General features: G+C 40.6%; 1 protein-coding gene across 4 annotated transcripts; it reads left to right on the top strand.

The window, feature by feature from the left end:
* Positions 1 to 36,429: 36,429 nt before the first annotated feature.
* SPARCL1 (SPARC like 1) lies at positions 36,430 to 61,769 on the top strand. 4 transcript variants are annotated; one of them, XM_067557147.1, is made up of 13 exons: positions 38,871 to 39,055; positions 43,584 to 43,665; positions 45,502 to 45,568; positions 45,692 to 45,745; positions 46,694 to 46,876; positions 49,705 to 50,928; positions 52,177 to 52,246; positions 53,024 to 53,142; positions 53,769 to 53,889; positions 55,474 to 55,610; positions 57,451 to 57,599; positions 58,293 to 58,441; positions 60,849 to 61,769. In XM_067557147.1, the coding sequence occupies exons 3-13, from the start codon at positions 45,515 to 45,517 to the stop codon at positions 60,875 to 60,877; spliced, it is 2,289 nt and encodes a 762-aa protein (XP_067413248.1). In that variant the 5' UTR covers positions 38,871 to 39,055; positions 43,584 to 43,665; positions 45,502 to 45,514; the 3' UTR covers positions 60,878 to 61,769. The 4 variants fall into 4 exon arrangements, with proteins under 4 accessions (XP_067413249.1, XP_067413248.1, XP_067413247.1 ...); XM_067557148.1 differs by lacking the exons at positions 38,871 to 39,055; positions 43,584 to 43,665 and adding an exon at positions 36,430 to 36,469; XM_067557146.1 differs by lacking the exon at positions 43,584 to 43,665.
* Positions 61,770 to 64,112: the final 2,343 nt, after the last annotated feature.

Below are 64,112 nucleotides of genomic sequence, written 5' to 3'. Positions count from 1 at the left end.
GTGGCTGGTATTTCAAAGGAGCACTGAAGCATGTTTCTAAATAAATAACAGACTAGAAGCAGACGAGAAATATAACTGGTGATAATTGTAGTTGAATTAACCTCAACTAGAAACTGGGCAGCAGATGTTCTGAGGAGAGTGACCGGGTTGTTTCTTTTGTGCACTGTCTGACAGTTCTGTAACACCTAGACCAAATACTTGCTATGCTTGATTCTGTTAGATTGTCCATTGAGGGGGAAATGCAGTGATTCAGAATGTTAACTCAGGGAGCTGGCTAATGGTACTTGATATTTAATTCCCCCCATCCAAGAATTTCAAAGCACTTTACAAATATTAATGAAGTAAGACTGTGATATGTAAATGGGTGGATGTTGTTATCCCTATTTTGCAAATGCAGGGAAGCCAAGGCACTGAAAGATTGAGGGCCAACTTTTGGAAAGTGGACATTGACACTGGGGGCTTCAGTTTTAGGATGCTGACGTTTAGACACGAAGGGCCAGATTTTCAAAGGAACTGAGTAGCCAAAGTTCATACCCATTCTCTGTGCCAAGAAGAACAGCCCACTTACATTCTCAGCCTTTCTGAGAACACCTGATGCCTAACTGCAAGGTGAAGTTAATAAACCTACAATTATCACCTTTTATATTTTTTACCAGTTCTACTCAGCACCTCTGAAAATCAGTTTTTGGTCCTGATTGCCCCATCCATTCCTGAAGGACTTTCTCTTCTAGTACAAAGATGTTAAGGTTAGAGATGATTCCAGAAGTCAACTGGATACGAGCCCCCTACTCAGCTTAATCCCCTGGTTCTCCCTCATAAGGAATGGTCTTTCTTGGTGGCTTATACTATCATGCCTGAACCTCCCTGTGGAACCCTCACTCACATTTGTGGGTACGTACTCTCTAGTGCAGTCCCACTGGATCTAGCGGGACTATTTGTGCATCTAAGCATTCTCTAAGGATTAAGTGTTCCACAATCTAGCCTTTACTGTTTCAGAATATATTATATTATATTATATTTTTATTTTATATTTTATATTTATTATTATACAGTCAGGTCATGCACATAAGGTCTGTTATGTACTACATAGCCCAGCACAACCTGCCACGTGTCTAGTGTTCAGCGATAAATTGGGACCCCAACCACTCCCACAGGTGGCTTTGCCCACATCATCAGTATATAAGCCCCAACACTTCCCTCCACCTCTGAAGAGAAAGACTTGTTCTATGAGCAACTCAGAGTCATCAGTAAGCTACCACCAGGTGAATGACTCTATCTACTGGGAAACTTCAATGCTCGAGTCAGCTCTGATTATGAGATATAGCCACCATGAAGTAGACCAAATGAATGAAAATGGGCAAAGGTTATTGGAGATCTGCATTAAACATTACCAACACCTATTTCCAAGGCAGTCACCAGTGGAAGGTCTCGGGAAGACATCCCAGATCTGGATACTGGCACCAACTGGAGTTAATTGTCACCCAAAGAAAACACCTACAGGATGTTCTCCATTCTCGCAGTGAAGACACTGACACTGACCATGCAAAATAAGTCTTTCGCTACGGAAATTCCATCATATCAAACAAAGCTGTTGCCCACACATTAATGTCAACAACACAAAAACGACCAAGGAAGGTGTCACCAATTCACTATGAATCTTAAGTAAGCTGTCATTGAATGCACTACCCCTGAATGCTGATGCAGCATGGAGCACACACCGAATGAATATAAACAAACAGCGAGGCAATGTGCTCAGTCATACTGGCTCCATCTGCACAAGAAGATACAAAAGTCCTTTGAGAATGTAGAGGTATTTGTGTTGGAATCAAGAAAACAATAGGTCCTTCATCCACAATGATTGCCCCTCTCAAATCTCTTAATGGAGACTTCATCATTGACAGAAGCAAACAGATTCAATGCTTGGTGGAATACTATCACAAATGCTATTCACATGAAACTGCTGTTTCTGAAGCAATGCTAAATGCAACCCCCCAGACTCCACACTACTAAAGAGCTTAATATTGAACCCTCTACAAATGAGCTTGCAAGCATAAGGAAAGGCAACAGGAAAAGATGGAAATTCTATCTGAAGTACTGAAACAAGGAGGACAGGTTGTGCTTAAACATCTGCACAATGTCTTGCACGCCTGCCGGGGGGAAGGAGGGATACCACAAGACATGAAGGATGCCAGCATCATAGCACTGTATAAAAACAAAGGAGATCAGATTCATTGCAACAAAGGAATCTCTCTGCGTTGCTGGCAAGGCATTTCCATGGGCCATTCTCAAAAGACTGCAAATTCTTGCTGAACCTGTATATCCAGAGAGTCAGTGTGACTTCCATGCCAGTAGAACGTGGTCATCACACTAAAGAAAATGTAAAGAAAGCCTAATACATGAGCTTTATATGTCTTACAAAGACTTTTGACCTGATCAGCAGAAAGGGCCTATTCCAATTGCTAGAGAGAATTCTCTTCAGTCTGATTCAATCCTTCCATGATGGCATGAAGACTACAGTCCAACATGATGATAATCAATCTGACAGTGATGTCAAAAAAGCAGGTGTTTTGATACCAACACTTTGATATATTCTTCTCTCTACTACTTTGTCATGCTCTCTCATCTCCGTACAAGATCAGATGGAAAACTCTTCAATACTGAATGTCTAAGAGAAAAAAGTAAAGACAAACACCTGCTGATAAGAGAACTTCTTTTCAACGATGACAAAGTGCTTGTTGCACTGTGAAGACGAGCACCAGCAGCTTTGGAACAGCTTAACTCTGGCTTCAGAAGCATTTGCACTAACCATCAGCCTGAAGAAGACAATGATTATGGCACAATGTGTATTAATTGCGCCAGAAGTTTTAATAGCTAGCACCAAGTTGGAAGTTGTGCACTGGGATCAACTGTATCAGATAATTTTTCTCTAGATGATCAGCTGAATTCTCACATTGGAAAGGCAGCTACCACATTCAGTCAACTGACCAAGTGTATGTGGTATAACAGGAAACTAACACCGAACACCAAGATACAGGACTACAACATCTACTTTCTGGGCACACTGCTGTATGGGGGTGAGACCTGGATCCCCAACGGAAGGCACAAGAGAAGGCTAAACATCTTCCAACCTCTGTCTTCTTTGTATTCTAAATATCAAGTGGGAAACCAAAGCACCTGATGCAGAGATATTTCAGAAAGACAAATTGCCAAGTTTAATCACTATTCTCAAACACAGATATCTACTTTGGCTTGGTCATCTGCACTGAATGGATGATGGACGCATTCCCAAGGCTGTCCTGTATGGAGAACTTGTAGATGCTTCCAGGTCACTGGGCCATTCTAGCCTCAGATGCAAGGACATTTGCAAGAGGGATTTCAACATCATAAGCTGGGAAGATACAGCTAACAGGCTACACTGGAGGGCTGTGCAACACCAAGGAGTCAGAGGCTAAAGAGAGGTGATCAAGAGAGAGGAAAGTGCAGCAGGACATGGCTCTACAACTCTGGCACCATATTACAATATTTGATCTAAAGCCAAGAAATCAGTTATTAATTAATTGGTATTTATTTATGTAGATTATGGTCATGTCCAAAATGTGCTGGATGCTTTTGCAACACAGAGAAGGATACAGTTCCTGCCCTAAAGAGCATATAGACTAAAGATGAACAGTGAAGGAAAGTCATACAACAATAGGCTAATCTGTGCCTATTTAGGTGTTTGCTTTTTAAACACACAAAATTCCTCTTTCCTGTCCTCCTATCGTAAGTCAGCCTCTTGCCATTCCCGCCCACCAATTTTTCATTTCCAATGTCCTTGCACCCCTCCCTCAATGTAAATGAAAGCACGCCTGAGATTAGACAAATACAGAATCAATTTTTGTCAAAAACATACCTGTTGTGTCACTTCTAGCTTTTCTGGAGAATGCAAATACACATGTATGTCAATAGCATCTGCACCCTGGGGGTGGATCTGAGACACCTGTCAGATGAGAGACGAACAATTAACTACTGAAAATACCCATGACTGGTATAGTCAGTCTCCCAGACTTCATCTGTAAAACAAGCAGCAGCAAATCATGCTGTAAGGATTAAGGGCCAGACCATCCCCTGTGTAGGCTTTTTCTATATAGTGAAACAGGAAACAATGTGGGGATCTTCTTATGTAGTTTCCCTGATCCACACTGCTCACCTACAATGCCACTTTGTAGAGTTATCTTTAGAGATGGGGGTGAATCAAAACATTAGATGCAGTCATCCAACCCGTGGAAATTCAGAGAAGTCTGGATGTGAGACCAAATACCAATCCAAAAACTCAGCTCATGTCCTAGCTACTCTCATCACAATCTAATTATTTTTGTGAGAGCAGAAGGACTGCAGTTCTATCTGGCCCATACACAGCCTGCAGTAGTGGTGTGGGTGGCTCTCTGTACACTCCCCACTTACTGTGCACTCATGTAACAGCCAAGCAGAATCTGGTTGTAGGTGATTGCAGGATTGAGTCCTGAATCATATTTGACTGCAGTGACCTTTCTAAAACTATACACTGGCTTTTTTTTTTTTTTTTTTTTGGCTTTCATCTGGAGATCACTTTATAAAAATGGTGGGAGGCAGTAAAGACTGGGTGGTGTCTTCAAAGTGGGATAAGAGGTAGGTAGGAGAATTAAAGCTCAAGGGGAAAGGAAAAACAAAGTCCCATAGCTCACCTGGTGTTCTTCAGTGATGCTGCCAGTTCCCTTTAAATTTCTATATATCTTAAAAAATAAATACATAAAGATTCTTACATGATTCAAAGAGAGTTAAAAAAAAAAGTGATCACCAAAAGTTAAAGAAGTTTATTGGATTTTCCAGCCAAGTATTGGGAAATATTTTTTCCTTTTGGAAATTTCATAAAGACAGACTTTGGGGGACAGATATGGAACCCTTACCCACAATAGTAAGCAGTTACTTACTCAGTCCCCTGTGATTTCAGTGGGACTAGATAGGGGAGTAATTGTTCACCAGTATGGGTAGGGGATTGACTATTTAGCCCCCACAAAGGAAGATTTTTAAGAGACTTACTGGAGTAGCCCAGGCTATTGCCAGACTGCAAAGAAGTATAATGACGTTCATCATCTTCTTTAGTGATCTCAGTCTGGAACAGTACTACTGGATTGGGAAGGAACAGATTATAAAATGAATTATAAATCTGAACATGTGTATCAAATGTAAATGCAATAAAATTAGTATACAATCAGAGGACATATAAAAGCTTAAGATGTGCACATCATATTATTGTAGAAAGTATCTCTTGTCCTTAGTACAAATACATGAATGAAATCAGTACAACACTAATCACTTTATTTTACAAGTTAAGAAGGAGATGCAAATAAATTGCACCTTTTGTGGACCATGTCCTCAGCCTGTGTAAATCAGCAAAACTCTACTGGTGACAGTGGACCACTCTGATTTGCATCAGCTGAGGATCTAGCCACTCTCTATTTCATTTTCTAAATCAAAATTGTTTCAGCCACCTATTTGCAATACTCTGCCCATCACTGCAGAAGACCCGGGTTTGATTTCTGGTACAGTATCCAATCCCAAGACCAGGGTGGGCTGTGGACCTATTGCCTCCTGTCTCTAAAATAATGCAAACATCTGGGGTTCTTTCCTGTGTAAACCTGTGTAGACTTTATTCATGCAAGTAACCCTATGCAAATTAATGGGAATGTTCACTTGAGTAAGGATTACTTACCTACCAGACCTGACCCTATAACCAACATTTTGTAATTTGAGTCCTAGAGCCAGATATTCTATTGATATAGCAAATGCAATGAAACTTTTCAGTCAGATTCCACCAGCACAACCATGCAGTGTTGCCTGCATAAGCAAAAGATAAAAAGTGTTTATCTTTGTGCAGCATGTGAGTAGGAACAAGACAAGTTTGTGCAATGCACGTTGCTGCATATCACACAAAGACTTGCAGGATGAAGTCCTCTATATACAGGTACTAAGCATATAACCCTACTCACAACACAAGGATGCAAATTAAATATGCATGATTTATCATTGCTTCTATGAGTTTTATGATAAGCAAAATTCAAATGGCTATTCTTTTTTAATCCAAGTTTCATGCTGTTCTTATATGGCAAGCTGATCTTGTCTGAACTTCCAATGAACAAAAGAAAAGTTGTTTAATGTCAGATTCTGCTTCCCTTAACCATGGTGTGTAGTAACTTGCTCCTAAGATGTTCCATTCATTCCGATGGGACTATTTTAGCAGAAAACGACTATTCAGTGTGAGTAAGGGTGTCATGATATGGCCCTATATTAACAGAAATGTTTGTGTTCTTTTTTTTAATTCAATTAAAATACATTTTTGTTTGGATGAAAACATTCCCCTGTCATGTTTGCAATTCAAACACTGCAGAACTGCACTAGTACATAAGAACATCATCAAAAGTAAACCTTGCTAGTGTATTTTCATTGTCCAGACTGAGAGAGAAGTGAAAAGCAAAGCAGAGCATAAATGATAAAAAGTTGTCAATTTATATCTAGAGGCTAGTAAATTAGGAGCCAAATTCACTTAGGTAAACGCCCTTTCACTTTAATGGAAGTTTTGTCTGAGTAAGGACCCAGGATTTGCCCCAAGATTTCTAAATGCATATCCATTTCAATAAGAGTAAGTTGATATCCATAACCCAGGTAAGGAAATGTATATTCTTAAGATCTGAGTTTTAATCTGTCAATTTCCCTTAATATTATTTCTATATTTTGTGAAAATCCAGCTTGGATCCTTGGCTAATTGTGCATGTGTGTTTTTTAATTAAACCAGTCTTATGATAATTCTGCTAGACAAAAATTACTTTGCACCTGCTTAGTCTGGGGCAGATCCCTTGATTCTACTGGTGAGCAATTACTCACACAAGAAGTCCTGTTAAAATCAGTGGAACTGCTTGTGTGAGGATGTGCTCCCCAGTGGGAGAAATGGGTTCACAATCTGTACTGGATGCTCTTATTTCTGCAAAGCTGAACTGCAAAAAAAAGGAAAAAAATACACTGACCGCATTGTTTTCCTTCCTGATAGAAATAATGTTTTCTTTTGATCTCATTTATGCATTTCAGTAGGTTAAGACTGTGAGTAATGTCCATATCTTACCTTGCTACCTAGCGAAGGAATTTGAAGAGCCGAAAATCCTCTAGTGTTTCTCTCCTTTGCTTTGAAGAATGATAGTGCCAACTACGTCTCAGTTTTGTGCGACACTTTTGTACATGCTGAAATTTAAACTCTGCTCACAAATATATCAACCAATGGTGGTCTGATATGGGGTTGGATACTTTGTGAAGTACATACTAATTTCCTTCACAGGTTGACAGGCATCTGCCCCAAGAAGCTCTTTGACTCCAAAGTGACTAGAGTGCTTTCCACTTAATTAAATATTTTACATAAGACTAGGTTAGCCTGTTAAATATATAGAATCAGCACATTAAAGCACCAAACAGCGCCTTTAAACACTGTCACCCTTACATTTCTGTTCCTGTTTTGGTTGTCGGGCTTTGTAATCTCTAGGTTTCTCCAGTAAATATTTTGCCTGTGTGAAACCCCTGTCTAGCTTGTGATAGATATTAAAGAACTGACTCTGCTGTGGTCCAAAGGACACGTGATCTTGTCTATGAGACTATAAAAAGAGAATTTAAAATTCTTCCAAGAGGCAAGAATGCGTGAAGCAATAAGGAAGCAGCTTCCATGCTATACCTAGAAAGAGAACGATTCTTGATAACTGATATCCAGTGTGCCACGATAGGGCTTAAGCATCTTCACAATAGGAGGCATGAAAATAAAAAGAATGCACTAAAACCTGTTTAAAGAAAAGGTTGGGCTGTCTCCTGGCTACTCTGCAGATACACCAGAAGGGAGGGATGCCTTCCTCTCTAGCTCACCTACCCAGTCACACAGCCACAATCACAACTCCTGTTCTCCCCCGTGAAATTCAAGCCTATGCACTGTTTAAGTGGTACATAGTTCTCTTACTGGCCTTTAGCACAGAGGTGAATTTCACCTGGGGAGGGAAGAGATTGTACCTTCTACTGATCTTGGAGCAAAAGTTTGTGTCTCTCCTCCACTCTGGCCCACACAATTTATTGGGTGCAAGCGTCAGAAGCATGCAGCACCATCTGTTGGTGCAACAGGCATGCTCCTGGAGTGAATTTGGGAACACATATTACAGCATCAGACAACACCGTTCAGTCCATGTTTCATTGTCAGGACTGCGGCTGCAAGTTTCTAATATTGCTTTAATGATCCACATGATACAGCTATAGAACGGTGATATAAATGTCTGAAGATCTGAATATATGAGATGCCACATTTATGAGTATAATGAAAATCACTTTCCATCAGTCTTGGTTAGCAAGGACATTTGGTCACTACATGTGCCTTAAAAAGCAGAAACCATATGCTGATGACAGCTGTGTAATTTATTTCCATGAAGTCGTAAACTACAATATTCTCTGAAGAAGCTGAATTAAAGAAAGCAATTGAGCCTGAGGTTCAATTGAGGTTGAGCCTCAAGTATAAAACATATGTGTTGATCAGTCTAGGGATTCAGCTGGCTTGGGGTGGTAATGTGCACAACAATTACTGGACCACACAATGCTTTTGCTGGAAACTGTACTGTACACCATAAGCCCACTGCCTAAGGAAAACTTTGCTCCTTGCTTTTTTCCTGTTACTCTTTCATTTCTTCCAGACTAATATTTTAGCATTATCAGCCATTTTGCTAGCATGATCTAAATATTCCTATCTTCACTGGGGGGACGATTACAGTATAAGTATTATTTTAATGCAAATTTGTAAATAGTTCTGTGCTGGTTCAAAACTGTGACCAGATTTCACCATCGGGTACATGAAACTTAGTTACTATTTTGATGAACATAGGCCGAGTTTCAAGTTTGAAATAAAGCCAAATGACTTTTGCATGGGTTTCAGATTTCCCATGAAGATTTCACACCACTCTGGTTTGCAAATATCAAAAAGGTAGAGTGAGACAGAAGCAAAGTGCAAATATTTAAACTGTAAAAGAACAATAAGAAATGGAAAGGACATGGGCAAAATTAAGTGAGGTCAATGCCTATGAATTGTTGCTAGTAAAGTTAGAAATGTAGTTGTCTAGTGTAGGGGAGAGGAGGTCTGTATGGGACACACAAATACTCTGTCATAAACAGAAGTCTATATCCTTGGTTTGTATATTATTATAATTAAGTCTCCATCTTGTTTAAATTTATAACTGCTGTGTATAGCTGGGCAGGAAGCAATACCGCAACCTTCTTGAAAGCTTGAAACCCTCCCACCCACCACCGCCTCACAAGATTGTCTGATCTTAGGAAAACGTTTGATGCAAGTTTTCATTTAGGTTGAAGTCATTCTTTACAGTGTATTAGATGTGTAGTTCAACTTTTCTTTCAGTTGAGGAAAAGGTATGTAATTTTTTGTGAGAAAATATTTTTAATGTAAGGAGGAAGGAGAAAAAGTTTGGGCTTTACAAAATTATCTTTCTGGCATCTATGCGGCCCCACCATGGTCAAAGAGGGAATCTAGTCTAAAGAATAATGCAAAACTGATCATTATCTGTCTGGGAAAACAGTTTTCTTGTGGGATGAGTTTACATGTGAATCTATCTTTAAATATATGAACCAAAGTGTATTAAACATGAGAGAACTTTGTCCTGCAGGTCATTTGGGATTTTAGACATAACAGTTCAACCACAATGAAACCAAAAGCTTTTGAGACATTTAAAATCTAACTTTAGTATTTTTTCTTTTTAAGAATTTGCTTATATACAATGTCTGGTGTAGTCTTTCTCCAAGTTGCATTCTATGATCCCAGTCCTATAAGGATGTATGTGCATGTTTAACTTTATACACTGTGAGCACTCCTGTTGATTTCAGAGAAATTACTCACTTTGCATAAAATTAAGCACGGTGCACAGATCTTTGCAGGATTATGTCCTATTTCCTTGTATTGTAGATATTGCATCTTTGCACTGTAATGTTGTATAATCCCACAGCACAGATGGGAGTCTGTTGTAAATTAAATCTGTTTAAAAAAAAGTGCAAAAAAACCATAATTCCACTCCACTCCTCTGTTACCAAAATACTTGCTCATTTAATAAATTTGCCAAAATTCAGACTGGGTAGTTGGTATTCTACCGTATGGATTTTTTTTATGCTATATGTTGCTTTGTCATATTACGTTACCTTGCATGATAACAGCTGATTGCAATGTAGTACTGCATAAAATAATACAGTGGAACAAATCTTGCCTGCCCTTTTATATGAGCAGCCTACCACCGAGTTTGCGGGATCATTCATGTGAATAAAGTGAGCAGGATGAGTCTCAAAGCGTAGTTTTATATTTAATATTTGATTTATGATTTGATGTATAGAATTTGATAGGCGTGTGTGTTTATGTATGTTTTAAACTTCTCCTTAAGGTATTTTGGCAATAGAGAGATTTCCACTGATTTTACTGGGCTTTTAGATCAGCCCAGTGTGGCGATGTCTCCATTCAGCGCTAGTGGTGTAATTCCAAGCTTGCGTAGACATACTTGCACTAGCTCGCATCGAGCTAGTGTGCTAAAAATAGTAGTGCAGCCGTGGTAGCAGGGCAGCAGCGAGAAGCAGCACAGGCCAGCTGCCCCAAATACAAAGCCTCCTGAACCCCTGGGTACATACGGTGGGTGGTTATCCGTGCAGCTGCTCACCACTCCCTGTTGTTTAGTTGTTTAGCACTATTTAGTTGTTTAGCACCACTCAATAGTTGTTTAGCACTATTGCATTAGCACAAAAAGAGCTAGCTAACTATTGCATTAGTACAAAAAGAGCTAACGTGAATAGGTCTACTCATGCTGGGAATCACGACCCTCCCTCAGTCTGTGAATCATTTGTGAAGAGACTTTCATTTTAATTATTCTAGTCCCTTCTTGTACTTTACCAATAATCGGTTCACTTGAACAAATTTTAAACTAGAGACCCATCCCACAAATACTTAACATACATGCTTAGCTTTGTTTCCACAAGGCAACCAACTGAACTCAAGGGGACTCCTCCCAGACATAAAGTTAAGTCCTGTGTAAATGTTTGCAGAATCAGGCCCTCTGTGGTTTTCACAAACTATTGGCTTTGATTATTTGCTAGTTATTGTTCATAGGTATGACAGGAAGTCACCTACTATTTTTTCTGCATGGCTGAAACTTTTTGAACAAAAGTGAGACAAATAATGAAGCGTGAATAACAGCTAATCTTATAAATGCACTAATATGCTATCCTTACATAGGATAGCTATTCCCCAAGAATTTGTGCGCACACACAAAAATTCCATGGATGTTTGTGACTAGCAAGCAACAAGAGAAACTAACATGATGACACAGAAGAGCTATTCTGTGTTCAAATGAATTGTTTATGAGCACTGTTTAGCAGTTTCCCATCAGCTCTTTTAAACTGTAATTCCCTTTTGTGGATATCGGCCTTATACAATAATCTCTTCTGCTTCAGCTTTTTACAATAACTTGGGAACCAAAACCATTGTAGAAAATTTACCTAAGGGTCTCCACCACATGTGCCTTTCAAACATTGCTAGGCCACTGAAAATACGTTTCTTGCAGCCTTCCTCCTCCCCATCGCAAATACTTCACACCCTTTCAAGCTAGGCACATTTATACTAAAGTCTATGAACTACTGGAGCTGTCTTTGCTGTTCCTGCAAGTAATTATACAGTATGCTTTGTGGTTATCTTGAAGGAAATTGCGTAAATACCACTTTCTTCTGCAAGACATCACTCAAGAGACAACAACGGAAAATGCAACACCATATAAGGACTTCCTTCTCTAGCCTGAATTCCCCTGAAAAAGAACCCCAAAAATCAGAAAGGCAAAAAACTTTGGAAGATCTTAATATATACCACCATAAGATTTGGCTTTGCCTTATCTACCTCAAACATATGTCAAAGCCCAAATAGATTCAAGCACTTCTATCAGGGCTTTCTGGGTGGAAGGAGAAAGGCCTAATAGTTAGAGCATAAGGACAGTGAGTTGGACTCCTGGGGTCTACATTTGGCTCTGCTGCTGACTCACTATGTGATCTTAGTCATTCTGTTAGTCCCTCAGTTTTCTCCATCAGTAAAATGGGCTTAATAGCAGTACCTATCTCACAAGGGTGTTTAAGGCATAGTTAACATCTGTAAAATGCTGTAAGATCCTGATATGAAAGGTGCTATGTAAAAGGTAAATTATTATTATTATTATTACCCTTGTATCTGACACTGTCAATTTTGGTATCAAGATAATACACATTGAGGGTGGCAAGCAAATGTGTACAGGAAATTGTCAGTTACACTTTGCATAACTGAATCTCTTGGAAACCTCCATATGCAACCTCCAGCTTGTTTTCTTTGAATGCCAATGTGAAATATTGTATGCTGCCTGGGATCCTGGAAATACATGTGGTGCTCTTAGATCTCGTTGTAGAAGTTGAGCCACAGGGATCCAGGCATGGTTGCAAAATTAGGGCAGGGAGAGGATTCACAGGAATTCATTTACTTAATTTTCATAGTTATGAACTGCCTGAGTTTTACAATGAAATTAGCCAGATTAAGTTTAACCAAGGGTTTGAGGCCACGTCTCATCTAAAATATAAGATTGGGTTTGGGTTAACTGGTGCTGGAATCTCCCAAGCTGTTTTTATAAGAGACAAAACATGGCATCTCATCTGCTGTCATGAGGTTCCTACTTTCATGAATGGTGGAAATCTTGTGAAATAAGTTTTTCCTCAAGAGGTTGCCACCATGTTAAATAATGGACACCTCAGGAGAGCAGCCATTCTTTCCAAATTTCAGTCACCTCAAACTCATTACCTGAAAATAGGTGGACTCAACCCACAACCGAAGCTATCATATCTATATGTGTAGCCTAGTCCTTGAACTTAAATTCAGACCGTAACACCCTGCCCAACCGCTCACCCTATACGCACTATAAACCTTATACAAAACTGAAAAATGTGTGGTTTTGGCCTGTCTGTATTTTCAGATTTGAATGAAGCCAAAAACTCAAAAGCAAAACTCAGTTGAATCCATGGGCTTCATCTCTTAACACATTCAAACCACAGAACCCTCATTGTCCATGATTTTAATACAAATTGTAAATATATCCAGGTGGGCTCGAAAAGTTTGCAAGCTTTCGTGGACCTTTCAATAAACCACATCTCTAAATTTAGATCTGTTAGAAAAACCAAATAATAAATGGGTGAGTTTTATATGGCTTCTTATATGGTTGCAATTTTTGCACAAATCTACTAAAGGATTCAGAGAGATCCTAGCTTTAAATGCATGGTTTTGATGATAGGATGGTTTTTCCAGACAGCAGACCCTAAACATCTAATTTCCAGGGAAAGGAAGGTAGCAGTCATGCCTTCCTGCAATGGGATGTCTTTATACAGTGTCCTTTTTTGGCTCTTACTTCCTTCTAAAGTACACAGAAGCATAAAACTTTGCTTGCACAGGGAGAAGCTGGGTTTCCATCACATGGTTCTTTTTCCCACCACCACATTTCATAGTAAAACTATAATTTGATCCAAGTTCTTTCCTCTCCCTACAGCTATTTTTGGGTTTTCAGCAGTGAAAGAAAATCTGAAGTTACTACAAGTTATTTAGCAAGGATATCACGCCTAGTGTGACAGAGAAGGGTATTTTAAAACAATTATTATTCTTTAATACCAACTTTGTAAGAGTCTATTAAAAAGACATATAGGCATATCGCCTATAGGCCAGACCAGTGGACTGAACTTCAGGTAGTCCAGAAGATGACTGTTTTGAGGTCAAGCTTAGAGTACTCAACGGTCCAGGGGTTTTGCCTACACAACAATTTCCAAATTGGTGGGAGCTTCTTTGGTGGTTGTTTGTTCTTGTTAGTTTCGGATGTATCCATCCAAGATATAATTGCATTTCCAAAATTATAAGCCACATGAACCTTCTATGGTTAAAATGTTTTAGGATGAAAATGGGTTGGTGGCAGGGAAGTGGGATGAAGGAACACACAAACCAAATTTGTCCCTATTAAGTGGAAATGGCTTTCTTATCTTTAATTTCATAGTATTGTAAAGTTTACTGATAATCTTTAAAATATGGTGGGGTCTGTGTTAAAGGAATGGGATTCAAAACACTTTTTTCTCTATTCAACTTTAAAATATAGTTTACATCAGAAGTGCAATTCTCAGAATTAGCTCTGATGAACATTTGAAGCAAAAAATCTCCAGGAAAACATTTTAAAGGCATGACAGAAATCTATCTGCATATGTGAAATAAAGATGAAGGAAAAGACTAGTGGAATAATGGAAAAGGTTAAAATACTCCATAATTGATCAAGAAAAAAAAACTTCTGTAATGGAGATAAAATAGTGAAATGATCTGAATACAGAAAAAAATATTTTAATGACGGCAAATCTTGTGCCCTAAAAATAAATATAAAACAAAACTTCAAATGTAGAGTCCTCTTATATGTGCAGACTAAGTACATCAAAAGCTACAGTTTGAATCAGTTTTACTTTCTACTGTCATGCTGGATTCTTTCCTTCTCCTTCCCTCACCATTAATAAAGATTCTTCAGGCCAAATTAGGCCCTCAGAAAAGCTTCTGCTACCCCACGGTCTTCAAAGAGTGCAGCCTTTCCTGACTGTATTTTTCCACTTGTATCCTTGCCTTTGCCATTTCTCTTTCTCTTTCCTCCTTTCCTGTATCTCTCTCTCTCTGCCTGCTGTGTTCAGTTCTTTTCTCTCTCTCTCCCCCCTCTGTAATCAGTGTTCTGTTGCTAATCCAGACCCACCACTCTACATCCCTTCCTGTTAACTGTCTATTGCTCTCAGATGACAATTCCAATAAAGCACCTTCAGCACACACTGCACATGTTGAGATGCTGCCGCAAACTCCATCTCCTGACCCCAGTCTCTTTACTTCTCCACCATGCTCCATCCTTCCCTTAGGAACAGTTTAGCCAGTTAGTTAAAGTAGGGGAAAAGGGAATTGTCAGACTTGGGCTTACACTTGCTCTCAAATCTTAAATTTAATTAGGAGATCTTGCCTGATACCTAGAACAGAGAAACATTGTGACAGTCTAAGGGCAAGCTTACGGCAGTCCAGACAGAGGAGGTCTTAGCTAGAGTTGAGCAAATCAAACTACACCTTAGTCTGGACATGATCAGACACACGCTTGAGGTTTAAAAAAAATGCATCTCCTCTTCTCCCACTTGGACATGTTTCTGCATTTCTGGAGGAGATGGAAGTGGTAAGGGGCTTGGGATAAGGGCTCTAGCCACCCCTCATTTTCCCCCGGGTGAGCTCTTGTGACAGAGAGAGCGAGAAACCCAATGTGATGCTTCCTCCATCCTTTCCCTCTTCCTTGTTTCTGTGCCTGCCCAGCCCATGCCAGGAACCATTGCAATGGTTATTGGCCAGCTGACAGAGTCCCAGCTCATGCTGCAGTACTACTCCTCTTCTCCAGGAAGCAGCAAGAGCCAAGAGGCCTATGCCATCCCACACAGTCCTTGTCAATGGGGCCAATGAGAGGGGAAACGGTTGAGAAATGAATATGGGTTGGGAACCTCTGCTTCTAGTTTTGCTTAGGGACCAAAGGCACTTCTGCTGCCATTTCTTCCCAAGCCATGGGAGAGAATGAAGCTTTATTGCCTCATCCCCAGGGCAGTGATTGTAAGGATAGGATCCACTGCACAACCACACACGCGAGTTCACAGGAGAGAAAGAATAGAATTTACTGACCATGATCCTGGCTGAAGGGTCAGTGTGGAAGGCCTTGGGAGGAAAGCCTGGAAAAGAAGGAAGCAGGAGTAGCTAGGGATGAGCCCAGTCTAAAATATCAAGGCCGCATAATATTTCAACGTATTTCTGCCCTTTGATTCAGTTTAGGACTGGAAACAGAAATGCTAATGTGCTGCAATCATGACTGATCAGATACAGAGCTGGTCAGAACATTTTTGACTAAACATTTTTCCATTGAAAAATGTTCTTTCATCAACACCACAATGTTTTGCAGAGCCATATCGATTTCTATGAAGTTTCCGTTGGGAAGGTTTCTCCAGTCCTGGATGGACTTTTTCTGGTCATTGTGAGAAAGAAAGAGACATGAGAAAATAGATGTTTTTAATACAATTCCACTCGATAAAAATGTTCAAAAGGTTTGGGTTTTGTTCCCATGTAACACAAAAATAAATTTAAAAACTTCCAAAGTTATTGCAAAGAGGAATTGTCAGTCTTCAGCCAGCTCTAACAGGAAGCATGGGACTGGAAATCTGACAAAAAGGCCTGTGCTGGTGAGTTTTCAGTCTTGATTTTGTAGACCAAAGTAGTTTGGAAGATCACTTGATAAGTAGCAATTGTTTTCTGTGCTTCTCTGAATCTTTCAAAGTCCACCCATCAGTAACCCTACCTGGCTTGCAAGGAGCCAATGGAGTTGCCATGCAAGGCATCAGTCAGGATAACACAGATGAAATTCAGACATCACTGGACATGTTTATCATGTCTCAGTGAGTTCTAATCCCTTCCTGTTTGTGTTCACTGATTTTGTTTTTAAATAGAAATTTCATCCAAATGATTTTTGTTCTCCTAAGAAACTAAAATACTTTGTGTGTAGAATGCCTTCTAAAATGGTTCCCATTAAGTAATTCGTGGGTCATATTTTTAAACCCATAGATCAGTGAATGACAAGTATTCATCCCTACCCACACAAGTGCTCACTCTTTGTCTTGAGAGAGAAGATCATAAAAAGTCACATGAACCATGCTTCACACAGGCAAAAACTGTAACAAGAGCTTGACTTTCAGGAGGTCATTGTCTGCAACAACCCAAACAAACAAGATCCACACGCAGTATTCATATATCTGTGAAAAAGAAACAATTGTCCAAAGCTACAGTGCATGTGGCAGAGAAAAGCATGAGATGAAGAAAGAACCTTAATATGTGGCTGCAAGATAGGGCCCAATCCTGTAGTGTAGAATAATCTGCAGCCTTATCGGTCCTGCAAACTCCAAGTGGCTGACTGATTCAGGTGATGGCTGACTTCTGCAGAAAAGCAAAAGAGTCCCATCTGCTTCAGCTCCAATCCAGGGAGTTGTGAGCTACTTGTAGGGAACAAGAGCTCATATAAATGCCTCTTCTGAGTCAGCACTGAAGTGATGCTAAAGCAGGGAGTTAAGGAGCACTGTACCTCTTGAAATACTTTAGGATGAGATGTGAAACAGAGGCCTTAACCACTTTTGATCATTGTGCTGGATGTAGTTATGTAATTGTAATGACCCGTTCCTGTGTATGGCACCTTCCAGATTCTAAGGAGTCTGCCTACTTGTTGTTATGAGGCACTCAGTTCTAAAGAGCAGTTTAAGTTCAAGATGCAGCATGTTATAGAAGAGACACATTTGCACAGTGGTCTCTCATGGAGACTTCAGTTCTCTCCTTTTCTTTTGTCTCTCACTCTAAATTAAAATCAATGAGACTGAAAGCATAGGGTTGCTGCTCTTTGGGCATGAAAAAATAATCATTAAAGCTTCAATCGGCCTTTTCACATGAATAAGGGTATTAAAACGAGGGGCCTGGGGTAAAATTTTCAAAAGCTTGCTACTGGGCCGTAGGCTCCTGAGTCCCAATGATTTTACTCCTGATAAATTCAAACACAGTTCATTACATTCTGCTCCCTGAGTATCCTCTGCAGTTTCAACTGGATGTGGTGGTGTTCACATTATACTGGTGTAAATGAAAGCAGAATGCCAAAGCATATTGTGAAGGTCAAAAATATAACTGGATTCCAAATTCCAAAAATATAACTGGATTCCAAAAATAGGAAATAGGCTACTGGGCTAGATGGGCCATTGGTCTGACTTAGTATGATTGTTCTTAATGTTCTTAATTTGGACTTTAGTTCATACATCAATTTATTACACTTATGAAGCATTTTGGGATCATTCAGGGCAAAAGGCCATGAATAAAATGTTTGCCATTTTTGTATTAAAATTTAAAGAGTTATTACTGGATTTTGCTTTCCCATAACAGCTCACAATGAAATCCTTTTGTTTGGACTCCTGAACAATGCGCTTTCGTGAGCTGGCACAGACTGGGTAAGGCTGAGACAGGTGGCTGTGGAGATGGAGCATGTTATGTCTCATGAGTCATCTTGCATCCTGTGCCTCTTAAAGCTGAAGTTGTTTTGTCTCATGGCAGAGGTGAGATGTATTTAAAGCTTTATTCAGAGAGGTTTTGGTTAGTTTGTGTTTGTATGAGATTAAAAAAAAACAACCACCCAGCATCCTGCATGTTTTCAGCAAATGACGAAAAACATGATTGACCCAAATGTTGAAAGATACTATAGTTAGAGTGTACAAAGCCACCTTTCTACGCTATCATTTTGTATAGTTTTACAAGAATTAGTAATTACTGAATATTCCAAAGCTTTCATTGGAACTTCTCTCAGACCTTCGTATTGAGATCTGTGAAACCATGTACACATTTTTGTGTTGAGCATTTGATGTGTTATGGATCAACACTGTTTCTCTAGTTTCCAGGATCCATAACAATGCCATTAAAAAGGCTGTTATCCTTTGTATTCATCAAGTAGAGGTTTACAGGGGAAGATGTTTTCAGATACAATCACCTGTTTGTAATATAATTTGTAAGAATACTATGTCCTTACATAACATGCCCCATCCCATGGTGTCAGATCACTTTATGAACATTGAATTCAGCCTCACAATATCCTCTAGGAGGCATGTAAAGATTATTATCCCTAATTTACTGATGGAGAAACAAAGATACATCGAGATAGTAAGTCACTTGACAAAAGTTACTTGAAGGATATCTGTCACAGAGCTGGGCAATAAACCCATATATCTTAACTCCCAGTCCTGTGCTTCAACCTCCAGACCATTCACCCCCTCATAATATGCTTTTTGCATATTGGATTGCATATGATCAATCACCAATAATAGTGCTATGATGCCTATGATGAAGTGTACTATCCCTTAAGAGACTACCAGGCGCTCACAACCAGAACAGCCTGGGTGTAACCAAAGAGGCTCCCTGATCTGTCTTTTAAATAGAAACAAAAGCTGAGTAGGGACAAGGGGGGTAAGAAGTCACCTAGATTGCTGTGAGTGTTGGACACTTTCTCTGAGGCCCCAGGGGACTAGCCTGACTCGGCCCAAAGAGTTTGTTTGCAGACTGTAAGGGCTTTAAGTCTCCCAGTGTGGACACGCTTCCTGTGCACTTCAGTTTAGGCAGTTTTCAGGCACACTAAGCTAAACCACCTGGGGACATTCTTAATGTGCAGTAGTGTGCCCATATGGGGAGTTAGTGTGGACCAGCTCATGAGCTGTGAATTCACACCTTAGCTTGTTGCACGTGTAGACAAACCTTTAGTGGGGGCGCTCTAAATAAGCATCGACTACTCCTTCTCTGAGACTTTATTAAAGGGGATGCACTTATGTTAGTTTGTTTTTTACTTCCCTTTACTTGGATTCTTTGCATTGCACTTTCTGAAAACCCTGTGTTTGGAAGGGGCAGGTCAGAGGATGGAATAATTCCAAATGCTAGCTACTGTCTGTTTGGAATCAATCAGAATCACTTATAGACTTCCTACTTTGGCAAAACTCCTCCATAGACCCCTAAAAGACAACATATAGACCTTAATTTTTAACACCAGGTTTGGCTCACCTCCATTACATAGACAATATCTGGAAATAAGTCAGAGCTGATGAATGATACAAGACCTATAATAAAAAGATCATATCCTACCCTAGATTCCACTGACAGCAGTGGGAAATGCACAAGCAAATGCGGGGCAGCGTGTGACTCTTACACTATGGCAGAGGTTTTCAAAAGCACTTGGGACTGGCTTAACACTGTTCCTACTGAAGTATAAGGTAAAATGCCCTAGACTGCAGTGAGAACAGAGCTGGGCCAGCACTGAATGCTTTTGAAAATCCCACCCTATTTTATGGAGATTTTCAAAGTTGCAAATGGCAGTTAGGTGCCTAACTCCCACTGATTTTTAATGGGAGGTAGGTGCCTAACTGCCATTTGTATCTTTCAAAGCTTCCCCCTATATCATCAAGGGGAGTGGTCTGACTTAGGACAATAGATGGCCTTATTAAATTCATGTAGTTCATCATTTATGTGGCATAATGTTCCTCAGAGGAGGGACTCATGAGTGCAGAAGATGATGAAGATGGAACACAAGGATTCTCTTACATACATCTTGGAAATAGAATAAATGTAGCCAGTATTTGACTCTATGACTCTTACTCCATGAAGAATTCCATAGATGTAATGGGCCTACATGAGAAATAACTGGTTGGTGAAATGTCATGGGCTGCTCAGGATGATTAAGGCCCTTATGGAATCTGGCCCTTATTTTGGTAACTAGACAATAAAGATATTTATTCTAAGTTATTGTTATTTATTATTTGTATCACTGTAGTGCTTGGAGACCCCAACTGACACTAGGAGCCCTTTGCACGTTCTCCATAGCATGGACTATATAGAAAAATCTAAATACGTAAGACAAGCAAAGGGCTTGTCTACACACAGATTTTGTCCTGATTTAACTAAACTTGTTCTAATATTGATCTTGTTAAATCAGTAAAATTCCCATGTTGTGGGTGCAGTCATATCGATTTCACATTGTCTATATCAGTTCAGCTTAAATTGATGTATGTGTCCATGCTAGGGAGTTCTGCCAATTTAACTGACCTGGTTTTTTAACCGGTTTAGCTAAGTCAGTACTAAAATTGTGTGTAGACCAGCTCAAGGGGAAGAAGGGAAACAGAGGCACAGAGAAAGGAAATGACTTACCTAAGGTCACGCAGCAGGTCAGCACCAGATCCAGGAATTGAACTATACTAGACTATGCCACCGCGCTGATGAATGAAAAATGAATAGATTTAGCCAAAGTGAAATATTTTTCTTTATGCCTGAGTTGGGAATTAGACAAACAGTAAGACTGAGGCTCTGGCTGCTTGTGGTCATTAAAGATCCCAGGTCACTTTTTGCTAAAATTGAGATATTAATCACAGGCCCCTGGCCAAATTCCCATTTGAGTATTTACATTCTTTTTGCAGAAATCACCGCTGCAATTTCTATTAGATCTCGTATTTTTCTTTACTTTCTGTCCTAACCTTTTGTAAGTATTGCTATTCATTGTTAAACAGTGGTTACAGTGGAGCACCCTGCTCGAAGCTGAATTTTAATTTTGGATGAAATTACTCCTGTATGTAAATTGCAAAGTCCTTATGACCCTTCAGGATGAAAAACACTGTATATATTAAGCCTTAAATTCACAAATATTTAAGTGGAACATCAGTATACAATATACGTTAGACACAGTACTTTTAAACATCTACCATCACACGCACAGGGACTGCTGCTGGCTAACACTGCTGATTTCCTCTTTGATGGCTGTGTTAGAGATAATTCTAAAGTCAGTGGCTAAATTGAAAGATGGTGTAAATAATGCAATTCCACTAATTTCAATAAAGGTGCTCTCAGAGCAGCTCTGAATTTGCCCCACTATTTGTACCTATTCATTAAAACAGGTCAGTACATTAATATATTGATGTTTTTGAGTTTGCTAGGAGTGAATACTGGGGAATTTTAAAGAAATGAGCCCAAACTAAAACCTGAACATCCCAGTACTTTGAAAAAGTTCAGATCTGGATCTGAATTTAGAGCTGGCTCTCATATCTATAGTAATGTGACAAACCACTTTAATCTCAACACTTCTGAACTCTGGAAGGATTCAGATCCAGATAAGAAATTTATAGCTCTGATTCACCTCGAGGTCCACCTTTTTTTCCTATCTAAAGACCTGGTCAACAAAACATTTTGAATAATACCATCCATTAGTTAAGTCTGTCTGGCTTAAGTGCAAAAATAGTCATTCCTCAGTCTGAACTTTAAAATAGTTCCTCCCTAGCGAGAGCAAAATGTTTCCAAGCTGTGAAAGATGTTTTTTTCTCTTTCATTTTTTAATGTTTAATTTTGGCTTGAGTAGGCGCTGCGGTCAAAGGCTACCCAGCCAAATGAAGGAGTTCAGCTCATATAGCTGTACTTGGAAAGGCTACAAATGCATATAGAAATAGTAGTTACATCCTGTAGTGCATTAACTGTGTGATGCCTCATTCTAATCAGCAGAAACATATAGGCAGATTAATAAGACTTCTACCACCTTTCTCTCAGTCCTGTCCACCTAGTGGCCTGGCAATGCATTGGTGCAAGTCTTCTCTAGTTTTATTAGAGATGAGCCAAAACCTGAACTCCAACTCTTTCCTTTCCAGGCATGTCTGGAAACTGGACATGAAAAAAACACTTATTCAAGCATTTAATAAAGCATGATTAGCAAACAATTAAAGGAGAGTAATTTAGTTAATGCCAGTCAACATGGGATTATGAAAATAAATCTTGTCAAACTGTCTTTTTTTATGAGATTCCAGATTTGGTTAATAAAGGTAATAGTGTTGATATATAAATTTCTCTAATTTTAGTTGGCATTTAGTTGCATTTTAGTTGGTATTGCATGATATTTTGAGTAAGAAACTAGGATGATACAAATTCAACATGGCCCACTTTAAATGGATTAAAAACTGGTTTATTGATAGGTCTGAAAATGTGATTATAAGCAGAGTACCATCACTGAATGGGTGTGTTTCTAGTGAGGTCATGGCCCTATGCAATTTAACACTTTTTATCAATGACTTGAGTTATAGGGTGGCTTAGCCAATTGACTTCAGAGTATGGGAGTAAGCCAACCCAATTGTAAAATGATCCCCACCAGAGAGGAATCAGGTAATTCCAGTACAAAAAGGAGAAGGAAGCTGCAGTGAAGGGGGGAAGGCTAGGAAAGTGTAGTTATGCCTTTAGACAGTAGTAAGAAGGCGCCTGCAGGGCTTTGAGTCAACAGAGGAAAGGCACCAGCTGAGAAAGCCTGAGAAGGGCAAACTCTAGGCAGGAGGTGCTTGGAAACAGAAAGACAACCCCTCACGGCAGAGGGGCTGCACCCAGCTCAAACTGAGAGGAGGGTTGGGAGAGTCTGTGTTCTATTTAAAAGACTGTTATTTTGGACTATGAGAGAGACACTGAACTAGGTGTAGGATCTAGAGGGCCAGTATGTACCTGAGGACTCAATAAATTGGACCCCCAGGAGGGGACTGGTAGAACTACCGTTGAATTGAGTGAGTTCTAAAGGAGCCTGCAAGGGAGCGCTACTGGGCAGGGTGCCTGAAAAGTGACCCCTGGCCATGAGGAGGTGCTCAGTAAATTGCACGCTGCTGCAATCTGAAAGAAAACATAAAATCATTACCAGTCAAGTTTGCGGCTGGCCCAAAGATTGGGAGGGGGGGTGATGAAGTGATAAATAATGAAGTGAACATGTCACCGTATCTGGATTGCTTGGTAAACTGGGCATAAGCAAACAATATGCATTCTAATATGGTCCTAAATGCATACATCTAGGAACAAAGAATGTGGGCCCTACTTACAGGTGTAGGGACTCTCTGGTGGGATTTGGGGATCATGGTGGATACTCACCTGATCATGAGCTTCCAGTGTGATGCTGTAGCCAAAATGGAATCCTTTGGTGTAAAAACATGAGATTATCAAGTAGGAATAGAGAGGCTATATTACCTCTGTTTGACACTGGGGCATCCACTACTGGGAAAAGTGTCCATTTCTGGTGTTAGAGTGGGACCAGAGAAGAGCCATCAGAATGACTAAAGGATTGGAAAACATGCCTTAGTGTGAAGGGCTCAAGGAGCTCATTTATTTAGCTTAAGAAAGAGAAGGTTAAGGGGTGACGATCACATTTTAAGTAGCTACATGGGAAACAGAAGACGGATAAAGGGGTCTTCAATCTAGCAGACAATGGTATAACAAGATTGGCTGGCTACTGAAACTAGACAAATTTAGACTAGAAATGTTTATCAGTGAGGACAATTAACCATTGGAACAACTACTAAGGGTTGCAGTGGATTCTGCATCATTGGAGGTTTTTAAATCAAGATTGGCTGTTTTTCTGAAAGATGCTCTAATTCAAACAGGGATTAACTCAAGGGAGTTGTATGGGATGGAGGAGGTCAGACCACATGATTGCCATGCAGTAGCGTACCATGGGTCTCTGGTGCCCGGAGACCAATACTTACATTTGCACACCCCCCCATTGGCGGCAGTCCCCTATGTGGGGAGGGTCTGCGGGCCCGTTTCCCGCTCTCCCCCATCCTCCCCCTCTGCTGTGGAGACAGCAGGTGGGGTGGGGAGCGGGAGTGGGGGAGAGCAGGAAACAGGCCCTCAAACCTCTCCTCTCCCCGCCCCCGGCGGGGTACTGCTGCTACCTGGGGGAGGACACAAATGTAAGTATGAGGGGGCCACTCGGCGGAGATGGGGGGGCATGACAGGCTCTGCCTCGGAGCCCCGCCTTTAGCTGCCTGGCACTTACGCGGCCGGGATCCCTGTGGCTCTTTCCTTGTGCCCAGCGCAGGGGCCAGATCCACGCGACCACTGCAGATGTCAGCAGGGTGGCGGCTCCTCCCAGGAGGGCCTGGCCAGCGCCGCCCCCTTGCGCCCCGAAGCCAGTACCCCCTTGGTACGTCACGATTTGGCCCCCCCCCCTTGGTACGTCACTGTTTCCATGGGCCCTTCTGGCCCTATAATCTGTGTATTTATAAAAATGAATTTCAGAACAATGAAAAAGTTTAGGTCCAAGTCACAGAAAAGATGAGCCTGAACTAAACCCTTGCAAATAGTTTATATGATGAGTTCTCTTTCTCTGTGAATTTTTTAAGGAAAGATCACTTTCTTCATTGTTCGAAATTAACTTCTGCAAACAACTCTATCTGTCAATTATTCACAATGAGTTCATTATGAGTATCTGATATCTAAAATTTGGATTCAAGTGCTCTTTTATTTTAATTGGATGCGGTTCAGATTGTATATTTCTGCTCCCTGATTTGGATAGCATAATTCTTAGAAACAGGATCCTTATGTGAATACTCACATTTATAAATTCAAATTTCCATTTATTTTCCCCATCACTTACTTAAAAATCCACTGCTTCTGTGAAAGCTTGCAGCATCAAACACACGTTTTCCAGCTGTAATATTTACTTTCTAATATGCCTGACCAAAACCTAGTGTTTCATGTGTTTAAGCTCTTTTGATCTGCGTTCTGTTGAAACTCATTTTGAGCAAGCTGGGTAAGTCAGCAGCTAAAGATGAGAAGGTGTCCAGGAGCAGTAGCTGAAGGTGTATCTTATTCATATGTTCCCAGTAAAGGCTAACCAGTTAATATACATGTGTGTGTGTGTGTGTGCGGTGTGACAATTTCCAGAGTGAGCTGGAGGCGGAATATATTAACTTCCTATACTATTTATGTGGGTTTCTCCTCTCACAGATCATGCAGCTGCTATTTATTAAATACAATGCCCTCTAAAAGGGTAAGTTCATCTAAAAGAATGAAGGTGCATTTGCTGAGTGAAGTACCATAGTGGTCAAATACATTCTAGCTGGATTTCAAACAAAGCACCCTTCCAACAAGTTTTCTATCACAGCCCCAATTCTTTATTCCTTCGACATAATTAGTGCCCAGTAGTGGGAGTCAGCAATCATGTAATAAACCCAAATCACTGTCAGCTAAAAGTCCAGGGGGAGGTTTCTAAATGCATAAATAGGAGTTAGAAACCTAAATCCAAATGGCTTTCAATGGGACTCCTAACTATACCTTGACTATGAAAGTCTCCCCCTGAGCATTTTCTCCACAATAGTGTGTGTTTGTGAATAGTATTTGTAGTATTTGTGCTTGTAGTATTTTTAAAAGCTCCTAAGTCACTTAGGTATGTTTTGAAAATCCAGTGCATCTCTATTAGATTATCCATACATATGCACAGTTTTATGGAGGGGCCCATTCCAGTCATTGGTTGAGGCTGGAGTGAAGTTGCAATTAAAGCCGTATTAATACATCACTCTTGTATTTTAATGATTGATCCTGATTTACCACAATAACTTTTCAGAGGACAATGGAGTTTCCCATTTATTTATTTTTGGTAAAATATTCACTACTGTTTGCAAGGGAAGCTTTTGGAGAATTTCCTCTGAGGAGTCTCTCTCATTAATTCAGGTCCAAGTGGCCAAAGAACCACAAACTTCAAACTGCACGCATAAGACATTCTCATAACTCCTCAAGAACAAGGTACATAAAGGACACAAACACAGTTATCCCTTTCATTCCTCATAATTTAACTGAGCTTTCCAAAGAGAAACTGACACAACTGGCCAGATACACAAACTACTTCTGTTCTCCCATGATATCTCCCTGACCCACCAGCCCTCCTACCTCCTCTTCTTCTCCAACTGCTGGTTACCACAATACATAGCCCATCAGCTTATACTGCATCCTTCTCTGACCTTCTTTCATCCTTGTCTATGTAAGCTAGGCAATTGTTTCTAAACGGGGAAGAGTGGACAGGATTCTCCATTGCTGTCAATAGGAGCTGCTGAATGCTGAGTTCTTTTGAAAATCTGGCCCCAGCTGTGAGTGCCAAGCAGATGAAAACCTGGCTTCACCCTCACCATCCGCTCCTCAAGCTATCAGTAAGTGGGAGAGGCAGTGAAGCCCACCACACTTACAAATTATCCCTGTTATTATTATATATGTTATTAATATTATAATATTATGATATATAATATAATATATAATATATATGTTATATTATATGTTATTAATAACATATATACGTCTACAGGAGCCTGATGGGCAAAGTCTGAAACAAAGTCTGAAACATACTCTTCCAGAATAAGAACAATGACAGAGGCGCCATGAGGGAATGAATGAATGTGAACACTGACATCACCATTAATGAATTAAGATTCACAAAGCCCTTGTGAGGTAGATAAGTGCTATTATCCTAATAGGGAAATAAGGCACAGGAAGTTTATGGCAACACCTATGAAAAATCCCTATGTAGGATTATTAGAAAATTATTAGCTTTCCATAGGATTTTGAAATATCCCATAGAAATATATTTTGTACTGTAGTACGAATTCAGAATGTATTTATTTATTATTTCAATTCAGTCTGGATTAAGGTTTTTTTTAAATTTGTAAACTCTAATTGCATGGGACTATTTGAGTCATAATCAAATCATGAGTAGGACCAGGGTTACAACAAACTGCATGTTTCATTCATAAAACTGGAAGTGAATTTCTGGGGTGTGGCTGTCTGAGTGAACTGGCTTAATACCACCCTCTTGTGCGCATGATCTGAATGAGCAGAGCACTACTGTAGGTGCAAATGTATAGCTAACTCAACTGGGAAATGCAGTTGTTCTCTTCTGGCTAAATTCTTCATCCCTTTCACAAACATCCCTTCACACTTTTCTGCCACAGAACACAAGGAAATGTAAACACATTGATCAATTTAATCTAAACTTCTGTTCCTTTTCATGTTTTTCTCTATTTCCAGTGCTTAGATGCTATTGTGAGAGGTGTTTTAGCAATGTTTGTGGACAGATTGGATTTTTAATTTCTCTGTTCCCTCCACTGTCTTTCCTACTATCTCCCATTTTTATTCTCTCCTCTAATCTCCATACCGTTTCCTTTATTTTCTCGGTCTCACCTGTCTAATTTCCTTGTTTTCTTCCCTCTGCCCCCATGTCTCTTCTCCCCAGTGCATCCTAGGTGTCAGGCCTCAGCAAAGCCTGGAGTATGGTATTTATCAGCCAGCACTGATCGCCTCCACCCATTTTCCAAGACATGGCCAACTAAAGTCCAGTACCTTCAGGCTTCTTTCCGTCTTAGTGGGCAGTTACTGAGAAAGTGTATTCATGCATCTTCCTGCGCTGAACAAAGACTACACCGATCATAATGTCATATTGTACTGGGTCACTGCCATGCCCTGGGATTAAGGGTTTGTTTAATTAATAACATATTAAAGGAAAACAATAACCTGCTTAACATAGGTTCCTTTTCCCCATTAGGAACAGAACAATTTGTCAGAGTCCTTTCCTCAGTAAGGCCCAAGTGAACAATTCTATTCCATCCTTGTGAGGATGGAAAATAAAACAAGGCCTGTAACTCTCTGGGCTACCTTCACTCCCAGAAGACCGGAAACCCAAAATGGAACCGGGGAGGCCTGGGAGTTACAGCACTATCTGTTGAAACAGCCCAATATAGCAACCCAATGAAAGGTGAGAGAACATATTAGCTCTGGTTAATACATTCTAGGCTATTGAAGTCAAGGAGTCTCTTCATTGACATCACTGATGGATCAGGCTCTCAGTGAAATATAAACTCATACCTAATGTACTGGCCAGTCATCTGGCATTAAAAACCCACATCCTCACACTTACTGGAGTTTACGGTCCCACAAATGTGTGCCTCAGCAAACCTCCTGGCCACCTTAGAGTATGTCCACACTGCAATCAAGAGGTATGGCTGCAGCATGTGAGTTAGCTTTGATCTAGCTAGAGCAAAATTAGATTTAGTAACAACGTCAATGTAGTTTTGGGAGCAGGGTTGGCGGCAGAGACTAGCCTCCTGAGTACAACCCCATCCATCACCCTGGGTACGTACTCGAGCTGCTGGCCCAATCTCAGCTAGCTCAGGCATGCCTATGCAAACTGCAGTCACACATCTAGATTGCAGTGTAGACACATCCTTAGTATCTACAACCTGATGCCTGTCTGGAGGTAAAATGACTTCATGCCTTCACATTACAGAGTAACAATCTTTTACTAAAATGGCACCTGGGTTTTGATGAATGCTCTAAGAATCTGGTTCCATCTGCTTGAGCAAAATAAAACAGGGGATAGGCTATAATTATTCCAAATGAAACCATCATCTAATGAGTCATAATAGCAATTTTTAGGCTGCATTTTTCCAGCATAACAACTATTGTGAATGGTCCCATATTTTATGCTGAATATACAGTACCTTTATGTGCAAAGGAAGCTTGGTGATGGGGCCCCACACTGGCAGAGAAGGGTTAAAAGCAGCCTAGGGAGGCTGTGCAGAGAACAGCCAACTGGAGAAAGGCTGTGAGGAGCAGCCAATCAGGGCCCACCAGATCCATATAAAAAGAGCTGCAGGGGCAGAGGCATCCATTTACTATAGGGGGCTCCAGGGGGAGGACTGGGTTCCTAGAGGGCTTCAGTGGGTAGCATCTCAGACACAGCAGCTGCTAGCAGAGATTAGGGGAGCGAGCGAGCGGGAGGGAGCGAGCGGGAGGGAGCGAGCGAGCAAGCACTCCTGGCAGCTGTTGGGACTTAGCAGGCTTGTGGTCCTGAGAAAAGGGTGAAAGGGTCCTGGGGCCATGGGGAAGTGGCCCAGGGAATTTGAAGCAGCACTGGTGAGAGGCAAGGTGCTAGCTACAGGGTCCCTGGGCTGGAACCCAGAGTAGTGGGTGGGCTTGGTTCCCCCCCTTGCCACTGGGAAGTGCTAGACTCTAGAATGAGATCCACCCACCCTGCAAGGGGGAACACATACACAGTGACATGGCCAGAGGGCTGAGTCAGGGAGAGGACACTGCAGTACTCGGGCTGAGGTGGGTCTGCAGCAGTGATGCTGACAGGTGAGCCACTACCAGAAGAGGGTGCACTGGTGAGCAGCGCTAATCCCTGTGATGGCCAGTAGGAGGTGCCACAGTGGTGAGTGAACCTTGAAATAAAGCTATAATTCATAAATGAAGGCTTCTGCTTAAAGTGCATTCATTAGCACAGTAGCTATAGCTAGCTGCATGTAATCCAGCAGTAGATTATGCTGATTATAACACAATTGGTATTGATTGTGAGATGGGTGTTTCACCCAGTTTTGTGAAACCCAAACAGGCAAGAATTTGAAGCCTTGCTCAATGAACATGTTTTTCTGTTGGTTTTTGAAGTTTTTTTCCCCCATATGATGCGGTCTGGGATTACCATCTGTTTAATGAAAATTGAGGCCTTAAACAAGCCTTTGTCCATGCTTTTTGTGGCCGGAGAAATCAGGCTTGGGTTCAAACTAATTGAAATGCTATTATTTTGTCACCAACACACGTCAGCTCTGTCCTCAGTGATCTCCACTAGCACCCTTTTCCCCAAACAACCCAATTCATGATTTACCTCCTTGTATTCAACTCCTTGTATTACCTCACCCCTTGCTATTTTCCTGACTGTGTCTTTCTAAAATCATGGCACTGACTTCTTGTCTGGGAGGTGCAATATGTGATCTCTGTTCCTCTAAGGCAGGCACAAATGCCAGCCCACTAATCAGCTGGCAGGAGCTGCTGAAGAAGAGCAGTGTGCTGTTACTCCTTCCATCCCCCACTCCTTCTCTACATGTCAGTATGAACATGGGTCATTTGATATACCTATACATGATGTTAAATGAACCATGTTGGCATATATGTAAATATTTTGTTTTAAACTTCCCATGTCTGTAAAGACAGAGAACCTCCTTCTCCTTCACAACAGCCCCTGAGAATTTAGCAGTCTGTTATCATTCCTAGCACCTACTGAATTTGGACCATTCACTTTTTCTTTTAAAATAGCTCCATGGTACCCCCTGGAGACAGACGGCCCAGAACCAAAGAACTGTTTTGCCCTTTTATCAAAGGGCTGTTTTTGGCCAGCTCTGTCAGGGTTACCTCATCATGGAAGCAAACTTCCCTCTCAGCAGCAAGAGATGCACAGAAAGCATAGCTTCTGTTCCATACATGTGCATTTCAGAAGTATAGAGCAATAAACTAAGCCGGAATGAAACTTCTGCTGCATGACTCTCAGCCAAGTTCTGGATATACCAATGACTTAAACTTAAATCTCTTAAAAAGCTCTGAATTTAAGAATTTTGTCGCACTCTGAGTTGTCCTAAATGTCGATAGAAAGAATCCTAGGATGATATCCATTAAGTGCAGGAGGAATTAGGGATTTATTGCTGAATGAGTAGCACAATGATCCTGGTAAATGGTGGAGAATCTCTTTAACGAGTTAGTCTTCAGAATGACTGACACTGAATTTTCTCACTGGATAAGGAAAGAGATCCTGCCTCACCATGTGAAGATCACCCTAGATGTCAGGCCAGGAGGAAAGGGCTTTACATATTAAGAGGTAGCCAGAGAGTACATGTGAGGTGAGGGAAGATGCATTTGAAGCTCGTGAATTGAAGGAATTGCACATCATGTTGATCAGAAAAGACTCTGAACTTGCTGTCCTGAAGCCAAGAGATGGTCTTTTCTTAGCTTGCTTCAGCTACCTCTCTGAAAAGGGAATATTTTTCTATAGATCTGGTCAAATACTCCTGTGAATATTCATTAGAATTTTTAAATGAACTTACTTTGACCCTGTTCACACCCCTTCTCTGTTTGCTTTCCACAAATATTCTAGCAAACGAGCTTACTAGCAGAACACTCACAGCAACAGTGGATTTTAAGAGAATATTGGAAACAAGTCATAACCATGGGTATTTGCACTGAAAACCTAATCTTCAGAGTTATGCACATCCAGTCAGGGAACACAAATATCCTATGTACTTGAATTTCAAGTGATTGTAATGACTTTCTTAATAGTTTGATGAATGCTTGGTCTCTCTCTGGCAAATAATTTCAAATAATAAAGAAAATCATGAAGAGGCTGTGAACAGTTTGCAAGAGAAAAGGTGGTTGAAGTTGACTAAACAATTTTTAATGAAAAATTACCCAGCTCTGCTTTTGGGGGCTTGATTCTTCACAGTAAGGGGATTGACAATGAACCTTCATTGAGGATGGTGGAGTCGAGAAAGCATAACACTGGTGTTGTGGAGTACCAGATTAACCACTTAAATTTACCCCAGCCACAACACTTCATTTTGTCTTTTCTTGCCAGAAACCGGCAATCAACACTGTTCTTTTCTGATCCTGCTCAATGGGAACCCTTTTATTTTCCATCCACATGAGTCTGAAATGGAATCATTTGTTTGGACTTTACTGGAAATGGGAAACCTGACAAAGTGTTTCCTTCAGAATGGGGAAAAGGAACCTACTTATATTGAGCAGACTATTGTTTTTTTAAGTTAACAATTAAACAATACTTTTGTCCTAAGAGCATGGTAGTGACTGTCTTGCAGTGACCCAGTACAATATGACATTATGATTCGTGAGGTAGCATTTCTTTGCTTAGGGCTGGAAAGTGCCTGAATATAATTTCTTTCAGCAACTTTTATCCAGATTTTCTCTCCCCAGTCTACATATTACAGTATACGACACTTACCTGGCTTTGGGAAACTCTCTAAACATTGTTAATCTAATACAAATACATAGCACGTCAAGCCAATTAGTCCAGCTCCAGGTGCCCATGGTTAGGTTCCTAAATCCAGTTGTAGACACTTAAGGTTCTAAATGCGTTTGTAGATAATAATCATTAGACATCCACATTTGAAGAATTAGGCCCATATTGCTTAGCTGCTGTCTCAAAATCATACAGCTTCCATAATTTTTAGCTGGATTGAACTAGCTATATATCTGTGGAAACTCAAGCGATGTCTTATTGTTCCCTTAGTACAGAGAAGCTGATGTGGAGTATCCAACATGCCCACAATAGGTATCTAGTGACATATTCCCCCACACATGCAACCCTCAGCTTCCTCTTTACCCAATGGGAGCCAAATGAAGGACCACCAACTTTATAAATAAATTTAGTTCCTTAATGGTATATGGAGCATGCCACCTCTATATTGCCAGCTATCATCTGATTGAGCCAGAGTCATTGCTATCAAATGGTTGTTTAGTGAACAGCGTAAAATGAGTTGATGACCTCCGGCTAGCTCCTCATGAAGAGGAGTTTCTATCACAAAAGTCACTGTCATGACTGGCATTCAGAGGCACCACATATTAAATAGGCATGAAAACTAAGCTATCCGCTCACTTACCTCTAGAAGATATTTCTCCAGGTCAGGGTCATTGGCAGGGAGTCAGAGTGAAGCTTCATCACTTTGGCACCAGATTTGCAACTCAATATTGAACTTTTACCTGGGGAGGGAGAATAGGACTATCCTGCGCTTTTCACAAGCACTAACTTCACTTTCTAAAACTTAAAGAAGAGCAGAAGGCTGTGTCTGCTGTAATGAGCAAGAATTGCACGCAACAGAGACACGAGCTTCCATCTGACCTGTGCAGCAAAAATCAGTCTCCTCTCCCACACATAGGTGTACAGCAGCAGTTCAGTTGCAAGGAAAAGCTAGTCACACCCACACTTCGTCCGCTCATTTGATTAACCCATTTATTAGTCCAAATGAAAATAGCCATTGACATCCTAAACATGTCAACAGGATTGTTCCCTTCCCACGGACGGACTCTGAGGATGGAAGGGGACAAAAACTCTGAGGTAAACCTCAAAGATTTTTGGAATTACTCCCCTTGGGTGGGAAGGATTAGCTGAGGTAAAAGGCATGTGGGGGGTAACACACCTTTCTGGGAGGTCTAGAACTACAGAGGAAGAGAGCTGTCTGGGGAATGCTGGTTCCTTCATGCTGCCCCATTCTCTTACCTCTCCCATGAGGAGGAGCTGGCCTACCATTGGATGAACCCCCGCAGTTGTACACGAGCAACCATGGAGGAGCCTGCCACAGTTAATGTGGCTGTGCATTTTCTTAAAGTTGCTGTAAGGGCTGTCTCTTATTGCACATCACCCCAGCATTATGCTTTACCAGGCAAAATACATCAAGGTACCACTAGTCCCAAGGGGCAAGTCCTCCCCTTCGCACTTCCACACTGAGACTCTGCTGTGCAAGAGTCTGTAAGTGAAAGGTCCCATATAAAGTCTAACACTGGGTGGTAATTAACCTTTTTGTATTCCACAAATGATGACGGGGTCCTCTCCCAATAACATGTATAACTTTCTGTATATTTCCATTGAACAGGGGAAATAGACATTGCTGCTTTAGACCAGATGCTTTTATTCTTCACATGGCTTATACACAGAATCCTATAAAATAGACATTTCTTTTCCCAGTCTCCTGGATATACTGCCACATAGCTGATAATAAACAGCATCAAACAATACAAAGTGTTAGTACAAGGATTAAAGAGAGTATTGACTTGCTCCCGTGAATTTCACAAGAAGCCTGGCTGTTTTTTTGCTGAATTAGACAACTAGAAAGATCTGGTAAAAGCAGCCTGGGAGCTGTCTTGTAGACAAATTTAAAAACTGGCATTTTCTATCTTCTCTAGAGGCCTAAGATTTTGGGTGCCCATCTTGAGGCTCTTGGGGCCTCATTTTCAGAATTCCCAAGCACCTGCAAGTCCCATTGAACTGGAATTGTAGTGCTCAATACTTTCTGAAAATCAGGCCTAAGGTTTTTCAGATTGGGGATGCAAATGAGACACCAATAGAGTGGGCAACTGTTGAAAATGTTAACCTTTTGTTTTTGCAGCACTCCCATTATCATAATCCATATCCCTGTCTGTCTAGGTATTTACACCACCCTCGTCACCATGGTGTCTGAACATCAGAAGAAGAAAGAAACTGCTGCATTTTGTTTTAAAGCCTGAGCCCATGAAGAAGAGAAGTAAGAGTTTGTGAGTAATCTCCTAATCTACCACAAGTGTTCATGAACTCTGAACAATCCTATCTAGGGGCCCAGTCCTGCCTTCCCTGAAGTCAACGGCTTCAAACTCATGAATCTCAATGTTACTAGGATAAGGCCTCAGTCCTTCAGAGAAAATTTTCCCTTCCACCTTTTTTTGGGGTAGGTATACACAGGCCATTGAAATCAAAAGGCGTTGCACCAGCATAACATTGGTATAATGCAGAGAAGAATCAGACCCCTGCGTGCGTGGTCGAAATATCAGTTAAATAAAACTGTGGATGTTTTCAGTTAAAAATTAAAGATCTATTTTTAGCACTTGAGAAAACTGCCAGATCGAAAGCCTTGGAGACAGAAGTCTACCGAGTAGGTGCAACAGTATCAGCAGCGCAAGCTTCCCCACAGTGCTCTGCTGCTGACATGCCACATCTGTGACGTGGAGGGGCCGTCTCTAGGCCTGAGATAGTAGTTCAGTTTCAACACTCATTCAGTGCTTGGCATTTATGCTGACCCTTCCAACAAGATTGCCAGTTGTGATGGTGGCTTTTGTGATTTGGCCATGTAGCCACCGGGATCTGGATGTAAATCCCCAATTCATTTCACATTGTTCTTTTACAGCCATCAGATGGCTTTCAGTCACCAATTCCATGGACTACATTGGAAATGAAGAATTGGGTCCGATCCAAACTGGGCTTGATCAAGTCAATGGAAAGACTTCTATTACCTTCAGTGGGATTTGGATCAGGACACGAAAGATAAAAGGCTGTATATACCATTACCATTTAGCCAATCCAAACAGCCTAAATAAAGCTATTTAGAGACACACACATGCAAGGATCCATCTAAAATCAATCTTCTTTTCCTACATTCTGATAACGTAAATCTCTACAGATTTCAACTTTCAAATTTCTATAAAATAAAGAAAAAGTCCTTTTTATGACAATTTGAAACATACTCTAATCAGTTTGTAACTCCATTGGCATCAGCAGTATTACTGAACAGTGACACTGCTGTAACTGAGAGTGGAATCTGGCCTTTTGCTAGTCAAGTATCAATCCAGAATTACAGTCAAGATCCAAAAATCTTGACAGTCAGGCTGAAAATAAGACTTTTTTTTTTTTTTACTAGTGAGGGTAATTAAGCATTGGAACAGTTTGCCAGATGTTATGGTGGATTGTCCATCACTGGCAAGCTTTAAATCCAGATTGGATGCTTTAGTAAAAGATATTCTCTAGTTAAACAGAAAATGTTTCAGGGAAGCCCTATGGCCTGTGTTATGCAGGAGGTCAGACTAGATGATCATAGTGGTCACTTCTGGCTTTTGAATCTATGAACCTGAAAATTAGAGTTAATTGGCCAGATTCTTAGCTAGTGTAGATTGACATAGCTGTATTAACTTCAGTGGAATTACACCCATTCAGCTGGAGATCTGACTCTTTATTGGGAAATTTAATGTGATTATACTCTTAGGAGTACATATGAGGGAAGTCTTCTTGTGTCCTATTGAAGCTAATTGTACATGATGAGAACAAGTGTCCCCTGAGTACTGCAAAAATTTGCAACAAAAAAAATTATGGTTCATTGCAGCCAAAAAAAAAAAAAAAATTAATGTAAAGCACTGAATTCTTCTCTCACATTTCAGACACTGACTGGGTGACAGAGCAGCAGAATTTCAACTCCAATAGGCTTGAATTCGTTTCCAGGCAAAGAGGCAGAGATAAAAGGGGAAGGGATTTATAGAGTTTCTCTGTTTTCGTAAGTTTTTTTTCTCCTGGCTGGTCCAGAGAGAAAGGGCTCAGCTGCAATTTCAACCTCTGGTATTTTCTAACTTGTTACTGAATAAATTCTGGACTTGGCTACATCAGTCAAGGTAAATTTTACTACATTTACTACATGTATCTTCTCTGATTGTATGTATTGGTCTATAGCCTTTGGGGATACGTAAGGTAGATGCTAGTGGGATAACTGCTTTCTTAAAAACAATGCTAAACATATTTCTTTTCACAATTTGAACAGGGAAACACATTGATAATGCAACTTTTTTTTTTTTCATTTTTATCTTTCTTCCACTTCTGTCAAGTGTCCAAAATGCCTTGTCTAGTAAAGAGATTATTTTGGAAGAAATTTAAATATACCAGGCCTGATTCTGATGCAACTTACTTTGGGTCTACAGTAGTGTAATTTCACTGGAATTGCTCCTGATTTACATAGGTGCATGTGAGATCAGAATCAAGCTCAATAATTGAGAACTGAGAACTTTTTGGGGGTGGCTTGAAATACATGATGTATGTTTCATGGAACAACAGAAATGAAAAGGGATTAACAAATTACTGCTGAATCATTACAGGAACCAACAGTTACAGAGGATGATCCATGAAGGTATTGTTTGTAAGTTTTCTTGATTAACAGCTTGCTCTGTTATACTATCACAGAGACAATGTAGTTATGGCAACAACTTAGAAACCAGTGAACAATCTTTTGCTCCTCCAGATTTATGAGAATCGCCAACTGAATTTTTTAATCTTCTTTTTATATAGATCCAAACTCCCTCTCTCCTTCCCTTTCTTTCCACTTTCCTACCTTCTTGTAGACACACACACCTTATTCCCACTGCATTCACAGAACACTGAGGAAAATTATGAACGGAAGATAGAGAGGTCAAGGTTTAATGTTTATTGCTCTCTATACAACTATCAACCCTGGTTTGATGTGCTGGCATCTAGAATCCTCCACATTTTATTTCTTCTAAGGACAAAGATCAACCTGCACTGAGGTCACCAGTGATAATTTCTTAGCACAGCTTTATGGCAGTTGGTTAGTAAGGGATGTTGCAGAAAATACTGCATCCCTCCTACTCCTCACCATCCCACCAAAGAAGCTAAATATGTCAGCATTGTATCATGGCTGAGTTCTACTGGCCCAGAGCCCAGGAACTCTGAATAGTCATATTGATTCAAAGCAACTCAGCAGAATTAAACTAATTCTCTTCCCCCTCCTATGGGTCTTTATTTATAGATGTTTCCTTTAGTTTATGTTTAGATAATTAGGGCTTGATCCTACTGCCACGGAAGTCAATGGCAAAACATCCGGTCATACAGAGTTGGACCATATTATATATTACTATAAATCACAAAAAATGGAAGCATTTTTCTGCATGTATCAAAAGTTTCCAGTTCATCAGTTGTTACCCACCAGGAGGACCTATTTCTCTGCTGCTATAGTTACTTTAATTTACAGATCTTTTGTAATATCTTTCATCTAATCCTTTGGACACTTCATTATATGTTTTGTGAAATGCTTGGAATCTTTATGGACTATTTGTTCTGATGATAAATGAAAATGTTCTGGAATTTCATGGGGGGTGCTGATATTTATAGCTGAGTGCCATTGAATAAAGAGTCCTGGACTTTTATACTTTTTGAGGTGATCCTCCTGTTGAGAGCACTGAGATTCCCACATATAATCCTCCCCTTGAGGCCCCGTGTTATTTCTACCATGTTGCAGGCAAATCTCATGCCCCATGTAAATGCTGTGGGGTTCATGAATAAGCTCACATCCTCCCCTTTAGGCCCCCACTGCTGACAGGCACAGAATTGCAGGAGACTGCCCCTCACACCTCCCTTTGGTGGCCACTCCCCCCTGGTAACTTCCCCAGACTCCCTTCCCGGGTCTTCTGTAGCTCAGCTCTCCAGCCAATTCATGCAACAGTTCAGGCCCTTTGTGGGCTTCAGCTTTAAGCTAAAAATGGCCCTCCGGGAGTCAACTACAATTCTTCCCCATTACTAGGGCATTGACCCCATCTCTCCCCCCATGCCCCAGTTTTTTCCTGCTGGGAGCCCTATTACTATTTAAGCTGGCCTTCCACCCCTACGGGCTTCTACATTATTTTGTTTGCTCCTCCCAGACCCTAGCTCAGGGACCCTCTCCCTCTCTAGGCCCCCACTACAGGCATTAACCCTACTCTTGTAGCTCTACTGTCAAGGCCACAGTGAATTCCAAACTAGTGGATCTTCCTCTAAGCCCTTTCTAAGAAGTAGAAACCATCTCTTCCTTCTCCTACCCTTCCCCGTCCCCTGACTTCCCAGCTCTATGTAAGCAATGCTGGCCTTACTCCACCAGCACAGCTGGGGTCAGTCTTTCTAATTAAGCCCCATTACACTCAGCTGGGGTCACTAATTAGCCTCATGTTGCCAGCTCATCAGCTAGGCTGTGGGATAGATGCTAAGTCATGGGTATGGCTGTGGCCAGGTTATTTGGAAGGGCTAGCCAGTATGCACTGCAGCAGGGAGTAGATGGAATGAAGTTGCTATGTAATTCTCCTGCCCTTGCTGCTGTAAACAATGCTGAATAGCAACCAAATCCCAGGGGCCCTAAGTAAGATTCAGCTTTGACCAGAGATGAGGTTCGTGTAATGATATTTCATTTGGATTTCTCAAGCTGCACTACCTCCTTCAAGGTAGGACCCATGAGCTGAGGAACATTTTGTTTTCCTTTATTGATTTAGGGGGATACTCCTGTAAAGAATTTACCATGTTTCCCAGACTCAAACTTCAGGTCCTTTTTCAACTGGGGAAAAAGTCTGTTTTGGGGGCTCTGCCCCAGCAGAGTTTGAGGCTAGAAACACCATAAAAAATGTCAAGTACAAATTAAGTGAGGCTGTTCCAGAATATGATGCACATTGTTGTTGTTGTCGTCATCGTTGTGTTTATTTGCCAAAATGTTGTGGGCACTTTACAGAGACATTAAATGACAAGGATCCTGCCTCAAAGAGCGTAGACCAAGAGCCTCCAAGATATTTAGGTAGTTAACTCCCAGTAAAATTAATGGGAGTTATGTGCCTAAATGCCTGTGAGGACTGGGTCTTACAGTTTAACATGCTGATACTGCAAAGGTTTATGCATATGCTTAATTTTATATGCATCACTATTAGCCTGCTCTCAGGGTGTAAAATTAACCACATGCATAAGACTACAGCATTAAGGCTTAAAGACCCAGTCCTGCAAAGATTTATATACATGAATATACTCATGTGGCTAATCCCATTGACCACTCATGAGTAAAGTCACTAGTATGCATAAATATTTGCAGGATCAGCCCCTAAGCTTAGATATGATGAGACAATCAGGTGAGAAATGGTAAATGGGGAAGAAGTGAGGTTGAATAAGAATTCAGATAGTAAGTTCATGCTGGAAATCAGTTCGGTATATACATGTATAAATGTGGGGGGTGGTTTTTTACAGATAGATAGATAACTCATGCTGACGTGCCATGATTTCCTTGGCCTGCTTTCACTTTGTTGTTCCTATTAATATTGTGTTATGATTGTTTGTATTGTTGTAACAATTGTTTAGATTTAAGGAGGAAAGCCCAAAATGTCTTCCCTTTTCAGAGACCAGGAAGGGTTTTCTCCACACCACAGGCGGAGGTTTTGTTACTACTTCATTTTGCTAGTCCAAAAATGTTAGCTGTTTACTCCGTTGTGCATAGCAAGGGTTCACTGTAATCATAGCAATGAAAGACCATAAAGGGAGAGTTCCATGGCAGCTTAGGAAAGTAACTCTTATATTAAAACTTGCTTTTGGAGATAAAGTCTGTAGTGTTGTCCTTGCCCATTTTTCTACCATTGTGCAAGTTCTTGTGCACACTGCATGGTAACAAAGGACATGAGACAAATAATTCTTAAGTGGAAAAAGTTGATACAAAAATACTTACCTGATTATCAGTCCCAGTAAAATCTCGGTGGCATTTAAAAGATCATATCAGAATGGAAAATTTAAAAGAACTATTTTTAAGAGAGCACTAAAGATAGACTATAGAAATAGAGATGACCCATTTTCACTGGGAGAAGGAGAGTTCTTGTGAATTTTTAATATATAATTTAATTTTCAGTGTTTATGCTCATTATATTCCTCTCAGTTTGGACAACAAAAATGTCAGCTTCCCCTTTCTTTAGAGTCAGCCTTTTGTCGATTTCACTTACAAATTTTTCTGCACTAGTGCAATGCTGCAACATTTGGGTTGCAAACACTACAAGGGAATGTTTTTTAAATTGTTCCTCCTGGAATATATTTTTTTAAGGAAATATTTCTGTTGGTCTTAAGTTTTACAAAAACCTGTTTTTAGAACATCTACATGAGGTACCAAATTTGAAATGACAGTGACCCTTATCGCTCATCAGGGGAAAGTCATTTAGAAGTTCTGTCGCACAGCACAAGAACCTGGAAGTCTTTAGTTTATGACATTATAACAGATTGATCATCCAATGAATGTGATTATTTCTTTAATGTACACTGCAGTCGTCATGAAATTAATGTGGTGTAACATAAAGAATTACAGCCCCAAGCCAGCAAAGCACTTAAGCACGTGCTTACAGTTACAGTTTGACTGAACTGGAGCTTTAGTGCAGAATTAATATCATGCAAGATTCTCATGTACCTTACTCTGCAGCCACAATGGTTTCAGTGGAACCATTTGAGCAGGAAGATACCACTGAAACCCACCTCAACTTCAGTGTAACCAAATGTTTGTAAGATTGTGCTCCAATGAGAACCCTGCATTTTTTTTAAATCAGCCTGACACTAGGATGATCATTTCAGTTCCCACATATTGTCCAAGGCCCAAATCCTCATTCAGGGCTCATGAGCAACAGGAAAGATGTGCTTCCACTGCACAGAAGTCCCAAACCAAAGAGTCATCAGAACAGGGGTGTTCACCTGCCTGCATGGCCCAGAGCTACGCTCCTCATGGGGTCTCTATCTGTGGAAGTGCAGAAAGGACTTCTGGGACAGGACAGGCCAAGGATTTGAAGTTACACAGGTCCATTGGCTATGTCTCCCAAGTACTAGGAGATGCAGTGACTGCTGAGGCTAATACATGGGATACATAGCAGCTAACGAGCAGCTCCATTCATGCTTCATAGTCTCACACAGGCAGTGAGGATTTAGTCCTAAAGCAGTATGAATGGAGTTTAGTGGAACAACTCTGTAAGGATAAACACTGATTAACAAGCAGGTGGGGTCAAAGAACACTGGCCCTTACAGCACAATGAAGAAAGGAAAGAAATAGGTCTTGATTCATTTAAGTACTTAAGAATGTAAGTAATCTCTTTGACTCGTGCTAAAGTGCCTTGTTGAGCTGGGGCCTTATTTTACATCTACTACATCATTAATAGTAAAGTAGCTTGTGCACTAGTTTTTGCATTTTGCACTAGTTTATAAATCTGCTACATTAGTTTATTCTCTGATGTAGTCAATTTAATCCCCGAATATCACAACTGGGATCTATTTTTCCATCACTGTTGTATGTAGGAACATGAAGTTGTTAGGCATATAATCTAAACTGAAAAATTACAGCAAGTAAAGGCAAGTATAACTTGTTTCTGAATGTAGTGAAGTCAGTGCGATAAATTATCAGTTGGTAAAATCCAGTCCTATTGGCCTCTTTCTGTTTGCTGTCTCACGTCTTTTCATGTCCCGAACAGCAGATTGGACAGATGATTGAAATGTTTTTCCATCCCACAAATATAAATTAGATGTTGGATTTCAGTATTGTATAGACTACTCTGAGAATTTCTGTATGTGTAAAAGGGTTGTTGTCAGCACTACAATACAATGAAACTAGATGTTAAAATTACAGCTGCTCCACATACATAATCCCAATAGGTCAATGAAAAACACAGAACCTACCACATTGTATTCAACTACCAGGGTAACATTGTAGTTACTATTATGGAATTCATTACCACTACTTCCCTATAAAGGGCCAGTCCTTTCAGCTGGAGTAACTCAATATAGCTCCATTGATGTCTATAGAACCATGCTGATTTTCAGCAAGGTGCTAGAGATTTAAAAAGCCTGGGGTAAAAATTAAAAAGTACTTAGAAGCCTTTTTTTCCCCCATTTTCAAGAGTAACTCAAAGAATTTAGCAGCCTAACACCCATTGGCATTCTATGATACTTAAAGTTTGTGGTGTAGACCAGTTTTTTTCTGGCATATCTGTCAGTCAGGGGGGTGATGAGGTGTGATCTCTCCAGCAGAACCCTGAGAAGAGCTGCACTTCTGCTGGTATAACTTATTTCGTTTGCGGGGACCTGGAATAACCTATGCCAGCAAAAGCACAGTTTTGCTGATGCAAATTGAGTCCATATTAGGAATGCTTTGCTGGCTCAGTATGCCAGATGAGCTATACAGGCAAAGCACTCCTAGTGTACACCAGGCCTCATTCTCCTAAGTGCCTGAGTCACTTCTGAAAAGTTTACAGCTGATGCAGAAACTAAGGACCTAATCCACTGCCCCTAAAGTAAGAGGTAAAGCTCCCATTTACTTCTACGGACTTTGGATTGGACCCTAAACAAGAACTGCCTCCAAAAGGTAAAGCTGTACATGATGGTATCCAAGGCATATGACTGCCTGTGCCCAGTGAGCTGCTGTCTCCTCTTGTCTATCACGTAAGACTTAGCTAGAAGTCCTTTGATTCAGAGGGCAGGTTTCACAGCTTAAAGTGATCCAATTCATAATAATTTTTATATATTGAATAACAAGAGTAATTCTCACTCTGGGACTTGTTTACTGGTTAAGAGCCAGGAAATAGGAAACATTTCAAATTTATCTGTCATGTAGGCAGCACATCCACACCCCAAACTGTAACATTCACATGGAAGACCTGTTACTCCAACAGTATGACTTCCCTTTTGTTTTCTTCCTTAGGGCTTGATGCCAACAAGTCCCTTTGGCCCTCATCCAACAAAGCACTTAAGCATATACTTAATTTTAAGCACTTCAGGGGAATTGTTTAGGTGCTGCAAAGTTAAGCACTTAAATACTTTATTGGATCAGGGTGAGAGGTCTCAGCATATTACACCATCCAGCTCTTAGGGCCTAATACAAAGCCTGCTGATGCTGATGGAAATGCTTCTAATCACATCAGTAGTTTCTGGATGAGACCATAGTACATTATACTAAGATGATCTTCATTCCTTGTTTAGGTAGCTGTTGTGACAGGACACTCTGTGGTTATGAAGACAGCAACCCCCACTCCCAGTTGTTGCCTTTCCTTTGTCAATAAGCGTCAGTATTAATATTATCGATGTTTGCAATAGCTGTTGTTATGGTTGTGGAATTTATCAGGTGGTTTCTGTGGGTCAGCTATTAACTGTCACCTGTATTTATTGCACAATGGGATTCATGTTGTAGGCATGAAATACCATGGGATAATACTACGTACAGCAGGGAGATCCAAAATATACAGGTGGAGATCTAATCCAGCCCTGGCCATCTTCCCCTGTAACTGTAGGGGAAGGACAACTTGACCAACTAGATATTTTTGTTGTTGGTGAATTTACAAAGGCAAATAATATTTGCCCTTCTTTAGTGTCTTCATTTTGGAAGGGATATTAAACCTCATGCTTCAGGATTTAAGCCAATCTCCAGATTGCTCTTGTGTTCTGGCAAGCTGCCAAAGTGACCCTCAGTACAACAGAATTTGGACAACTCTGACCTAACGCAATAGCTTCCACATACAGATCTGTTAGGAATCTTACATGCTTTCCCTTGTGCTCTCTGTTTTATTCTATTTGTCTCTACTGAGTGCACCTTAAAAAGCTAACCCTGGAAGCTAGAGAGACAATTGAAGCTCTTTACTATGCTACACTACAACTGGAGCCTAACTGTGCCGTGGGAAGGAGAGGTTTGCATCGTTAATGGCACATGTACAGGAAGTGGTTTTTTGTTCTGCATAAACTAAGAAAAATGTTGATATTAAGGAATTAAAAACATCAGAACACAAAAACAACTTCCAACATCTATCCCTTCTGCTGCTCTGTTTGTGTAGTGGCTAGGATGCTTTTGCAGACCCTCCTACCAAAATAAATTCAATGATCAATTGAGCTATTGTTTCCTCAGTGTATGCACTAGCTACCAGAACAGAGGCTTGCCTGGAATTCTTCCTTCAGGTCTTTGATGTTTTTTTCTAAGAACTGGAGAACAAATGCCTTGATGAATAACATTCTTATGCTATGCACTGAGTCTCAGAAGCTTATTGTAGTTGACATTCCCAACCTTTCAGACTGAGAGTACAGCCAGTTTGTTCAAGTGCCAGTGAGTTCAACCAGCAAATTGAGACGCTGTTTGGTTTAATTAAAAATAGGGTGATCCATGCTCCATTTATACAGATAATGGAAAAAAGTGGGTGGGGAGAAACAAAGAAATGTGGTGTAGGGGAGGAGGGATGGGAGAAAAAAGAGAAGTTACGAAGAAAAGTAGCCAGGGGAAAGAAGAAATGTGAGGACATGAAAGGAAAGCCTAAGAAGAGCATATAAAAATAAAGTAACAAGAATAAGAGAAGGGAAAATAATATACAAGACAAAAGAAACAAAATAGAAAATACCGTGTCCTCAGAGGGTTATTTGCACAGAAGTAGCTACACACATACAAACTGCCACTGTAGAGACACTACACAGGTATAAGATTTGGGTTCTATATGTGCATCTTACCTTGACAAGCAAAAGAATGAGCTAGCTGTCTCTGTTGTGCTTACACGTTGACATTAGCATAAAGCAAGGAAAGTTTCCCATGATGTGAGCATTAGAGCTGGGCAGGAAATAGTTCTCCCACCCTGCAGAACGTTTTGAGATTTCGAAAAAGAAATTATTCTGCATTGGAACAAAACCAAGACCTTTCACAGTTTTTCATGAACAGTGAGAGCAAGACACCCCAACCCAGGAAGGGGGATGGGAGGGGGAGAGAGAGCAGAATTGCCAATCATATGTGTTCAGGCACTCATCTGGGATGTTGCAGACCCATGTTCAAGTCCCAGGTCTGAATTAAGCTTTTTTTTCCAGTAGTGTTTTCTGAAAGAAAAGCCTCCAAATCCCAACATTCTAGAGTTTATTATTGTCCTTTTAGAGATCTGGAAAACATGAAGACTGTGACTTTCTTCATTTGCTTCGTGGGATCAGCTTTTGCTATTCCAGTAAGTTCTCTTCATTCTGTCACTCACCAGGCATTTGAATTTTCATGTATTGAGGGCACTGTGCTCTAGTGTCTGTCAAAGATGTTGTTTATATGCAGGTTTTAATCCCATTTTCTATTCTAGACCTACCCCTTAACGTACAAACTCGGAATCCGTGGGCAGAAAAATTCAGAGAAGGTATTTGTTTCCTCTTCTTTAAGCACCAGCCCACCATATAATACTGAGTTCCAATACATGAAACACATTGCTGTATATGTATTTGTTCACAGGTTTATTTAGGTTCCCTCATGTGAATTACTATGAAACTCCTTACCATGCACATGTCATTCAGTCAATGGCAGAAAAGCATGCTCTGTACAGAGTCCAAAGATCCCAACAAGATCTCTCGGGCATCCTAACAGCTGTCTTCACAGAATCTGGAGATATTCCCACAACTCATTTAATAAATGTAAACATTATATCTGTGTATTTATTTTAGGAAATAGTGGGTCAAACCAAGGGTCCAATCCTGGTTACCTTACCCACACCCCACCAGTAAAAATAGCAGGATTTGATCCCAACTGAGGAACTATTATATAAACAATCACATAGTGAAAAGTCTCAAACATATGGTAACATTACCGTACATGAAAATGTAATTTGGATCTAACGTAGCTTTTATTGCTCATTGTTCATATTTGAAACAGGTATGTTTAATCTAAGAAAGGCAGAACACTGCTGTTGAGCTCGACCCTCATCTAGTGTAAGTTTACACCACTTGAAAATCTGTCTCCTGTTTTTGTATTTAGAGATGGGCCCAAACCAGACCTCTTTCTCTTACTCCCCCACCGTCTGAACTTTGGTCGTTCAGAAAAAAAGGAGCCTGGAGTCAAACTAATTATGATGTTTTGCAAAAACAAAACCCAACCAAAGTTTTGTAGAACCAAATGCAAAATCCAGCCTCCCTCTACCTACCTTTTGTTATCATGAGTTACATCCTGCTCCTAACGTGTTTCAGGGTAAGTTACATACCATTGCACATGGTGGTGAATTGTTTTACCGGTTATAAGGGGTTCAAGGAAGAAGCACTATTTCATAGTCAAAGTATCAATCAGCACAATTTATAGTTCAACCAATTTTTTTCAGATACATTTCAGGCTCATGCCAGACAATTCCCAGTCTGCAGCTGTCTCCAAGAAACAACATATAGAGAAGACGTCTGCAGCAGGACAAAATATTGAAGTACCAATGCTGGATGATTCACTAGTTGCAAGCGAATATGCAACATTTATAGAAAGTCAGCTGCCCTCCCATGGTAGCCAATTACAGGTACATTTTTCTAAATCAGCTGTTTGTTTTCACATAAAACAAGGTTACTTACCAGTAACTGATGTTCTTCGAGATTTGTTGCTCATGTCCATTCCACTATAGGTGTGTGCACGCCTCCATGCACAGCTACTGGAACTTTTTTCCTCTTAGCAGATCCCGTAGGGCCAGCTCTGGCGCCCCCTGGAGTCCCGCGCACATGCCACAGTGTGTGAGGCACTGCCAGTCCTACGCCCCCTCAGTCCCTTCTTTCCGCCAACGCCGGCGGCAGGGCAGGATGTGGGTTGTGGAATGGACATGAGCAACACATCTTGAAGAACATCAGTTACTGGTAAGTAATCTTGTTTTCTTCTTTGAGTGATTGCTCATGTCCATTCCACTATAGGTGACTAACAAGCAGTACCTTGGAGGTGGGCCGGAGTTAGCGGTGAGCTGCCTGCAGCCCAGTTCTGCTGAAGCTCACTACTTCCCGCACCTTGGACAGAGGCATGATGGGACGTGAATTTATTAGTGTCATCTGCAAACTTGCTGAGGGTGCAATCTACCCCATCTTCCAGATCATTAATGAAGATGTTGAGCAAAACCGGCCCCAGGACTGACTCCTGGGGCACTCCGCTTGTTACCGGCTGCCAGCTAGACATGGAGCCATTGATCACTACCTGTTGAGCCTGATGATCTAGCCAGCTCTCTACCCATTTTATAGTCCATTCATCCAACACATACTTCTTTAACTTGCTGATAAGAATACTGTGGGAGACTGTATCAAAAGCTTTGCTAAAGTCAAGGTATATCACATCCACTGCCTTTCCTACATCCACAGAGCCAGTCACCTCTTCATAGAAGGCAATCAGGTTGGTCAGGCATGACTTGCCCTTGGTGAATTCATGTTGACTGTTCCTGATCACCTTCCTCTCTTCCAAGTGCCTTAAAATGGATTCCTTGAGGACCTGCTCCATGATTTTTCCAGGGATTGAGGTGAGATGACCGGTCAGTAGTTCCGTGGATCCTCTTTCTTTCCGTTCTTGACCAGTCATCAAGGACCTCCCACGATTGCCACAAGCTTTAAAAAATAATAGCCAATGGCTCTGAAATCACATCAGCCAACTCCCTCAGCACCCTCACATGCATTGCATCTGGCCCCATGGACTTATGTATGTCCAGTCTTTCTAAATAATCCTGAACCTGTTCCTTCAGCACTGAGGGATGTTCACCTCCTCCCCATTCTGTGCTGCCCAGTGCAGTAGTCTGGGAGCTGACCTTGTCTGTGAAGACAGAGGCAAAAAAGGCATTGGCTACCTCAGCTTTCTCCACATCCTCTGTCACTATGTTGCCTCCCCCATTCTGTAAGGGGCCCACACTTTCCCTAATCTTCCTCTTGTTCGTAACATACCTGTAGAAACCTTTCTTGTTTCCCTTCCTGTCCCTTGCTAGCTGCAACTCCAATTGCGCTTTGGCCATCCTGATTTCATTCCTGCATGTTCGAGCAGTATTTTTATAATCCTCCCTAGTCATCTGACCAAGCTTCCACTTCTTGTAAGCTTCTTTTCTGTGTTTAAGCTCACCAAAGACTTCTTTGTTAAGCCAAGCTGGGCGCCTAACATATTTGCTATTCTTTCTGCACAGCGGGATGGTTTGTTCCTGTGCCTTCAATAAGGTTTCTTTAAAATACAGCCAGCTTTCTTGGATTCCTTTCCCCCTCATATTAGCCTCCCAGGGGATCCTGTCCATCAGTCTGCTTTTCTGAAGTCCATGATCCGTACCCTGCTGTTCTCCTTTTTTCCTTTTGTCAGGATCCTGAACTCGACCATCTCATGGTCACTGCTGCCTATGTTGCCACTTCTACTTCACCCACCAAATCTTCCCTGTTTGTGAGCAGCAGGTCAAAAGGAGCACGGCCCCTGTAGGGATTGGAATTGGAAGTAACTGACATTTTAAACTTCCATTGTGGCCTTCTCTCAGCTCCTTCCTTTCCCTGACTAGTAGGCAGGCAATAGGAGATGGATGGGATCCTTAAACCATACTTGTTTCATCTTTAAAAGTCCAATGTTGGTTCAGTTTAATGGAGAGTAAAAGCTCTTACCTTGAACCATTCCTCCTGCTCCAACTTCATAGCCTTGGGTCCCACACTTACCTGAGACTTGATTCTGCCTCACTGAGGTTAACAGTTTTGCCATTGTCTTCCTAGGGTGTAGGATCAGCCACTTAATGCACCCTGAGATGCTCATGGCTGGTTTTGGTAAGGTATTGCTTTTGCCATCAAATCAGAAGGGACTCTTGCTTAATTCAGCTAGGAAGCAGAGTTGTATCAGCATCCTACAGGAGAGATATGGTGATTTTGAAATAATAAGGTACAGTTCATTGCCCAGGAAGATACCTAGTCAAGTATTTTAATCCTCTCTTCCCAACCCTCCTCTTGAGCATTTTTTCCAAAGCTATCATTGCTAGCACAATATTTATCTTCTAGGATAACTGATAATTACTGCTGACAAATGTTAGCCACCTGTATTTGCAAACATAGGCACCTAGGCTGAAATTTCCAAAGGAGCCTAAATGAGCTAGGCATCCAATTCCTATCAAATCTCAGAAGAATTTACGTGTCTAACTCCATTAGATTCCTTTGCAAATCCCAGCCCTAAACAAAAGTGGGTTAATTGTCAAACTTGCTGAGCACCCACAAACTCCCCTGATGCCACAGGGAGTTTCACTAATTTATGCATTGATACATTTCATCATATGTATTAACCAAGTGAAAATAGCATATTAAATATTGACTTGGAAATAGTCATAAAATGAACTATTCTGTTCAATAAACCTGCATTTTTCTTTGGAAGGTTCAAGATACTTCTTCTGAAGCGTCAAAGAAGAAAAACAAAGAGTCTGAGCAGTATCTGAAGGGCAATGATGATTTACTCTCAGTTCAGGGCAGCAGTGACGGGGAGGAGCAGACATTGATGATGGATGATGAAGACAAGGATGAGCGCAAGACAGTTAACAGTCAGGAAAGAAACAGTAGTGAGCATCCACTGAAAAGTAGTCTAGGGAGTATTAACTTCCTTGCTCAGAACACTGGTCCAACCCTGTCTTCTGACAATCAGGAGAGTGACTTTGAGAGAAGCAACCACCGTCAATCTAACTATGAGCATTATCAGTTCAAGAGTGATGTTGAGCATAGCAACATGGCGAGCCAAGATCAGGATGATCAGGAAAACCCAGGACAGGATCTCACTATTGGTCAGGAACAGGACACATGGAAATACAATAAAAATCCTGTTGGACTATTTGAAAACAGTGAAGGTAATGAGGAGGAGGAGGAGACGACAGAGGAGTGGGATGAAACTAGCTACAGAGACAGGAGGCAAAAAGCCCATGTAAAAATTCAAGAGGATCTGTATAGAAGTGAGCCGAATGAAGATGGGAGCCACTCTGATGAAATGCTGAGAGATGCCGGTCAGCCCCTCCAGATAACTAAGAGACAGGATGAGGAATTTGAGGATGCTGACCAAAAAGAAGAAGGTGAGGAGGAGGAGAATACTCCAGCACAGTCTCATAAAGGAGAAGAGGTGACTAGCTCAACAAAAAGTACCGAACAAGATCAGAATGATGAACAGCAAAGCCAGGAGGATGAAGATAGGTTCCAAGATAGTAACCAGAGCATTAGTGACCACAAGGAAGAGGTGAAAAGACTGAATCCACAAGAAGCTGCTGCATATATTGAGGCCAGCAATGTTGATGACAACAGTCATGATAACACTGATGATGATTCTAATGATGCTGCCAGTGATGAAGATGATTTCAACAAAAACCAGAAGGAAGCAGCATACCACAAGGTTGAACGAATTCAAAGTAATGATCATGGAAGCATCAGCATTGAGGAGCAGGGGGAAGGAAAGGATGAAGATAAAATAGAGGATGACCAAAATGTCAACATTAAACACCTCACTTACTATGAGCAAGATTATTACAGCCATGAGACCGCCAGTTCTGAGAGCGAAGAACATGAGGAAATGACCAGCCTTGTGCAAAGGAGTGTGAACACAATGGAACCTGAAGATAATGTAAGTGCCTTGAAAAAATATGGGTGATAGAAAAGTAAACCTGTGACCAAACTTAACTCCAAGAGAGTTCACAAATTACATAAACAGGATCTTTATCCAAATCTTCCTATTGATTGAAAGGATATAGTTCATCCTAATTTATTTATCACACAATAAGCAATCTTCAGTGTGAATATTTAATTTAATGATCTGATTGGACTAGTGGTACCAGAACACTCTAAGTTCGCGTGTTTCAATGTTTTTTGAGAGCCAGGTCTTCATCTTGAACATAGATTGGTATCCTAGCTGAAATTCACTATACAACACCTTCTTGTAAAATGTTTGCTCTTTGAGTGAGGAGTAATCCAATGTCCTAAAAAATAAAACACAGCTGTTTATTATATATTACATGTGGCTGTGAGAGATAATGATTCTCTGCTGTCCCTTTCTAATGACTCTGTGAATACCTTGCAGTTTTTGTTGTTCATAGTTTATTTCAAGGTTAAACTGTCCTCCTATTATATTTAAACAATCATTCATTTTCCCTTTTCCCTGGTGTCTGCAGCGTAAGAGCATAGCTGATACACTGCAAATTTTTATTACTGGTGAACTCTATAATACAGTTGTATTAATCTATAAAGGACGATATGGTCTAAACAAGAAAATATTATACAGTAATTGTAACATTTTTATTTTAAAATATTATACTTTATGTAAATTAGATAGAGCCCCTCAGCTCCTGACAAGTTGTATTGTGGCCCTTGGTGTCACAAAGTTTGGGCAGCTCTGGTATAGACTTAGAGCCAGACTTTTCACTGATTTACAGCTAGTGGAGTACCATTGACTTTCTGAGTTTATATCAGGTATAAGTCAGCACAGAATTTGGCCCAGTAATGTGCATGCATAGTGACTTAGGTCCCAATTCAGCCATCATTAAGCAAAGCAGGTAAGCATGTATTTAAGTGCTTTGTTGATAGGTTGGACTTAAGCACATGCCTAAACCCTTTGCTGAATTGGGGCTTTAGTGTTTTTACACTCAATCTTCTCTGAAAACAGAGCTACCTCAGACTATAGAGGTAGGGATCATCCTTTCATGTATTTAGGAAAAAGGAAATATTGACTGTATTGTTTTCACCACTGAACCAGATTTTGCCCTTACATCAAGTCAGTGAAGTTGCACATTTGTAACTCAGGGCAAATGTTGGTTGTGTGTGTTTGTCATTCAAGAGTTTTATTACAGCTTCTACTTTCATTTTTGTGATTGTAAAGGTTAAGATGACAGGCAGCTCATATAATGAGGATGAAAGTTCCAGTGATAGCAGCGTGAAGGTTCTTCTCAGTGAGTGATCTATCTGCAAAGCAATTAGAACACTACTAACACTAAGAAGCTGTGAGATTTGCTGTTGTGGATTTTTTGTTTTGTTTTCATGATGTGATTTCACATGACTGAATTTTGTTTGCACTTGAACCTATATTACAGAGTTGTGCACAAAGAAGAATCTGTTCTGCATGCTCTTGGATTTATTTAAGTGTTCAAAGAATTGTAAAACCAGTAAAATAAGTTGCAGACAGAACTCTTGCTTTTTGTGACATCTGTATAAAAGTTGGAGTTACTTCACACTGAAATATATCCTCTTGGGGGAGGATGTGATCTTAGTATGATTTAAATTATGGAAGGGCAAAATGGTTTGGATTCAACAAGAACAAATATGAAATTTGACCATAAACAAATACTGAATCTGAATCTAAACATTTTTCTTTCTTTCTTTTTCATGTTTCTCCACTTCTTGACTTGGGCTGGGATGGGAAGTAGAAATATCAAATTACTGAGAAAGAGGCTTTTTTTGGGGGGGGGAGGTGCTTCCAGTCCAGTGGAAACCAGGAAATACTAAATCTTGTTCTAATGAGATTTCTTGATTAAAGAGATTCAACTGTGTTTTGATAAACTTTGGATAAGCACTCAAATATTTGGGTGATTATCTGAACTGAGCTTTGGCCTATTTTGAGGTTTGCCCAACTCTGGTTTAAATACAATTGTCAGTTACATTTGGCTCGAATACTCAGTTCAGCCCTATTGTCCTTTTGTTCTAACAGGCTTTTCTGATATTTTTGCTAGATCCTTGTAGGAACTTCCACTGTAAAAGAGGAAAGGTCTGCCAAACAGATGAACAAGAAAAACTTAGTTGTGTTTGCCAAGATCCGGATACATGCCCTCCAGCTAAAGAACATGAGCACGTGAGTATTCCATGAAGTACCCAGGCACAGGAAGAACTAACTACAGCACTTGCCTGATAACCCCAATCCACTGACATTCATTAGTGCAATTCTACCCTAAGGAACTTGTGAATGGCTCCCAATTATTTTAATAATTGCACACCAAGAGAGAATTTACTCAAAACATTCTTGAGTGCTATTTGATGGAATTATAGAACTATCCATTCACTACTTTAATAAAAACAATTACAATCTCTCAGCAATAACTCTACAGCTACTCCATTACATTAAAAGTTGCACTTGCCTCTGAGGTTTTAGCACGCACGCACGCACGCACACTCACACACACACTGAACACTATTTGTAACGTTTCCAACAAAGGTGTTATGCAGTTACTACATTATTGCCACAAAATTATATCCAAAATGCTTAGAATTGGGTGCCTAAAGTTAGGTACCAAATCCCCATTTAGATGCATAAATAAAAGGGATGGTTTTCAGAAGTTCTAAGCACCCATTTCTATGAGCACTCTCATGTCATTGGCCCATGTGTTTTATTTGGGAGTCATTACATTATACATTCATTTTCATATGATCTGACAGTGTTGGTGAATAGACTTTTTTTTTTTTTTTTTTTTGGCTATCTAGGTTTGTGGCACTGATAATAAGACCTACGATGGCACATGTCAGCTCTTCAGTACTAAGTGTAAATTTGAAGGGACAAAAATGGGACACCAGCTGCACATGGACTATATGGGAACTTGCAAATGTAAGGATCTATTTATTTATAAGTATGTAATCTACCTATGTATAAAGAGTCCATCATCTTAATATCTAGGCACTAGTCATAGGCTCCTGTCTCATACCCATCTTCTGTATCAGTTCCCTCCAATTAAAAAGTTCAAAATCCTAAAAAGGTCCATTTTCTCTAATATGTTGCATAAAAGCACTGGCTACCTTTGTGGTTCAAGCACTTTTCTAACTGCGATGTGCCTTGGACCCTCCTCCATCCCAGTTACCCTCTCTGGCTCTTTCTGCCCATCTAAAGTGCTTATTCTAATATCTGAGCACCTCACAGTTGTTAATCTATTTATCCTCACAACACCTCTGTGTGGTAGAGAAGTATTATCATCACCATTTTACAGATGGGAACCTGAGGCACAAAGAGACTGATTAGATTCACAAAGGAACGCAGGCATGGTGAGGCTGAACATCATCATGCTTATCTTCTAAGCACCTAGAAAAACACAAGGATGCACAAAACCTGAGTTAGGCGCCTAGGCTTCCTATACAATGAATGGAGAGAGACTAACATCTTAAAATGGGATTCACAAAAGCCAGAGTACTAGACAACTCCTCGCCTGAGCTAGGCAAAGGGGAGGTACCAAGCCAAAGGGTGTGTGCTAAGCTCCGCCCCCTTTCAGCGATAGGCATCCAAATTTGAGCTGCCTCCCTGTTTGGGATTCTCAGCTGCAAACCCTCTTTTGGTGTTTGGCATCTGTTTTTTTTAGTCGGGGGAGGTTCTCCTTATAACTTTTAGCCCAGTAGTTAGGATACTCACAAATAGGTGGGAGACGACTAGTTCATGCTTCAAAGGGGGAGAAGGAATTTTATCTAGGGTTTGCCAGCCTTCAGGTGAGTGCCCCAGCCACTGGGCTCTGGGATATTCTGATGCGGGGCTCCCTCCGTCTCTCCTGTTGAAGCTATTCCACTTTGGAGCAGAGGGACTGGATCCTGGCTCTCCCATGTGAGTGCTCTAACCACCAGAATACACCGTCATGCCCACTGTTATTTTTAGCCATGCCAGCTAGAGTAAAGCTAGTGCAGGTATGTCTACCCAAGCTACAATCCCCTCCAATCTCCATGTAGACATACCCTCTGACTCCAGTCCTATAAACACTATGTCATGCTCAACTTCAGTCATATGAGTAGTCCTCTGAATAGGTCCTATGAAGTCAATGGGACTACTCAATGCTTAAAATTAAGCATGTGTTTATGCATTTGCAGAATTAGGGCAAAGTTTAAAGGCAAAAATACTTATTAGTGCAATTCTGTGCTCATAATTATTTTAGTGGCAGTTGAATTCACGTAGACACGTAAGTAACTGGCTTGCATAGATAATCAGGGATTTGGGCATCCAAGTAACCTCGTATGTGACTGCAAATAACTGAAAGCATAAAATTGCAATGGCAGTTATTTGCGTCCCAAATTTTACATCACAAAAATAGACACCAGTTTAAGGTTGAGCTGAAAATTTGGCTGTAAGACACAAACTTTGCTTGGAGATACTTGAATCTGGGGACTTAATGCACCTCTTGATAGTGCAACTAGAATCCTTTGCGGTTTCGAACAGACATCCCTCCTTGCACTGATTATGAAGTGGATCAGTTCCCTCTCCGGATGAGAGACTGGCTCAAGAACATACTCATGCAGCTCTATGAACGTGATCTGGACAGGTCTGGATTTCTATCTGACAAACAGAGGAGTAAAGTGAGTAATTAGTCTCAAATAAACCATAGCTGCATGTAGATCTCTAGAATTGGGGAAAATGTGTGTGATGTGTAATTTACTTAATAAACATTGTCCCTTTTTTCTGTTAGTGAAATGTCTACAAACAGATTGGGATTTTTTGTGAATAATTCTTAGTCTGTAGATTGGTTGTGTGAAGTTCTTTGTGAGTATTCAGAATGTGAGCTGTATGTTTTCATTAGACACACAGGTTACATGATACATTTCTGTTCCCCAACTAGATAACTGTAACTCTTCAAAGCTGATTTCTGGTGCAAATTCTCACTTTTACAAGTTTAAAATCTGCGTTCCATGAGTAATCCCCAATATCTGCATAAATTTGCTCTTTCCAAAGAAATTCCTGCCATGATACTTGGAGAAAGTGAACAGAAAAGAGAGGGCAAACGCAAACAATCAATGCAAAAATTCATTTAAAATTAGATTGAATAATTATGGGAAATTGTTTGCAGTACTCATCCAGATCTATACACTAATAATCTACAATTAAACAACCAGTATTCAATATTGGTATGTTTGAGAGCTATGAAACCTCAAGGTGCTATTGACATTCATTGTTAGTTGAAATAGCTCTCTCCCTCTCTAACAATCCTGTATAATTGCATTACTATTATTCTGGCATTTCATACCACTTGAGGTTACAATGGATTAGTATGGGGTAAGGATGTTATCCCAGTGGATCTATTCCTGTTCTATTAATAATATCATTGCACCATCTTCTGGCAGGTCAGTGATTTATGTGACAAGTGTTGATGGTCACAATCTAGTTCCTAGTGGATAGGTGTCATCATCACCAAAAGTGCCACCATAATTGGCTGGCAGGCTCAGTGGAGAAGTCAGGGACTGAACCAGCATGAAGACTGAGCTAAATGTGTTTGCTCCTGCAAGATGATAAACATCTCTTGCAAAGTGTTGCGGAGCACCTGCAATGTTGAATGAAAATGGGAAATACTCCAGACATTGTTGGATTCGGCTCTGAAACCATGGAGACTGTGGCCAGATTCTCAAATGCACTGACCACAGCCACTTTGTGTTGCTCAAGAGTTGCGAAGTGGACAGATTCTGGTCTAAGCTAGCCAGTGGATGATTCCTGTTGCATAGGGGAACTCTTCACTGGCATACAACTGAAAAGATTGGCAGAGCCAATTCTTGTGCCAGCTGTCGCATAGGGGATGTGTCATGGGAGGAAAGAGAGTAGCAGAGACTTGCCATTGCTGAGCTCTGCTATGCCTATTCACCACTAAATTACAGACCTTATACAGGTAAGATAAGTTAGTTCAAGCCCCCAGTTGTTCCAACCTGATCCTTGCACTCTCTTCCCCTTCTTTCCCACCTCCACACGTACATGCAGACTGTGTAAAGCTTCCATAGATGAGCAGTCAGATTCCCTGGCACCAGGGAATCTTATGCCAGAGGCTAACCTAGCACCCAGCAGCTCCAATATCAGGATGGCAGTAATGTGATGTACAGCCAATTTACTTCCCACCAATGCCTCTGTCCTGCACTGAGCACACATCACAGCTGGACCTGAAGCTCAGGTGCTACGATTTCATGTTCAGCTCAGATAAGTATCTAAAGCTGCACTGAAATACCCAAACTGCTTATGTCTGCAGAAATGTGCTGGTAAAGTGTTAGGACAGGCTTTTGAGTGCAGTTTCCAGCAGCTCCACTTCCAGCCCCAAACACTGCAAAAATAACTTTCTCATGACGTTTCAATGAAGATACAGATGAATAAGACTGCATGCATGTTATTCAGACTAGTACTTCTCTCGCTAAATAACAACCCACTCCTTTACTGGTGTAGGTCAAGAGAATCTACCAGAATGAAAAACGTCTGATGGCTGGAGATCATCCAGTTGAGCTTCTGTTACATGACTTTGAGAAGAACTATCACATGTATGTGTACCCAGTGCACTGGCAGTTTAACCTGCTTGATCTGCACCCGGCGGACAGGTAGAAATTCTGTGTGTTCAGTTCTGATTAGTTTTTTAAGTCATCATGATTATTTTACTTCTCTAAGTCTTTCAAAAAGTGCAGCTGTTCTCAGTAGCGTACAGACTGGGCCAGATTCTCAGCTGGTGTAAATTGGCCTCTCAATATTGACTTCTGTGGAGCTTGCAAATGGGATCCTTCCCCGTACAGACGTCCTCTGTCTGATGCTTGTCTGCTTTTACAAGGACACAGGGTCTAAGCATGTGTCCTTGTAAAAGCAGACAAGCATCAGACAGAGGACGTCTGTACGGGGAAGGATCCCATTTGCAAGCTCCACAGAAGTCAATATTGAGAGGATTTCATAATGGATTTCATAATATAGCTCCTTTTTTAATTATAGGATTTCACAGCAAATATTAAGGAATGAATCTTGGAAAAAAACCCACCCAGCTCATCTGGTTTGGGTGTTAGTGAGGCTGTGAGATCAAGGGAGTATCCATGCTGGTTAGTCACCAGTGACTTAGAACTGACTTATCTGTAGTTACAAAGCTTACCTGAACAGAATTATCACAATATTAACTATCTTAATGAACTTCTGTATCTTTAATATTGGATATGTTTCTTATTATTTCCTTGTAACCTTGACATTTTTCACTGACCCTGATTTCTTACCTCCAGAAACAGAGATCATATAATACCTCTATTTCATTTCAGGTTATTGACGCATTCAGAGCTTGCTCCTTTGCGAGCTTCTCTAGTTCCCCTGGAACACTGCATAACTCGTTTTTTCCAGGAGTGCGATGATGACAAGGATAAGCATGTCTCTTTGATGGAGTGGTGCCATTGTTTTGGAATTAAAGAAGGTAAAGCCATAAGGTTGAAAGGCAGATGGGTAGGGAGAATTGTTCCCATGGAGACTAGGCAGAGAGTATCTTTGTGGGTTCCAAAATCATGCAAGAGTTCTTAAATTTTCCACCAGGAATAATTTCCAATTTATTTTTCAGTGTGTGAAATATCGAATCACATACACAGTAACTTCGGTCGTGCCATGCATGCAAGATCAGAGCAGAAGCTCTATACGTCTATATACAGACTATAGGTCAAAATCTTACTGACTTCAGGTTTGTACCTATGCAAACAAGAGAATTTGCCTTTTAATGGTGCTGTTCACCCCAGTGCCCCACTCTTTAGGTTCCAGTCCAATAGTGGAGGCCTGCTGAGGCACTCCTTGTTTTAATATCTGTATTTTGGTTATCTGCAGTTGGTGGCAGTCAGGCTAAACATTTGGATGCTCACGGCCTGATTCTCCACTCACAATTTCTCTCTTGTTTTACACTGGTCCATTGACCTCCTGATTCACACTGAGGTAAGTGAGAGGAGAATCAGCCCTACAGATCTGGTGCTCCATAACACAACAGCATGGCTCACTTTGCACATAATGTCTTGTTAGTATCATCTTCATCCCCATATAACTCTCTAGGAAACCAATCAAACAATGTTCAGTCAAAAAAACCCTCCTCATTTTGGACCCTGCCTATTTTCTCCTGCCATGGTATTGCACACCATCCTTTTGAAACCATTGACAATATAGTTACTGTTTCATGTCCCTTACCTACAGTTTGGTGTCTCATCTTTTTTTATGGAAGGGTTTTCCAAAACACTATTTGTTGTTTCTTTCTAAATAAGAATAATGGGTTTGTCTGAATTATGAATAACTTCCATTTAGAAGTTTTCAGAGACCAAGCCACCTGAGCGTCAGTCTTAAAATACAGACAGCTTAAGAAACTCAGACCTTTTTGGCCAGATCCCACATTAGACAGAGATAGGCAGCAGGATGCAAAGATCAGAAAATAAAAGGTGATCTGGAAACTTTGCCACCTCCTGTCTCCACTTCAAAATATGGAAGTCATTTTAAAAAAAAAAAAATACTAAAAGTAGCAGTAAGATGCATATATTTAAAAAACAAAAAAGAGAGAAAACAACCAAACCTCTTTTCAGCAATAGCACTTTATGTTGCATAGGATAATCAGGGTCCGATTTTAAAACTTGTCACAGACAGGGTCCCAAGCTTTGGGCCATGTCCTCAATTCTTATTGCAGCTGCTTTGTGCTGTTCCAGAAAGCTGGGGGTTCCCTTCTGTCATAGGGAACTCCCCATGTGAAATAAAGCCAGTGTAGATGGTCCTATTCCACCCCCCTTTCCATGCAGGGGGCATTCCAGTCCATGTCCTGGAATGGTGAGAGGAGTGACTGGGGTGCCTTGTACTTTGGCAATCCCCAGCTGGGAAACAGCCTCAATCCTGTGGGTGTAATTTACAGAAGCCCCGAGACTGCTCTAAGTTTTATACAGTGGACCATTTCAGTCCCAAGTCAGTCCTAGGATTGAGGGAGAAGAAAGTCAGAGCCAACTTCCCCCCCTTCCTCAGTCCTATATTGAGTGAAACTCAGCAGGACTCCGGGTCTTTTCTTCAACACCTTCTGTGTATGATCAATGCAGGTTGATTGTTTTGGTCAAGTCTCAGAAAAAGCATTGTATAGTATTAATGTCATATCTTCTATGACTTCCTATTCTTGCAGGGAGAGGGATTTATACAAGTCTTTTCTACTGCTGCTACTTTGATCATATTATGCTAAGAAGCCACTGCTGTCTGGAACAGTAACCAGTTAAGCAGGAATAGTAATGGTATAGACTATTCATCATTTACTATATGACAGCAGGATTTCTGTTACAAAGAAGAAAATATCAGGGATTGAACACATTTGTTCATACCCCTTTTTTTAAAACCTCCCTGTTTTTAAAAGTCTTATTGAGAGCTGGTTTTGAGCAGAGATTTATTTATTAACACTCACAGATTTTCTGTTCTTAAGATTTTAGCAGCTCTTTCAATTACACCATCTGCCAACCATAGCACTGAGCACCGGGGGTAGAGATGGAGATAGTAAAGGCGTAATAGTCAATGGCATGTGCTATTACTAATGGCTCTATTTGTTCTTTGTTGGTTTTGGTGTCCTTAGTGATTTTAAAAAGACAGGAGATGGCTATTGAACAACAAACACATTGGGAATGCATTGCATAATGAGAGTTTGATTAGAGAGGATCTGGTATGTGTTTGTATATAGATGTGAATAATAGTCCAGCAATTGAGTCTTCTGAAACTTTAGAAAGAAAGTGGTCACTAGCTAATGATAACCCATTCATGATATAATCGTGTCTTTTTCATATTAAAGGTTCAATCAAGATGGTAACATTTTTTCTTTCTCTATTTCGCAGAAGACATAGATGAAAACCTCCTATTCTGACCTTAGCGGAATAGTGTCCTACACCCTGTTCTCATGCCAGACAAATCTGTGAAGCCATTCTATTTCCATGATACTGTTAGATTAACATTTGAGCAGACAGCTTATATAAAGTTTTTTTGAACATTGACGGGGTTACTCCCGAATAAAACAAACAAACAATAAATAAAAATTCTAAATCAGTTGACAGAAGCAGAATTTAAGAACTTCTCACGTGACATATCTAAATGTTTGTTTCCTGCCTGTATTTTAACTATCCATAATATCTCTATACACAATAGAAAGAATTGTACACATGATAGAATTGTTCAGAATACTGTTCTTCAAGTGGACATATATAGTGTGGATTGTGTTGTATGCTGCAGAAAACTAGAAATAGGAGAACTTTATTGTTGATTTAGTGTATTGCCAGTTTCTTAACATTCTAATAAAGAAAGCATGAAATAAAAAAGTATATGTGGATTCACCACCTTTTGAAAACCTTGCTTAAAAAAAGGCATCAGCACAAATGTTTAATGCACATATTTTAAACTAATCAGGAGGTGAGAAGACAAAATACAGCATGCATGATGTCTCAAGTAACCTCTTTAAAAGCATCATGTCACCAGCACTTTAACTTCCATACTTAAAAGTTCACCACCCTGCTAGATAATCTACCAGTTTGTGTCCGTACTATATGTTATCTCGTGATATTTATTAATCTTAGTCAAAGAAATGTCAGCAGCCTTTAGTGGGGTTTTTATTCTCCCTGAGGCACTGATTCTGCACAGAGAGATCTGCACAGGTTGTTCATGAATCCATGTGGAATCAGTGGAGTTCTGCATAAGATCAAGGGTTTGTGCATATGAAATTGTTTGTAGCATTGGGATTTTATATTCTTCCTTCTCCTCTCTCCCCCACCACCACTCCCTTCCACCTTCAAATTCAATAAAAAGAGGCAAGCATTTAATCTAAACAGTTTTTTTTCAGTAATCATGAGAGAAGACCTCAGGAGGGGGTGTTTGAATCCAGTTACAGCTAGGCTGTATCTTGGATGTTTCCAAAGGGCAATAAGAAAATAGTCGTCTTCTCCTTTGGGATCTGGTCTAGAATCAATAGCATAGAAGCTGATTGTGAGTGCGGATTCAAATCCAGCTCCATTTACTTTGCTACTTCAATAGGCTTGGAGATTTCTCATCACTACTTATTAATAACTTCTGTCAATGGCACTTTCTATTTTCCAACCATTGTACCACCATGAACTAAACATATAATTCTGTTTTTACCTTGGGTGTCAATTTCAAAAGCACCTATATGATTTAGAAGTTTAAGTCATCAAAAGTCCATGGCACTTAAAGTACGACTACACTGGGGCAAAAAATCACCAACCGTGGGGCAGCGGATCTCTCAGTCCTAGTCAACGTGCCTCGGGCTCACACTAAAGGCCTTAAAAATAGCAATGTATACATTCCTGATGGAGCCCAGGCTCTAAGAACAACCCCACTCACTGAGTTTCAGACCCCAAGTGGGAACATCTAGACTGCAATTTTTAGCACCGTACCATCAGCCATGCAAGCCCAAGTCAGTTGACCCAGGCTTTGAGACTCGCTGCCATAAGGTTGGTGGGTGTTTTTTCAGTGTAGACGTACCCTTAGGCTCCAAAGTCATGTAGATGCTTTTGAAAATTTTACCCATTGTATATGCCCATCCTGCTGTCAAGGGGCAGCACTCCACGATGGGGGATCTTGGAGACTTGTGTTAGAAATGTTGCTGCATTTCATTTTCCCCATACATCAGTGACAGCTCTGTTGAGTCAGCCTGCCTGCAGTTCTCCCATCCATGGCATGGGGCGGAGCAGGGCAGAAGGAAATAATACTTTTATTGCTGCTGAGCTTTTGTCTTTTCCCCCCTGTTTTGTGTTTCCCATTCCCCTTATTACATAGCCTCCTCTGAAAAGTCAGCAATGCAGGCACCACTTCCCCTATCATTTTCCTCATCCCTGTGAATTTTCACTACAGCCTGGGGTTTTACAGATTCCAGAGGACACGGGATATTTAATTTGATATGGAACACATCCTCATGGAACACACCAATAATGTTAGTGCCAGTGACACAAAAGACAATCTGCAGTGCAAACAGTAGAGCTGCTGTTAGCAGCATGAGTGCTACAAGCAGTACGAACACACTGATAGCAGTGGTAAATGAGAGACTTACTAGCAGGCCCAATCATCACAGAGAAGCGCTACAGGATGCCATCTCCCCAACACACTTTTGTGGTCTCATTTTTTCTCAGCTAGCTTATGGGCACGCAGAGACTATGTACTTCCTTGAATACACAGAAAAGGGTATGCTCAGTCCTGTGCAAGGAAGTGGAAGGAAAACAACTCTTGCCACCTTCTCCCTACACTTACTCAAATGCAGACATAATTTAGTTGTGAGAAAGGATGAATAAACCAGCAGGTCTGGATTCTTCTCCAGTCCCACTGGCTTTATGCAGGTGTAAATCCACTTGCATAAAAGGAAATACTACATATTTACCCTACTATAACTGAGGAGACTCAGGCCCTGAATGGTGTTGTCACTAGATCAGGCTGGAAAATGGGGCAGTATTTCTACAAAACAAATTCCGCTTTTTAGAGAAAATTATTTTATTCAGAAATGCTGCTGTGAAGCGTCATTGGAGTTGTACTTCAGATGCCTTGTGCGCTAAAGGCCTGATCATGCTACATCTCCTATGAACCATTATGGTCTCCTGTTGGTAAGGAGAGGTCACTCCTTGGCCATGGCACATCATGGGAGATATAGTCCACTTGGGGAAGCTGGCCCATAGAAGAGAATGGGGACATAAGAAAACCGAACCACAGCTACCATGAGGCACCACAGTGTCACATCCAAATGGAAATATTTCAGTTTGGGACAGGCTGAAATATTTCAGTTTTCAGTTGTTTCATGAAAAAAATTTTAAAATGTGGAAAACAAACAGTTTTCAGGAATAGAGTCAAAAACCCCATTTTCCATTTGAAAAAGTAGGTAAGATTGAAAATTTTTCACCATCTCTAATTGTCACATACCTTGCAGTCTGCAATATCACAACCAAGTGAAGCCAATCAATCTTGCTTATTTTACAAAGCACATGGTCTATGCTATTCCCATGCAGAATGATTTGTCCATAGGACTCTTAGTTTGAATGCGCTGATAGAGGATGTAATTTTCTGTCTGTATTTTTGTTTCTGTCTGACCATAGTATACCATGATTCGG

This window comes from Emydura macquarii, unplaced genomic scaffold, assembly GCF_026122565.2.
Source record: "Emydura macquarii macquarii isolate MOO-44397 ecotype Brisbane River unplaced genomic scaffold, CSIRO-AGI_Emac_v2 contig_1790, whole genome shotgun sequence".
NCBI lineage: Eukaryota > Metazoa > Chordata > Testudines > Chelidae > Emydura > Emydura macquarii.
Note: the sequence above shows the minus strand (reverse complement) of the source record. Positions and strands in the feature narration are given on the sequence as shown.

Excerpts from the sequence above, each read along its gene's own strand:
- SPARCL1 (XM_067557148.1), top strand. The coding sequence starts at position 45,515 with ATGAAGACTGTGACTTTCTTCATTTGCTTCGTGGGATCAGCTTTTGCT. Across the intron at positions 57,600-58,292 it reads GATCTGCACCCGGCGGACAG|GTTATTGACGCATTCAGAGC; the intron begins GTAGAAATTCTG and ends ATTTCATTTCAG. Across the intron at positions 58,442-60,848 it reads TTGTTTTGGAATTAAAGAAG|AAGACATAGATGAAAACCTC; the intron begins GTAAAGCCATAA and ends TCTATTTCGCAG.